Source organism: Oncorhynchus keta, unplaced genomic scaffold (assembly GCF_023373465.1).
Source record: "Oncorhynchus keta strain PuntledgeMale-10-30-2019 unplaced genomic scaffold, Oket_V2 Un_scaffold_14044_pilon_pilon, whole genome shotgun sequence".
NCBI lineage: Eukaryota > Metazoa > Chordata > Actinopteri > Salmoniformes > Salmonidae > Oncorhynchus > Oncorhynchus keta.
The window spans coordinates 5,022-75,984 of record NW_026290781.1 but is presented as its reverse complement, the minus strand read 5'-3'; the positions used below and the strand labels follow the sequence as shown (position 1 = coordinate 75,984).

The 70,963-nt window shown below is 45.4% G+C and overlaps 4 protein-coding genes and 2 long non-coding RNA genes across 8 annotated transcripts in view; 2 read left to right on the top strand and 4 right to left on the bottom strand.

Moving 5' to 3' along the window:
• The window catches only part of slc25a11 (solute carrier family 25 member 11), an 18,101-nt gene extending 2,831 nt beyond the window's left edge, over positions 1-15,270 (bottom strand). The window contains exons 1-6 of the mRNA XM_052513802.1: positions 15,083-15,270; positions 8,222-8,374; positions 5,305-5,511; positions 4,290-4,380; positions 2,627-2,717; positions 606-757 (exon numbers count right to left, since the gene is read on the bottom strand). Coding sequence (XP_052369762.1) covers positions 606-757; positions 2,627-2,717; positions 4,290-4,380; positions 5,305-5,511; positions 8,222-8,374; positions 15,083-15,150 — 762 coding nt within the window. The 5' untranslated portion in view covers positions 15,151-15,270. The remainder of the gene's footprint in view (positions 1-605; positions 758-2,626; positions 2,718-4,289; positions 4,381-5,304; positions 5,512-8,221; positions 8,375-15,082) is intronic.
• Positions 15,271-25,517: 10,247 nt separating this feature from the next.
• trappc1 (trafficking protein particle complex subunit 1) lies at positions 25,518-30,700 on the bottom strand. Its single transcript, XM_052513763.1, has 5 exons — positions 30,444-30,700; positions 29,955-30,053; positions 29,041-29,111; positions 26,802-26,940; positions 25,518-25,720 (listed from the first exon to the last, which is right to left on the bottom strand). Exons 2-5 carry the CDS (start codon positions 30,051-30,053, stop codon positions 25,592-25,594), a joined length of 438 nt encoding a protein of 145 aa, XP_052369723.1. The 5' UTR covers positions 30,444-30,700; the 3' UTR covers positions 25,518-25,591.
• LOC127927416 (uncharacterized) lies at positions 25,639-26,534 on the top strand. 3 transcript variants are annotated; one of them, XR_008127320.1, is made up of 5 exons: positions 25,639-25,737; positions 25,938-26,021; positions 26,058-26,173; positions 26,212-26,379; positions 26,478-26,534. It is a non-coding gene; the product is annotated as an uncharacterized LOC127927416 (long non-coding RNA). The 3 variants fall into 3 exon arrangements; XR_008127322.1 differs by lacking the exons at positions 25,639-25,737; positions 25,938-26,021 and adding an exon at positions 25,757-25,897 and having other exon boundaries at positions 26,022-26,173; XR_008127321.1 differs by lacking the exons at positions 25,639-25,737; positions 25,938-26,021 and adding an exon at positions 25,763-25,897.
• A 4,361-nt stretch (positions 30,701-35,061) lies between the features above and the next one.
• Positions 35,062-48,459, top strand: LOC118375549 (proteasome subunit beta type-6-like). Its single transcript, XM_052513764.1, has 6 exons — positions 35,062-35,210; positions 38,970-39,037; positions 40,641-40,772; positions 40,878-41,007; positions 43,989-44,133; positions 48,233-48,459. The coding sequence occupies exons 1-6, from the start codon at positions 35,121-35,123 to the stop codon at positions 48,358-48,360; spliced, it is 693 nt and encodes a 230-aa protein (XP_052369724.1). The 5' UTR covers positions 35,062-35,120; the 3' UTR covers positions 48,361-48,459.
• On the bottom strand, positions 36,057-37,571 carry LOC127927417 (uncharacterized). Its single transcript, XR_008127323.1, has 5 exons — positions 37,461-37,571; positions 37,259-37,326; positions 37,124-37,157; positions 36,615-36,749; positions 36,057-36,444 (listed from the first exon to the last, which is right to left on the bottom strand). It is a non-coding gene; the product is annotated as an uncharacterized LOC127927417 (long non-coding RNA).
• A 12,057-nt stretch (positions 48,460-60,516) lies between the features above and the next one.
• On the bottom strand, positions 60,517-65,049 carry LOC127927441 (kinesin-like protein KIF1C). Its single transcript, XM_052513906.1, has 2 exons — positions 64,805-65,049; positions 60,517-64,250 (listed from the first exon to the last, which is right to left on the bottom strand). Exons 1-2 carry the CDS (start codon positions 65,015-65,017, stop codon positions 63,420-63,422), a joined length of 1,044 nt encoding a protein of 347 aa, XP_052369866.1. The 5' UTR covers positions 65,018-65,049; the 3' UTR covers positions 60,517-63,419.
• Positions 65,050-70,963: the final 5,914 nt, after the last annotated feature.

Sequence of the window (70,963 nt, the reverse complement as noted above, 5' to 3'; positions counted from 1 at the left end):
TGTTAGCCCCAAGACATAGTCCGCTTCACTTTTATACAACATACTTACCAACATATTACCAACATATTCAAATAATGGACGTTTTCATTAGAAACGTTATTTTGAAGAATTTATTCATACTATTTCATCCAGTTGGTCTTTCGTTCTATTGGGTCGGTGGCCAGAGACTTGACCCAAGTCGTTCAGTCTTTTTGTTCTGGCCCCATGTTGACTCCAACGCTTCCCACTGTTGTGTCCAGTTGTCTGGATGTCCTTTGGGTGGTGGACCATTCTAGATACACACAGGAAACTGTTGAGCGTGAAAAACCCAGCAGCGCTGCAGTTCTTGACACAAACCTGGAACCTACTACCATACCCCGTTCAAAGGAAGGTAAATATTTAGTCTTGCCCATTCACCCTTCGAATGGCACACACACACACACACACACACAATCTAATGTCCATAAAAATCCTCCTTTAACCCAGTCTCCTCCCCTTCATTTACACTGACTGAAGTAGATTTAATAAGTGGCCTCAATAAGGGATCATAGATTTCACCTGGTCAGTCTGTCATGGAAAGAGCAGCTGTTCTTAATTAATGTTTACTCGGTGTAGTTATAACTTACCAGGCCATTCTTAAACTCTGGTTTTCCATCTATCATTCTCATGTTCTGAATCCTGGTCTTGACGATGTCGACGGGCATGGACGCTGCCGTGGTTACCAGGCCGCTGATCATACTGGCACAGAAATGGAGGAAGATACCGTCCACAAAATACCCTGGGGGCGGAAGAGACGTTATTCAAAATGAATGGATTGCTGTAGGAAACACACCCTAACCCATCTAGGAGAACCACACCCTAACCCATCTAGGAGAACCACACCCTAAGCCATCTAGGAGAACCACACCCTAACCATCTACCACACCCTAAGCCTAACCCATCTCGAGGAGAACCACACCCTAACCCATCTAACCACACCCTAACCCTAGGAGAACCATCTCTAGGAGAACCACACCCTAACCCATAAGCCATCTAGAGGCCATCTAGAACCACACCCATCTAAGAACCATCTAGAGAACCACACCCTAACCCATCTAGAGAACCACACCCTAAGCCATCTCTAGGAGAACCACACCCTAAGAACCATCTCTAGGAGAACCACACCCTAAGCCATCTAGGAGAACCACACCCTAAGCCATCTAGGAGAACCACACCCTAAGCCATCTAGGAGAACCACACCCTAAGCCATCTAGGAGAACCACACCCTAACCCATCTAGGAGAACCACACCCTAACCCAATCATCTAGGAGAACCACACCCTAACCCATCTAGGAGAACCACACCCTAACCCATCTAGGAGAACCACACCCTAACCCATCTAGGAGAACCACACCCTAACCCATCTAGGAGAACCACACCCTAACCCATCTAGGAGAACCACACCCTAACCCATCTAGGAGAACCACACCCTAACCCATCTAGGAGAACCACACCCTAACCCATCTAGGAGAACCACACCCTAACCCATCTAGGAGAACCACACCCTAACCCATCTAGGAGAACCACACCCTAACCCATCTAGGAGAACCACACCCTAACCCATCTAGGAGAACCACACCCTAACCCATCTAGGAGAACCACACCCTAACCCATCTCTCGGAGAACCACAACCTAACCCATCTCTAGGAGAACCACACCCTAACCCATCTCACACCCTAACCCATCTAGGAGAACCACACCCCCATAACCCATCTAGGAGAACCACACCCTAACCCATCTAACCCATTCTAGGAGAACCACACCCCACACCTAACCCATCTAAGAACCACACCCTAACCCATCTAGGAGAACCACACCCCCATCTAAGCCATCTCTAGGAGACCACACACCCATCTAACCCATCTAGGGAACCACACCCTAACACACCACACCTAACTCATCTAGGAGAACCACACCCTAACTCATCTAGGAGAACCACACCCCATAACCCATCTAGGAGAACCACACCCATCTGGGAACCCACCCTCTAGGAGAACCAACCAACCCATCTAGGAGAACCACACCCCTAACCCATCTAGGAGAACCACACCCATCTAACCCATCTAGGGGACACACACCCTAACTCATCTAGGAGAACCACACCCTAACTCATCTAGGAGAACCACACCCTAACCCATCTAGGAGAACCACACCCTAAGCCATCTAGGAGACCCACACCCTAACCCATCTAGGGGAACACACCCTAACCCATCTTTTAGAAGAGAAAGGAGTTCTCCTAACCAGCTTATAACTAAACCATTGGTTGTTGGGGACTCGGAAGAGGGTTAGAATTAACCCATCTAGGAGAACCACACCCTAAGTCTAGGGGCCATCTACCTGTCTCACACCCTAACCCATCTTTTAAGAGCCTGTTTGCTAAACCATTGGTTGTTGGGGACTCGGAAGAGGGTTAGAATTAGAGGTCAGGGGTTACCTGTCTCTATAAGAGCCTGTTTGCTCTGAGAGTGGGAGGGAAAGAGGTCAGGGGTTACCTGTCTCTATAAGAGCCTGTTTGCTCTGAGAGTGGGAGGGAAAGAGGTCAGGGGTTACCTGTCTCTATAAGAGCCTGTTTGCTCTGAGAGTGGGAGGGAAAGAGGTCAGGGGTTACCTGTCTCTATAAGAGCCTGTTTGCTCTGAGAGTAGGAGGCCAGCTGGGCAGCGTTGACCACTACAGCACGGGCCATGGTGGGAATACACCCCTGGAGGAACACACACACGGTTACTGTTTTTGTTAAGCTCAGCAGTCTCTCAGAGGTCTGTACTGGAAAATAATATCAGTGGTACAGTGGTAGTATAGTAGCAGTGGTATGGTGGTAGTATAGTAGCAGTGGTATAGTGGTAGTAGAGTAGCAGTGGTATGGTGGTAGTATAGTAGCAGTGGTAGTACAGTAACAGTGGTATAGTGGTAGTATAGTAGCAGTGGTATGGCGGTAGTATAGCAGCAGTGGTATAGTGGTAGTATAGTAGCAGTGGTATGGTGGTAGTATAGTAGCGGTGGTATGGTGGTAGTATAGTAGCAGTGGTAGTATAGTAGCAGTGGTATAGTGGTAGTATAGTAGCAGTGGTATGGTGGTAGTGGTATGGTGTGTATAGTAGTAGTGGTAGTGGTATAGTGGTATAGTGGTAGTATAGTAGCAGTGGTAGTATAGTAGCAGTGGTATGGTGGTAGTATAGTAACAGTGGTATGGTGGTAGTATAGTAGCAGTGGTATGGTGGTAGTATAGTAGCAGTGGTAGTATAGTAGCAGTGGTATGGTGGTAGTATAGTAGCAGTGGTATGGTGGTAGTATAGTAGCAGTGGTATAGTGGTAGTATAGTAGCAGTGGTATGGTGGTAGTATAGTAGCAGTGGTATGGTGGTAGTATAGTAGCAGTGGTATAGTGGTAGTATAGTAGCAGTGGTATAGTGGTAGTATAGTAGCAGTGGTATAGTGGTAGTATAGTAGCAGTGGTATGGTGGTAGTATAGTAGTAGCAGTGGTATGGTGGTAGTATAGTAGCAGTGGTATGGTGGTAGTATAGTAGCAGTGGTATGGTGGTAGTATAGTAACAGTGGTAGTATAGTAGCAATGGTAGTATAGTAACAGTGGTATAGTGGTAGTATAGTAACAGTGGTATGGTGGTAGTATAGTAGCAGTGGCGGAGAGTATAGTCATTTGTAGTATAGTAATAGTATATTTATTAGTAATATAGTATATGTATTAATAGTAGAGTGTATCCATTAGTAGTGTAGTATATGTATTAGTAGTATAGTAGTCGTGTAGAAATAGTATATTAGTAGTATAGAAATAGTATAGTAGTAGTGTAGAAATAGTATAGTAGTAGTATAGTCATGTAGAAATAGTATAGTAGTAGTGTAGAAATAGTATAGTAGTAGTATAGTCATGTAGAAATAGTATAGTAGTAGTATAGTAATAGTATAGTAGTAGTGTTGTAATAGTATAGTAGTATTGTTGTAATAGTATCTTACCCTCCATAGTGTGGGGACCCCCTCTTTAGTGATGCTGTAGTATAGTAGTAGGTGTATAGTAGTTCTATAGTAGTAGTAGTAATAGTATCTTACCCTCCATAGTGTGGAGACCCCCTCTTTAGTGATGCTGTAGTATAGTAGTAGGTGTATAGTAGTTCTATAGTAGTAGTAGTAATAGTATCTTACCCTCCATAGTGTGGAGACCCCCTCTTTAGTGATGCTGTAGTATAGTAGTAGGTGTATAGTAGTTCTATAGTAGTTCTATAGTAGTAGTAGTAGTAATATAGTAGTAATAGCATCTTACCCTCCATAGTGTGGTGACACCCTCTTCTTTAGTGATTCTGGCCAGAGCATTAAACACATTAGAATACCCTCTCTTCTGGTCTGCTGGGAGACTGGGGGAGAGAAAGAGCGAGGGGAGAGAAAGAGAGCGAGGGAGAGAAAGAGAGCGAGGGAGAGAAAGAGAGCGAGGGAGAGAAAGAGAGCGAGGGAGAGAAAGAGAGCGAGGGAGGGGGGGAGAGAAAGAGAGCAAGGGAGGGAAATTACACAATTAAACATAATTTAACTCCTGTTACCCCCCCTCCCTCGCTCGCTCTCTTTCTCTCCCACCGTCCGTCAGCCGTCTCCCTCCCTCTCACCGTCCGTCAGCCGTCTCCCTCCCACCCTCTCACCGTCCGTCAGCCGTCTCCCTCCCACCCTCCGGTCTCCCTCCCTCCCCCGGTCTCCCTCCCTCCCTCCCACCGTCCATCAGCGGCCACCCTCCCACCCTCCCTCCCTCTCACTGTCAACGGTCTCCTCCCTCCCTCTCACCGTCCGTCAGCGGTCTCCCTCCCTCCCTCTCACCGTCCATCAGCGGTCACCCTCCCACCCTCCCTCCCTCCGTCAGCGGTCTCCCTCCCTCCCTCTCACTGTCCGTCAGCGGTCTCCCTCCCTCCCTCTCACCGTCCATCAGCGGTCTCCCTCCCTCTCACTCCATCAGTCAGCCGTCAGGTCTCCCTCCCCTCCCTCCCTCCGTCCTGTCAGCGGTCTCCCTCCCACCCACCCCATCAGCGGTCCCCTCCTCCCTCTCCCTCTCACCGTCCGTCAGCGGTCTCCCCCCCCTCTCCCTCCCTCCCTCTCACCGTCCATCAGCGGTCACCCTCCCACCCTCCCTCCCTCTCACCGTCCATCAGCGGTCTCCCTCCCTCCCTCTCACCGTCCATCAGCGGTCTCCCTCCCTCCCTCTCACCGTCCATCAGCGGTCTCCCTCCCTCTCACCGTCCATCAGCGGTCTCCCTCCCTCTCACTGTCCGTCAGCGGTCTCCCTCCCTCCCTCTCACCGTCCATCAGCGGTCATCCTGATCAAGGCGACTTCAGCAGGTGTTCCTACGAAGGCTCCGGTTGCTCCAGCCGTCATACCAATCAGAGCCTTCATGAGGAAGTTGGGCGGAGTCCCGTCCTGTCCAGTCATCTTCTCAAACAACACCGTGTAGATACCTAACCTCGTTGTGGTGTAGGTAGCCTGGCGGAGTAGACCTGCTGACAGACTGGAAACAACAACATGATGTAGATACCTAACCTCGTTGTGGTGTAGGTAGCCTGGCGGAGTAGACCTGCTGACAGACTGGAAACAACAACATGATGTAGATACCTAACCCACACCATGTTGGTAGTCTGGTGGACTGAATTAGTATAGTAGTATTATCATCATAGTATTAGTAGTATTGTAACAGTATAGTAATATTGGATGATAACTTGTTTTGAACTTGGACAGAGGAATTTATAACAGACTTTTTCCAGACATAACTTAGGTAAAGGAGATCCCCTGATTGTATGGGACACTTCTAAATGTGCCTTTAGATGCAATTCTCTAAAACAACAGCCATTTAGGTTAAAAGGGTCCATGTAAACAAAGGAAATTGAAGGACTAAGAGTACATATACATTTCAAGTCGGAACTTTACACGCACTTAGGTTGGAGTCATTAAAAAACTTGTTTTTCAACCACTCCACACATTTCTTGTAAAAAACCTTGTTGGACTTGGGGGCAGAATTTTGACGTCTGGATGAAAATCGTGCCCAAAGTAAACCGCCTGCTACTCAGGCCCAGAAGCTAGGATATGCATATTATTAGTAGGTTTGGATAGAAAACTCAAAAGTTTCCAAAACTGTTCAAATAATGTCTGTGAATATAACAGAACTGATATGGCAGGCAAAGACCCGAGGAAAATCCATCCAGGAAATGCCATTATGTTTTTCCATTGAAAGCCTGTCCACCATATAAAAGGATATGACCCAGATTACATTCCATATGGCTTCCACTAGACGTCAACAGTCTTTAGACATTGTTTCAGGCTTTTATTCTGGAAAAATGTGGGAGATACAGAACTTTCAATCAGTGGCCAGTGGATGCTGTCCCCTACCCTAGTGAAGTTAACAAACTATAGTTTGGCAAGTCGGTTAGGACACCTACTTTGTGCATGACAAGTAATTTTTCCAACAACTGTTTACAGACAGATTATTTCCATGACCTCAGAGGATCTAGATACTTTTAGAATCTGAATCCCTCCATGACCTCATAGAGGATCTAGATACTTATAGAATCTGAATCCCTCCATGACCTCAGAGGATCTAGATACTTATAGAATCTGAATCCCTCCATGACCTCATAGAGGATCTAGATACTTTTAGAATCTGAATCCCTCCATGACCTCACAGAGGATCTAGATACTTATAGAATCTGATCTATGACCTCACTAGATACTTTAGAATCTGAATCCCTCCATGACCTCAGCTAGATACTTTTAGAATCTGAGCTTCAGGATCTAGATACTAAGTAAGTATTAGCAGCATAGCAACAGTATGGTAAGTAGTATTAGTAGTACAGTAATGGTATAGTAGTAGTATATAGTAGTAGTATATAATAGCATAGTAACAGTAATGGTATAGTAGTAGTATATAATAGCATAGCAGTATGGTAAGTAGTATTAGTAGTACAGTAATGGTACAGTAGTAGTAGTATATAATAGCATAGCAGTACTAACCCAGTGATAGATTTAGCAGCATAGTAACAGTATGGTAAGTAGTATATAATATCATAGTAACAGTATGGTAAGTAGTATTAGTAACAGTATTAGTAGTACAGTAATGGTATAGTAGTAGAATATAATAGCATAGTAGTACTAACCCAGTGTAGATTTAGCAGCATAGCAACAGTATGGTAAGTAGTATTAGTAGTACAGTAATGGTATAGTAGTATTATATAATAGCATAGTAACAGTATGGTAAGTAGTATGAGTAGTACAGTAATGGTATAGTAGTAGTATATAATAGCATAGTAGTACTAACCCAGTGTAGATTTAGCTGCATAGTAACAGTATGGTAAGTAGTATTAGTAGTATTAGTAGTACAGTAATGGTATAGTAGTAGAATATAATAGCATAGCAGTACTAACCCAGTGTAGATTTAGCAGCATAGTAACAGTATGGTAAGTAGTATATAATATCATAGTAACAGTATGGTAAGTAGTATATAATATCATAGTAACAGTATGGTAAGTAGTATTAGTAGTATTAGTAGTACAGTAATGGTATAGTAGTAGAATATAATAGCATAGTAGTACTAACCCAGTGTAGATTTAGCAGCATAGTAACAGTATGGTAAGTAGTATATAATATCATAGTAACAGTATGGTAAGTAGTATATAATATCATAGTAACAGTATGGTAAGTAGTATTAGTAGTATTAGTAGTACAGTAATGGTATAGTAGTAGAATATAATAGCATAGTAGTACTAACCCAGTGTAGATTTAGCAGCATAGCAACAGTATGGTAAGTAGTATTAGTAGTACAGTAATGGTATAGTAGTATTATATAATAGCATAGTAACAGTATGGTAAGTAGTATTAGTAGTATTAGTAGTACAGTAATGGTATAGTAGTAGAATATAATAGCATAGTAGTACTAACCCAGTGTAGATTTAGCAGCATAGTAACAGTATGGTATATAATATCATAGTAACAGTATTAGTAGTACAGTAATGGTATAGTAGTAGTATATAATAGCATAGTAGTACTAACCCAATGTGTAGATTTATGGTAAGTAGTATTAGTAGTACAGCATAGCAACAGTGTAGATTTAGCAGCATAGCAACAGTAGTATATAATATATCATAGTAACAGTATGGTAAGTAGTATTAGTAGTATTAGTAGTACAGTAATGGTATAGTAGTAGTATATAATAGCATAGTAGTACTAACCCAGTGTAGATGCCTCCTACTCCTTCATTCTTCAGTATAGATGCCAGAGCATGGAAGCTGGTCTTGTATTCCCGGGCCTTTCCTCCCTGACCACTCAGCTGCATCCTGTTCTTCACTAGATCTAGAGGCTGGACGAACACTGTCGCTCCCATCCTGGAGAAGGGGGGAGGGACACAGAGAGAGAATCCATCTGTTATTTCATAGTGTTGATGTCTTCACTATTATTCTACAATGTAGAAAATAACTAAAAATAAGAACCGTTGAATGAGTAGGCGTGTCCAGACTATTGACTGGTATGTATATAAATGAGTAGGAGTGTCCAGACTATTGACTGGTATGTATATAAATGAGTAGGCGTGTCCAAACTACTGACTGGTATGTATATAAATGAGTAGGCGTGTCCAGACTATTGACTAGTATGTATATAAATGAGTAGGCGTGTCCAGACTATTGACTAGTATGTATATAAATGAGTAGGCGTGTCCAGACTATTGACTGGTATGTATATAAATGAGTAGGCGTGTCCAGACGATTGACTGGCATGTATATAAATGAGTAGGCGTGTCCAGACTATTGACTGGCATGTATATAAATGAGTGGCGTGTCCAGACTATTGGCTGGCATGTATATAAATGAGTAGGCCCAGACTATTGACTGGCATGTATATAAATGAGTAGGCGTGTCCAGACTATTGACTGGCATGTATATAAATGAGTAGGCGTGTCCAGACTATTGACTGGCATGTATATAAATGAGTAGGCGTGTCCAGACTATTGACTGGTATGTATATAAATGAGTAGGCGTGTCCAGACTATTGACTGGTATGTATATAAATGAGTAGGCGTGTCCAGACTATTGACTGGTATGTATATAAATGAGTAGGCGTGTCCAGACTATTGACTGGTATGTATATAAATGAGTAGGCGTGTCCAGACGATTGACTGGTATGTATATAAATGAGTAGGCGTGTCCAGACGATTGACTGGTATGTATATAAATGAGTAGGCGTGTCCAGACTATTGACTGGTATGTATATAAATGAGTAGGCGTGTCCAGACTATTGACTGGTATGTATATAAATGAGTAGGCGTGTCCAAACTATTGACTGGTATGTATATAAATGAGTAGGCGTGTCCAAACTATTGACTGGTATGTATATAAATGAGTAGGCGTGTCCAAACTATTGACTGGTATGTATATAAATGAGTAGGCGTGTCCAGACTTGACTGGTATGTATATAAATGAGTAGGCGTGTCCAAATTATTGACTGGTATGTATATAAATGAGTAGGCGTGTCCAAATTATTGACTGGTATGTATATAAATGAGTAGGCGTGTCCAGACTATTGACTGCAGACAGACGTTGTTTTATCTAGATTTGGACAATAACCTAAAACAAAAGGCCAAATACATTTACATTTAAGTCATTTAGCAGACGCTCTTAAATATACACTGGAGTTGCCAATCAAGATGACATGGAATGGTCCTGAGAGGCCGAGTTACAGTTTGGACTTAAATCTGCTTTTAAATCTGTAAAGATTTGAAAATTGCTGTATAGCCATGATTCCCAACACCTTGACAGTGCTTGAAGATTATATATTTTTCAAGGGTCAAATACAGTCTTGCACAATCCATATGTGAAAAGCTCTTATAGACTCAAGAAGACTCACAGCTCTTATAGACTTACACAAGAAGACACACAGTTCTTATAGACTTATTACTCAAGAAGGCTCACAGCTCTCACAGACTCAAGAAGACTCACAGCTCTCATAGACTCAAAAAGACTCACAGCTCTCATAGACTCAAAAAGACTCACAGCTCTCATAGACTCAAAAAGACTCACAGCTCTCATAGACTCAAAAAGACTCACAGCTCTCAGACTCAAAAAGACTCACAGCTCTCAGACTCAAAAAGACTCACAGCTCTCAGACTCAAAAAGACTCACAGCTCTCAGACTCAAAAAGACTCACAGCTCTCAGACTCAAAAAGACTCACAGCTCTCAGACTCAAAAAGACTCACAGCTCTCGGACTCAAAAAGACTCACAGCTCTCGGACTCAAAAAGACTCACAGCTCTCAGACTCAAAAGACTCAAAGCTCTCAGACTCAAAAGGCTCTCGGACTCAAAAAGACTCACTCAAAAGGCTCTCAGACTCAAAAAGGCTCTCGGACAGCTCTCAGACTCAAAAAGACTCAAAAAGGCTCTCGGACTCAAAAAGGCTCTCGGACTCAAAGACTCACAGCTCTCGGACTCAAAGACTCACAGCTCTCGGACTCAAAAAGACTCACAGCTCTCGGACTCAAAAAGACTCACAGCTCTCGGACTCAAAAAGACTCACAGCTCTCGGACTCAAAAAGACTCACAGCTCTCGGACTCAAAAAGACTCACAGCTCTCAGACTCAAAAAGACTCACAGCTCTCAGACTCAAAAAGACTCACAGCTCTCAGACTCAAAAAGACTCACAGCTCTCAGACTCAAAAAGACTCACAGCTCTCAGACTCAAAAAGACTCACAGCTCTCAGACTCAAAAGACTCACAGCTCTCAGACTCAAAAGACTCACAGCTCTCAGACTCAAAAGACTCACAGCTCTCAGACTCAAAAGACTCACAGCTCTCAGACTCAAAGACTCACAGCTCTCAGACTCAAAAGACTCACAGCTCTCAGACTCAAAAAGACTCACAGCTCTCGGACTCAAAAAGACTCACAGCTCTCGGACTCAAAGACTCACAGCTCTCGGACTCAAAGACTCACAGCTCTCGGACTCAAAAGACTCACAGCTCTCAGACTCAAAGACTCACAGCTCTCAGACTCAAAAAGACTCACAGCTCTCAGACTCAAAAAGACTCACAGCTCTCAGACTCAAAAGACTCACAGCTCTCAGACTCTCGGACTCACAGCTCTCAGACTCAAAGACTCACTCAAAAAGCTCTCGGACTCAAAAAGACTCAAAAAGGCTCTCGGACTCAAAAAGACTCACTCAAAAAGCTCTCAGACTCAAAAGACTCACTCAAAAAAGGCTCTCAGACTCAAAAAGACTCGGACTCAAAAAGGCTCTCAGACTCAAAAAGACTCACAGCTCTCGGACTCAAAAAGACTCACAGCTCTCAGACTCAAAAAGACTCACAGCTCTCGGACTCAAAAAAGACTCACAGCTCTCAGACTCAAAGACTCACAGCTCTCAGACTCAAAGACTCACAGCTCTCAGACTCAAAGACTCACAGCTCTCAGACTCAAAGACTCACAGCTCTCAGACTCAAAAGACTCACAGCTCTCAGACTCAAAGACTCACAGCTCTCAGACTCAAAGACTCACAGCTCTCAGACTCAAAGACTCACAGCTCTCAGACTCAAAAACTCACAGCTCTCAGACTCAAAAGACTCACAGCTCTCAGACTCAAAAAGACTCACAGCTCTCAGACTCAAAAAGACTCACAGCTCTCAGACTCAAAAAGACTCACAGCTCTCAGACTCAAAAGACTCACAGCTCTCAGACTCAAAAAGACTCACAGCTCTCAAAAAGACTCACAGCTCTCAAAAAGACTCACAGCTCTCAAAAAGACTCACAGCTCTCAGACTCAAAAGACTCACAGCTCTCAGACTCAAAAAGACTCACAGCTCTCAGACTCAAAAAGACTCACAGCTCTCAGACTCAAAGACTCACAGCTCTCAGACTCAAAAAGACTCACAGCTCTCAGACTCAAAAGACTCACAGCTCTCAGACTCAAAGACTCACAGCTCTCAGACTCAAAAAGACTCACAGCTCTCAGACTCAAAAAGACTCACAGCTCTCAGACTCAAAAAGACTCACAGCTCTCGGACTCAAAGACTCACAAAAGGCTCTCGGACTCAGAGGCTGGACTCTAAAATGTATTGACTCAAAGAGCTGAATAAAAAAGGCTTACTGCAAAACTCATATTTTAACTCTCGGACTCAAAAAGGCTTTTTTCATTAAACAATCTTTCAAAAAAACTATCCCAGACTTTGACAGAGCTTTTGACTGCAGATTGTTGACTGGAAAACTCACAGCTTTAAAGACTCACAGCTTGGACTAAACACTCAAATGTGAAGAAAGATTGGGGTCTCAGACTCAAAACTCACAGCTCTCAGACTCAAAGACTCACAGCTCTCAGACTCAAAGACTCACAGCTCTGGAAAAGACTCACAGCTGCAGACTGAAAGACTCACAGCTGTTTGACTGATATTACAGACAAAGACAACTCTCAAACCAAAAGACTCACAGCTTAAGACTCAAAAGAGCACAGCTCTCAGACTCAAAGACTCAGAGAAGAGACTCAAAAAGACTCACAGCTCTCAGACTCAAAAAGACTCACAGCTCTCAGAGCAGAGAAGACTCACAGCTCTCAGACTCAAAAAGACTCAGAGAAAAAGACTCACAGCTCTCAGACTCAAAAAGACTCACAGCTCTGCAGACTCGAGGAGACTCACAGCCTCATTGACTAAAAGACTCACAGCACAGACTCAAATACACTCAACAGCACCAGACTCAAAAAACCCAGCTCTCAGACTCAAAAAGACTCACAGCTCTCAGGTAAAAAGACTCACAACTATAGACTGAAAAGAGACCATTCTCAGACTCAAAAGACTCACAGCTCTCAGACTCAAAAGACTCACAGCTCTCAGACTCAAATGACCCAGCTCTCACACTGATAGACGCACTTGGACTAAACTCACATCAAACACCCAGAGGTGATTCTAACATGTATTGACTCAGGTCCCTCTCTGAGAGCTGAATACTTATGCGACAGGATATTTTAACTTTTTTTTTATTTCCCTATTTTTATTAAACAATCTTTAAAAAAAATATCCCACTTTGACAGAGCATTTTGTGCAGATTGTTGATGGAAAATTACAATTTAATCCACTTGGTTAAACAATAAAATGTGAAGAAAGCATTGGGGTCTGAAAAATTTGGCAAGGCACTGTAGTCTTCAAGTTGGAATCCACTGCAGTGAAACTGCCACATCTGTTTGTGATATTACAACAAAGACAACTTCAAACCAACACTATTTAAGAGTAGAAGAGCAGAGAAAAGCAGAGAAGAGCAGAGAAGAAGAGCAGAGAAGAAGAGCAGAGAAGAAGAGCAGAGAAGAAGAGCAGAGAAGAAGAGCAGAGAAGAAGAGCAGAGAAGAAGAGCAGATATCAGCTCTGCATGCGTGCGAGGAGACATAAGGGCCTTCATTGTTATGCCCACAGCACAGACAGAAATACACCAACATCACCATACACAGCCAACCCACTGTCATCACACCACTACAGTACGGGTACTCCAACTATACTGAGAAGAGACCATTCTGAAAAGCACCCTCCTCTACTAGTCGTAAAGCCAATACGACCCTCTCTACACTGATAGCGCACTTGGTGTAAACTCTACATCAAACACCCTTTTGATAGATCAGAGGCTATACTTGACAGGCTAGGGTCCCAGGTCCCTCTCTCTGAGAGAACAGGCTAGGGTCCCAGGTCTCCCTCTCTCTGAGAGAACAGGATAGGGTCCCAGGTCTCTCTCTCTGAGAGAACAGGCTAGGGTCCCAGGTCTCCCTCTCTCTGAGAGAACAGGCTAGGGTCCCAGGTCTCTCTCTCTCTGAGAGAACAGGATAGGGTCCTAGGTCTCTCTCTCTCTGAGAGAACAGGCTAGGGTCCCAGGTCTCCCTCTCTCTGAGAGAACAGGCTAGGGTCCCAGGTCTCCCTCTCTCTCTCTCTGAGAGAACAGGCTAGGGTCCCAGGTCTCCTCTCTCTGAGAGAACAGGATAGGGTCCCAGGTCTCTCTCCCTCTCTCTGAGAGAACAGGATAGGGTCCCAGGTCTCCCTCCCTCTCTCTGAGAGAACAGGATAGGGTCCCAGGTCTCTCTCTCTCTCTGAGAGAACAGGCTAGGGTCCCAGGTCTCTCTCTCTCTGAGAGAACAGGCGAGGGTCCCAGGTCTCTCTCTCTCTGAGAGAACAGACGAGGGTCCCAGGTCTCTCTCTCTCTGAGAGAACAGGGTAGGTTAACAGGCCCATATCTGGGAGGTTAATTGTATTTATTAGGGTAAGGGACTGAGGGAATTTCTTTGTCTTTGAGGTCTTGACATTTAATAAGACTGGAACAGTAAGTGCATGACTGATACGCAACACATTCAAACAGTCATACTATTAATGTTGGGACTCTATGGCCGCTAATTTTCAACCGCAGTCCCTGAGTAGGTTATTGTTTTTAAATTACAATACTGAAAAACAATGGGCACTGAGCACCCGCAGAGCAACACAAGACAAGTAACACGTAGTACGCAGACAGAGCAACATGTAGTACGCAGACAGAGCAACATGTAGTACGCAGACAGAGCAACACAAGACAAGTAACACGTAGTACGCAGACAGAGCAACACAAGACAAGTAACACGTAGTACGCAGACAGAGCAATAGCACAAAAAGAATCAAAAGACAAACGCAACAGTGTTTCCACACCTCACAAGCTACAGACAGCATGGAAAGCGGCAACACACAGCTAGGGGTTGTTGGTGGTCATAGAGCTTGAACGTAACCGGAGGCATCGACATACAGTTGTCTGGGCCTAACTTAGCGGTCAGTGCGTCTGTGGACAGACCCAAATGTCAATGCGTGTGTGCGAAGGTGGACGCCATTATGCCGGGAGAGTAACATCTACCGGGCTGTCAACATGCACCGGAAACACACACGAGCTTATCACTTAATGATTACATTAATTCATTACTAAACACATGTTATTCTCGGTTTCTAACTCCCTCTCTAATTTAGTATGCTGTGCCCCTGACCGGTAACCGAGCACCGCTGTCAGCGGGGCTGCTGTGTGTGACCGCTAAGAGCGGCCTGTAGCCCGGGTACCTACCCTGCCAGTCCCCCAAAGAGGAACTTAATGGCCTTGGGAGAGGTCTTCGGTTTGGAAGCTTCCGCCATTTTCTCTTTGGCTCTTTTCAAACCGGACGACAGTCCCTCGGTAAAGGCCCTGATTCTGGTCGGTGCTTTACCTCTAGCGATGGAGCAAGGTGACACACGGGGGCGCGCACGCACAGACGAAAAGGGAAGTAGGTGGACCAATGGGGAGGGGCGAAGAGGATGACAGAGAACGAGCACGCTGGGGTTTCAATAAAGCTTCGTAGTTGAAAATAAACTTCCAATGTAATTAAGAGATCAAATAAATTAGATCTGTCGACAACAAAATATTTCTTCTTCATCCAGTTGTTTCAAGAATGAATGATCAAATATGACACTACAAGACAGGGTCACAGGGGACAGTTGAGTATCTTAGCACCATTAGAATATCTTTGATAAAGACCTCGCCTGTCAAACCAATCAGTGGACAGAAAAGGCGGTCTTTGGTGCTGTCACGGTACAAAACGTAAACAGGGACGAAACACTCCGACGGACTAGAGAAATGATCTATGTATGCTTGTGTTCCCTCGTGTGCTTTATGTATTGATTTGTTATTAATAAAAAATAAAAATCAAAAATGACTAGAGAAATGACTTGGGAGTCTACGTTGATTGGTTTATCTTGTTAGAGGGCGGGTTCTGAAGTTCTGCCGCGTTCAAGTGCTATTGGAAACTTCGCAACTTCCCGAGTTAAACAGAACATATGTTATTTGCGTAGAGCTATCTATTGATTGATTCTCATACTTCTCAAGAGGGAAATACAGGATAATCTTTCACCAATGATTTAGAAAGTCAGACGGGAAGATTGCGGAAGCTGGTGTTCTGTTTGAAACAGATGGCGCATCGAGTGGAGATGAGAAGGATTGGTTTTCGGTGGTGAATATAAGGACACAAAATAAATAATGTGGTAGTGGACTCTAGTAAATCCAATATAAATTCGGTTTACATTTTGGTTGGAGTGAGGGTTTTGAATCAATGTTGTTACCTGGGAGATCCGTTTGAATTGTGTATGAAAATCGTGTATGCATTGGATGCGGTGGTATCGGTGAGAGTAACGAGGAAGTGAGCTTGTTATGGTTTTCTGTGTATCCGTGAAACGGAAGGAGCGTACTCTGCGCCTCAAGAAGATATCGGGTTGGAATGTGTCGTGTGGATCTTCGAAGCAGCACACCTTTTAAGGGGCTTTTCTCTGGGGTGGCGCTAAAAGTCAATGTCAAGGAAATGGTTGGTGCACACCGATTGGTCGATGGATCCTTTAATTTGTTTTTTTTTTTGAAGAAGAAGAGTCTCTCCCTTCACACATGTGCTTGGGTTCTGTGATATAAATTGCCAGCAGATCCAACTCGCTTTCTTAAAGTTGCACTAGGATCAGACCACATTCTTGTGTAGTTTATAGGTGGCAAAAAGCTCCGTCAACCGATGTGCGTGCACGTGCAAGGGTCTGTTTTATTGAGGCAGCACTTTTGTCCACGTCGTTGTTGCGTTTCACCCAGAAGTCTCCTTGTGTGGTTTATATCCACTAGGGGGCTGGAGGAGCCAGAGTAGCTTACCAAGCAAGAGAATGCATGGACCAACTGGCAAGTGTCTTCACTGACATATTCAAACTCTCCCTGACCGAGTCTGTAATACCTACATTTTTCAAGCAGATCACCATAGCCCCTGTGCCCAAGGAAGTGAAGGTAACCTGGCTAAATGACTACCGCCCCGTAGCACTCACCTCTGTAGCCATGAAGTGCTTTGAAAGCCTGGTCATGGCTCACATCAATACCATCATCCAGAAACCCTAGACCCACTCCAATTCGAAATCCACCCCAACAGGGGCTCCAAGTGGCGCAGCAGTCTAAGCCACTGCATCTCGGTGCTAGAGGCACCACTACAGACCCTGTGTGATAATGCTGTTCATTGACTACAGCTCAGCATTCATCACCATAGTGCCCTCAAAGCTCATCACTAAGCTAAGGACCCTGGGACTAAACACCTCCCTCTGCAACTGGATCCTGGACTTCCTGACGGGCCGTCCCCAGGTGGTAAGGGTAGGTAACAACCAATCTGCCATGCTGATCCTCAATACTAGGGCCCCTCAGGGGTGCTTTGTTGACGACATAACTATGGTGGGTCTGATCACCGACAACAATGAGACAGCCTATAGGGAGGAGGTCAGAGAACTGGCAGTGTGGTGCCAAGACAACAACCTCCCCATCAAAGTGATAAAGACGAAGGAGCTGATCGTGGACTACAGGATAAGGAGGAACATGCCCCCATTAACGGGCTGTAGTGAAGCGAGTCGAGAGTTTCAAGGTCATTGGTGTCCACATCACCAACAAGCTATCGTGGTCCAAACACATCAAGAAAGTCGTGAAGAAGGAACGACAAAACCTTTTTCCTTTCAGGAGACTGAAAAGATTTGGCATGGGTCTCCAGATCCTCAAAACGTTCTACAGCTGCACCATCGAGAGCATCCAGACCGGTTGCATCACCGCCCGGTATGGCAACTGCTCGGCATCTGACCATAAGGCACTACAGAGGGTAGTGCGTACGGCCCAGTACATCACTGGGGCCACGCTTCCTGCCATCCAGGAACTACAGTGGCAAGAAAAAAATATGTGAACCATTTGGATTTACCTGGATTTCTGCATAAATTGGTCATCAAAATGGATCTGATCTTCATCAAGTCACAACAGACAAACACAGTGTGCTTCAACTAATAACACACCAATAATTGTATTTTTCTTGTCTATATTGAATACATAATTTAAACATTCACAGTTTTGGTTAGAAAAGGTATGTGAAACCCCCCCTAGGCTAATGACTTCTCCAAAAGCTAATTGGAGTCAAGAGTCAGTTAACCTGGAGTCCAATCAATGAGACGAGATTGGAGATGTTGGTTAGAGCTGCCCTGCCCAATTAAAAAACACTCACATTTGAATTTGCTATTCACAAGAAGCATTTCCTGATGTGAACCATGCCTCGGACATAAAGCTGGAAAGGGTTACAAAAGTATCTCTAAAAGCCTTGATGTTCATCAGTCAACGGTAAGACATATGGTCTATAAATAGAGAAAGTTCAGCACTGTTGCTACTCTCCCTAGGAGTAGCCGTCCTGCAAAGATGACTGCATGCGCACAGCGCAGAATGCTCAATGAGGTGAAGAAGAATCCTAGAGTGTCAGCTAAAGACTTACAGACATATTTAGTTGAGTTGTTTGCAAGGAACACACAACACTATTTGTAGAGAAACAAAAGGCACAGTAACACCAAAACCTCATCCCAACTGCAATGTCTGGTGGAGGGAGCATCATGGTTTGGGGCTGCTTTGCTGCCTCAAGGCCTGGACAGCTTGCTATCATCGATGGAAAAACAAATTCCAAAGTTTATTAAGATATTTTACAGGAGAATGTAAGGCCACCTGTCTGCCAATTGAAGCTCAACAGAAGATGGGTGACGCAACAAGACAACAGAATAAAATACGTCTTCTGCAGAGACCCAGTCAGAGTCCTGACCCGAACCCGATTGAGATGCTGTGGCGTGACCTCGAGAGAGCAGTACACACCAGACATCCCAAGAATATTGCTGAACTGAAACAGTTTTGTAAAGAGGAACGGTCCAAAATTCCTCCTGACCGTTGTGCAGGTCTGATCCGCAACTACAGAAAACGTTTGGTTGAGGTTATTGCTGCCGAAGGAGGGTCAACCAGTTATTAAATCCAAGAAGACATGAAAACGTATCGTTGTTTGTGATTTATTAGTATAACTGTGTTTGTCTCTTGATGTGATTTAGATGATCAGATCACATTTGATGACCAATTAATGCAGAAATTAAGGTAATTTCAAAGGGTTCACATACTTTTTCTTGCCACTGTACCGGTACCTCCTGTATATACAGGAGGTAGCGGTGCAGTCCTCTGACACCACCTAGTATACAGTAGTGTATAGGATAATATATATATATATATGTGTATACAATAAGTTTTGTATTGATTCCTATGTTGATGATGTAAATAATATGTGTTGGTCTGTGGTGTGTAATGAGGAGCAACCAGACACTGCACTTCACACATTTATGAACTTGCTTATTCCAGTTACTAATAAGCACCCATTAAGAAAATGACTGTAAAAACGGTTAAATCCCTGTGGATTGATGAGGAATTGAAAAAGCACTTTTTGACCAAGAAGCTGAGTGATGGAGTGCTGCATCAGATGACCTGGCCTCCACAATGTAGAAAATAGTCAAAAGAAAAAACCCTTGAATGAGTAGGGTGTTGTAAAACTCTGGACCGGTAGTGTATATATAAATACAATGCATTCAGAAAGTATTCAGACCCATTGACTTTTTACACATTTTATTTACGTTACAACCTTATTCTAAAATGGATTAAATTTGGTACCCCTCATCAATCTACACACAATACCCCATAATGACATCACAATACCCCATAATGACATCACTATACCCCATAATGACATCACAATACCCCATAGTGACATCACTATACTCCATAATGACAAAGCAAAAACTTTTTTTTTTTTATGTTTTGCTAATATATTAAAAATTGAAAACTGAAATATCACATTTACATAAGTATTCAGACCCTTTGGCTCAGTACTTTGTTGAAGCACCTTTGGCAGCGATTATAGCCTCAAATCTTCTTGGGTATGACGCTACAAGCTTGGCACACCTGTATTTTGTGAGTTTCTCCCATTCTTCTCTGCAGATCCTCTCAAGCTCTGTCAGGTTGGATGGGGAGTGTCGCTGCACAGCTATTTTCAAGTCTCTCCAGAGATGTTTGGTCAGGTTCAAGTCCGGGTTCTGGCTGGGTCACTCAAGGACATTTAGAGACTTGTCCCCAAGCCACTCCTGCATTGTCTTGGCAGTGTGCTGTGATAGAAACATTACATATTTACCTGGTTTGTTTGATCATTAATAGCTAGCAATTAATACTTAACAAATAGGACATTTCTGTTCTGTTTAATTCTGTGTTTCTGTAAAGACAAGGTTTCCACTCTAGCTTCCTGCAGTTAGTCTGGGCGTAAGGTCAGGGAAAAATGGGTTTTGCTAGAGATTAGTTTGAGCTGACAATGACTTGGTGATAATTACCTACAGCTGGCATTCCATAGACAAGATGTGGTGTGACCCAGATAGAGAGAGCCTGGTTTAGAACAATGCCTTGTTGTTTCAACTTCCTGGCATCTGGGAAACTGAGCCGGGTGTAGATAACCAAGGTGGCTTATGGGAAGGTTAGAAATGACTGACTAAGACTTTAGGGCCTATATAACATGTTTGTTCTCAGCCCAACAGTCAAAACTGTTGGGTTGACGATTTGATTATTTTCAATAATGAATTGATATTAAATAAAGATGATTCTTTGAAGAAATGACCAAGTCTCTCTCGGTACTGAATTTCCATGACAGTACGTAATACTATCATCCGCATGGACACATACACAAGTATATTACGTTGTCTTGTCTGTGTGCTTAGGGTCGTTGTCCTGTTGGAAGGTGAACCTTCGCCCCAGTCTGAAGTCCTGAGCGCTCTGGGCCAGGTTTTCATCAAGGATCTCTCTGTACTTTTCTCCGTTCATCTTTCCCTCGATCCTGACTAGTCTCCCAGTCCCTACCGCTGAAAGACATCCCCACAGCATGATGCTGCCACCACCATGCTTCACAGTAGGGATGGTGCCAGGTTTCCTCCAGACGTGATGCTTGGCATTCAGGCCAAAGAGTTCAATCCTGGTTTCATCAGACCAGAGAATCTTGTTTCTCATGGTCTGAGAGTCTTTAGGTGCCTTTTGGCAAACTCTAAGCGGGCTGTCATGTGCCTTTTACTGAGGAGTGGCTTCTGTCTGACCACTCTACTATACAGACCTGATTGGTGGATGCAGAGATGGTTGTCCTTCTGGAAGGTTCTCCCATCTCCAGATGAACTCTGGAGCTCTGTCAGAGTGACCATCGGGTTCCTGGTCACCTCCCTGACCAAGGCCCTTCTCCCCCGATTGCTCAGTTTGGCCGGGCAGCCAGCTCTAGGAAGAGTCTTGGTGTTTCCAAACTTAATCCATTTAAGAATGATTGAGGCCACTGTTCTTTCAATGCTGCAGACATTGTTTGGTACCCGTCTCCAGATCTGTGCCTCAACACAATCCTGTCTCGGACCTCTACGGACAATTTCTTCAACCTCATGGCTTGGTTTTTGTTCTGAAATGCACTGTCAACTGTGGGACCTTATATAGACAGGTGTTTGCATTTCCAAATCATATCCAATCAATTGAATTTACCACAGGTGGACTCCATGTTGTAGAAACATCACAAGGATGATCAATGGAAACAGGATGCACCTGAGCTCAATTTTGAGTCTCATATCAAAGAGTCTGAATATTTATGTAAATTAATCTGAAAACCTCTTTTTGCTTTGTCATTGTGTGTAGATTGATTATGAAAACTTGTAATTTAATCAATTTTATAATAAGTCTGTAACGTAACAAAATGTGGAATAAGAGGAGGAAGGGGAGGACCATCCTCAGTGAATTTCATAAACATGTGGTGAAAAGTTGACTCAGAGAAAGACAATAGTTGAACAGTTTTGAACAAAATAATAAAATAAAAAGATTAGCAAGTCATTTTTTTTCCACTTTCAGTTTCATTAACTTAGCTAGCACATGCAGCTAGCTAGCTTAGCCTACTCAGAGGGATGCTATGTTAGCTAGCTGGCTATAACAGAGGGATGCTATGATAGCTAGCTGGCTATAACAGAGGGATGCTATGTTAGCTAGCTGGCTATAACAGAGGGATGCTATGTTAGCTAGCTGGCTATAACAGAGGGATGCTATGTTAGCTAGTTGGCTATAACAGAGGGATGCTATGTTAGCTAGCTGGCTATAACAGAGGGATGCTATGTTAGCTAGTTGGCTATAACAAAGGGATGCTATGATAGCTAGCTGGCTATAACAGAGGGATGCTATGTTAGCTAGCTGGCTATAACAGAGGGATGCTATGATAGCTAGTTGGCTATAACAGAGGGATGCTATGTTAGCTAGCTGGCTATAACAGAGGGATGCTATGTTAGCTAGCTGGCTATAACAGAGGGATGCTATGATAGCTAGCTGGCTATAACAGATGGATGCTATGATAGCTAGTTGGCTATAACAGAGGGATGCTATGTTATCTAGCTGGCTATGACAGAGGGATGCTATGTTAGCTAGCTTAGCCTACTGAGAGGGATGCTATGTTAGCTAGCTGGCTATAACAGAGGGATGCTATGATAGCTAGCTGGCTATGACAGAGGGATGCTATCTTAGCTAGCTGGCTATAACAGAGGGATGCTATGATAGCTAGCTGGCTATAACAGAGGGATGCTATGTTAGCTAGTTGGCTATAACAGAGGGATGCTATGTTAGCTAGCTGGCTATGACAGAGGGATGCTATGTTAGCTAGCTTAGCCTACTGAGAGGGATGCTATGTTAGCTAGCTGGCTATCACAGAGGGATGCTATGTTAGCTAGCTTCGCCTACTCAGAAAGATGTTATGTTAGCTAGCTGGCTATAACAGAGGGATGCTATGTTAGCTAGCTGGCTATGACAGAGGGATGCTATGTTAGCTAGCTGGCTATAACAGAGGGATGCTATGTTAGCTAGATGGCTATAACAGAGGGATGCTATGATAGCTAGCTTAGCCTACTCAGAGGGATGCTATGTTAGCTAGCTGGCTATAACAGAGGGATGCTATGTTAGCTAGCTGGCTATCCAACACAACACTGGAACCCTTCCAAGTCAAGGTAAGCTTTTGGTTTTATTAATTTATTGCCAGCGGGTCATAACCTCACATGGTCTCTCCTATCATTGCTATGCAGACGACACACAATTAATCTTCTCCTTTCCCCCTTCTGATGACCAGGTGGCGAATCGCATCTCTGCATGTCTGGCAGACATATCAGTGTGGATGACGGATCACCACCTCAAGCTGAACCTCGGCAAGACGGAGCTGCTCTTCCTCCCGGGGAAGGACTGCCCGTTCCATGATCTCGCCATCACGGTTGACAACTCCATTGTGTCCTCCTCCCAGAGCGCTAAGAACCTTGGCGTGATCCTGGACAACACCCTGTCGTTCTCAACTAACATCAAGGCGGTGGCCCGTTCCTGTAGGTTCATGCTCTACAACATCCGCAGAGTTCCACCCTGCCTCACACAGGAAGCGGCGCAGGTCCTAATCCAGGCACTTGTCATCTCCCGTCTGGATTACTGCAACTCGCTGTTGGCTGGGCTCCCTGCCTGTGCCATTAAACCCCTACAACTCATCCAGAACGCCGCAGCCCGTCTGGTGTTCAACCTTCCCAAGTTCTCTCACGTCACCCCGCTCCTCCGCTCTCTCCACTGGCTTCCAGTTGAAGCTCGCATCCGCTACAAGACCATGGTGCTTGCCTATGGAGCTGTGAGGGGAACGGCACCTCAGTACCTCCAGGCTCTGATCAGGCCCTACACCCAAACAAGGGCACTGCGTTCATCCACCTCTGGCCTGCTCGCCTCCCTACCACTGAGGAAGTACAGTTCCCGCTCAGCCCAGTCAAAACTGTTCGCTGCTCTGGCCCCCAATGGTGGAACAAACTCCCTCACGACGCCAGGACAGCGGAGTCAATCACCACCTTCCGGAGACACCTGAAACTCCACCTCTTTAAGGAATACCTAGGATAGGATAAGTAATCCTTCTCACCCCCCTTTAAGATTTAGATGCACTATTGTAAAGTGACTGTTCTACTGGATGTCATAAGGTGAATGCACCAATTTGTAAGTCGCTCTGGATAAGAGCGTCTGCTAAATGACTTAAATGTAATGTAATGTAAATGTTTACTAACGCGTTAGTTCTATTAGCTATTTGGACTATGCCGTTACTTTAGCTAATAAGGTGACAACTAGACGACATAACACGTAAAGAAACAAAACTGCATAGTTTCCTAGGAACGCGAAGCGTTTTGCTACACTCGCATTAACATCTGCTAACCATGTGTATGTGACAAATAAAATTTGATTTGATTTGACTTGACAACTATATAGGCTGTGTGTAGCAATTATGACATGGTTTGGCATGGAAAGATTTTTTCTCCTGGCCACATACGGCTGATGTGTTGTGCATTGAAGTCCACAAGAGAAGGGAAAAGGTGAGAGGCGTATAGATGCGAGAAGCAATACAACGTGGCTGCTATGAAAGTGAACTGTTTCACACGTGATCAGGGGTGTATTCATTTAGACGATTCTGTTACGTTTCTTAAACGGGAACAAAACGGAAACAAAACGGGGATAAACTTGCCTGAATTTGTCCAATAGAAACTCTCGTTTGCAACTGTTGGACTAATGATTAACACCCTAGATCAACTAGATGCAGGCAAGAGTGTGAAAGGAGGTTTTGAATGGGTCACTGTCACCTCAAATATTTATCTTGTCCTGCGTTGTTGTAAATAAATAAATATGTTGTAAATAAGGCCATGCTTATGAATAAATAAATCGTCCTCCCTCGTCATAAACGGCACCTACCGTCACAGATATATTCCCATTATACACCCCCTGATCACCACGGTAACACGTCCTGTTACCCAGAACCCCCAAGGTCAGAGGTCAACAGTGACGGTGTTATCACCCTTAATCAGCCAATCAATGACCTGATTTTGACCCGAGTAATCAAAAGGTTGTAACTAATACAAAGTTTACAGTGTTTAGTGTGTGTGGGTGTGTTTAGTGTGTGTGTTTAGTGTGTGTGTGTGTGTGTGTTTAGTGTGTGTGTGTGTGTTTAGTGTGTGTGTTTAGTGTGTGTGTTTAGTGTGTGTGTTTAGTGTGTGTGTTTAGTGTGTGTGTTTAGTGTGTGTGTGTGTGTGTGTGTGTGTGTGTTTAGTGTGTGTGTGTTTAGTGTGTGTTTAGTGTGTGTGTGTGTGTGTGTGTTTAGTGTGTGTTTAGTGTGTGTGTGTGTGTGTGTGTGTTTTGTGTGTGTGTGTTTAGTGTGTGTTTAGTGTGTGTGTGTGTGTGTTTAGTGTGTGTGTGTTTAGTGTGTGTGTGTGTGTTTAGTGTGTGTGTGTGTGTCCATCGTAGCGGAGGATGAAAGTGCTCCTCTCAGAACAGAAACATGTCATCACGTTGTTCAGGTTTACTGAGATGGTTTCTGTTTAATACAACAACAACCATTCTGTTACTAACAAATAAATACATGATTACACCCCTCACAACCCCACCCCCAAATTATTACACCCCTCACAACCCCAGACAACCCCACCCCCAAATTATTACACCCCTCACAACCCCAGACAACCCCACCCCCAAATTATTACACCCCTCACAACCCCAGACAACCCCAAATGTGTAAGTGTTTGGTTTGCGTGCGATGCGTGCATGTTTGTCTCCTCTGTGTGTGTGTGTGTGTGTGTGTGTGTGTGTGTGTGTGTGTGTGTGTGTGTGTGTGTGTGTGTGTGTGTGTGTGTGTGTGTGTGTGTGTGTGTGTTATGCAGCGCGGGGGCTGAAGAAGGGCAGGGCTCGGATGTAGAGGTCCAGTCTAGTAGAGAAGAGGTCAGAGGACAGCTGCTCCCCCAGAACACACAAAGGATTCTTCACTATGTACTCTACATACAGCTGGAACAGAGACAGAGGTTATAATACTACATACAGCTGGAACAGAGACAGAGATTATAATACTACATACAGCTGGAATAGAGACAGACAGAGGTTATAATACTACATACAGATGGAATAGAGAGACAGACAGAGATTATAATACTACATACAGCTGGAATAGAGAGACAGACAGAGGTTATAATACTACATACAGCTGGAATAGAGACAGACAGAGGTTATAATACTACATACAGCTGGAATAGAGAGACAGACAGAGATTATAATACTACATACAGCTGGAATAGAGAGACAGACAGAGGTTATAATACTACATACAGCTGGAATAGAGACAGAGATTATAATACTACATACAGCTGGAATAGAGACAGAGATTATAATACTACATACAGCTGGAATAGAGAGACAGACAGAGGTTATAATACTACATACAGCTGGAATAGAGAGACAGAGGTTATAATACTACATACAGCTGGAATAGAGAGACAGAGATTATAATACTACATACAGCTGGAATAGAGAGACAGACAGAGGTTATAATACTACATACAGCTGGAATAGAGAGACAGACAGAGGTTATAATACTACATACAGCTGGAATAGAGAGACAGACAGAGGTTATAATACTACATACAGCTGGAATAGAGAGACAGACAGAGGTTATAACAGCTGGAATACAGCTGGAATAGAGACAGACAGTTATAACACTGGAATAGAGACAGAGGTTATAATACTTACAGCTGGAATAGAGACAGAGGTTATAATACTACATACAGCTGGAATAGAGAGACAGACAGAGGTTATAATACTACATACAGGGAAGAGAGAGAGAGAGAGAAGAGGGGGAGAAGAAAAGAGGGAGAGAATAGGGGAGAGAGAGACAGGGAGAGGGAGAGAAGAGGGGAGAGAAGCTGGAATAGAGAGAAGAGAGGGGAGAGAGGGGGAGAGAGGGGGAGAGAGGGAGAGAAGAGGGAGAGAGAGAAAAGAGAGGGGGAGAGAGAAAAGAGACGGGGAGAGAGAAAAGAGAGGGGGAGGGAGAGAAGAGAGGGATACTGGGTTACTTACGCCCCCCCATGCTTACCGTGCTGTATATCTGGTGCAGTATATCTTTAGCGTTGGGAACTCCCAGGTCTGTGTTCATGATGATCTTGATGCCAGTAGCTGTCTCATAGTAGTGCAGTTTATACTTGCTGGTCTGAAAGGTCAAGAAACCATCCTTCCTGTGGAGGGGTTAAGGGTAAACAACAGAAGCTGCATAGGCTACTAAACCTTCAAACGACTACTCAGAGCAAATCTGAAGACTTCCAATCGTTGAATATAAGATTCAGGAGGATGACCACGCAAGACTGATGTTAACACATACCATACCCACCCACCCATCCCACCCATCCATACCCATCCATCCATACCACCCATCCATCCATACATTTACATTACATTTAAGTCATTTAGCAGACGCTCTTATCCAGAGCGACTTACAAATTGGTGCATTCACCTTATGACAGACGCCGCTGTTATGACAGACGCCGCTGTTCTATCCTAGCAAGCAGTTGAAGGCATTATCATGCAGTAACCCCATATAGCAGGTATTTGAAGGCATTATCATGCAGTAACCCCATATAGCAGGTAGTTGAAGGCATTATCATGCAGTAACCCCATATAGCAGGTATTTGAAGGCATTATCATGCAGTAACCCCATATAGCAGGTAGTTGAAGGCATTATCATGCAGTAACCCCATATAGCAGGTAGTTGAAGGCATTATCATGCAGTAACCCCATATAGCAGGTAGTTGAAGGCATTATCATGCAGTATCCCCATATAGCAGGTATTTGAAGGCATTATCATGCAGTAACCCCATATAGCAGGTAGTTGAAGGCATTATCCTGCAGTAACCCCATATAGCAGGTAGTTGAAGGCATTATCATGCAGTAACCCCATATAGCAGGTATTTGAAGGCATTATCATGCAGTAACCCCATATAGCAGGTAGTTGAAGGCATTATCATGCAGTAACCCCATATAGCAGGTAGTTGAAGGCATTATCATGCAGTAACCCCATATAGCAGGTAGTTGAAGGCATTATCCTGCAGTAACCCCATATAGCAGGCAGTTGAATGCTTTATCATGCAGTAACCCCATATAGCAAGCAGTTGAAGGCATTTTCCTGCAATAACCCCATAAAGCAGGTAGTTTAAGGCATTATCATGCAGTAACCCCATATAGCAGGTATTTGAAGGCATTATCCTGCAGTAACCCCATATAGCATACTCATACCACCCATCCATCCATACCACCCATCCATCCATCCATACCACCCATCCATCCATCCATACCATACCCATACCACCCACCCTTCCATCCATACCACCCACCCATACCACCCATCCATCCATACCACCCACCCATCCATACCACCCACCCATACCACCCACCCATCCATACCACCCACCCATACATACCACCCACCCACCCATCCATCCATACCACCCACCCATTCATCCATACCACCCATCCATACCACCCACCCATCCATCCATACCACCCATCCATACCACCCACCCATCCATACATACCACCCACCCACCCATACATACCACCCACCCATACCACCCACACATACCACCCATCCACCCACTCACCCATCTATACCACCCACCCATACCACTCACCCATCCATCCTTACCGCCCATCCATCCCACCCACCCATCCATACCACTCACCCATCCATCCTTACCGCCCATCCATCCCACCCACCCATCCATACCACCCACCCATTGATACCACCCACCCATCCATACCACCCACCCATCCATACCACCCACCCACCCATCCATCCCACCCACCCACCCATCCATCCCACCCACCCATCCATACCACCCACCCATTGATACCACCCATTCATACCACCCACCCATTCATACCACCCATCCATACCACCCACCCATTCATACCACCCACCCATTCATACCACCCACCCACCCATTCATACCACCCACCCATTCATACCATCCATCCATAACACCCACCCATCCATACCACCCACTCATCCATACCACCCACCCACCCACCCATCCATACCACCCACCCATACCACCCATCCATCCATAACACCCACCCATCCATACCACCCATCCATACTACCCACCCACCCATACCACCTACACATACATACCACCCATCCATACCACCCATCCATCCATACCACCCACCCATCCATGCAATCCACCCACACCACCCATACATACCATCCATCCATACCATCCATCCATACCATCCACCCACACCACCCATACATACCACCCATCCACTCTGAAGGATACATATCCAGGGGAGACATCTTGCTGCAGAAGGATCTAATGGAGAACAGCATCCCATACATCAGCTTAAACTCCTGGAAGAGAGAGAGAGACATGAGGGAGAGAGAAACCAGTCTAGACAATTGTATCACTTATGTTATAATAAGGTCTATATGAAACAAACTTGTATGGGTGGTATGAAACACTATGTAGTCTATACGAAACACTATGAAGCCTGTATGGATGGTTCTGAAGATGGGTGGTATGTATGGGTAGTATGAAACACTATGTAGTCTATACAAAACACTATGAAGCCTGTATGGATGGTTCTGAAGATGGGTGGTATGTAATAAGAAACACTATGTAGTCTATACGAAACACTAAAGCCTGTATGGATGGTTATGAAGATGGGTGGTATGTATGGGTGGTAAACACTATGTAGTCTATACGAAACACTATGAAGCCTGTATGGATGGTTCTGAAGATGGGTGGTATGTATGGGTGGTATGAAACACTATGTAGTCTATACGAAACACTATGAAGCCTGTATGGATGGTTCTGAAGATGGGTGGTATGTATGGGTGGTATGAAACACTATGTAGTCTATACGAAACACTATGAAGCCTGTATGGATGGTTCTGAAGATGGGTGGTATGTATGGGTGGTATGAAACACTATGTAGTCTATACGAAACACTATGAAGCCTGTATGGATGGTTATGAAGATGGGTGGTATGTATGGGTGGTATGAAAAACTATGAAGCATGAATGAAGCCTGTATGGATGGTTCTGAAGATGGGTGGTATGTATGGGTGGGTGGGTGGTATGAAAAACTATGAAGCATGAATGAAGCCTGTATGGATGGTTATGAAGATGGGTGGTATGTATGGGTGGGTGGGTGGTATGAAAAACTATGAAGCGTTATGAAGCCTGTCTCACCTCTTCCTTGGAGATACCGGCCTGTTTCTTGCGGTTCCACTCCCCATAGTGCAAACAGCTTCCGTTACGATCAAAGATGTACAGGTTATGAACCGTCATCTATACAGGGGTCAGAGGTTAAAGGTCAGGGTTCACTTCGACCACGACTGGAGACATTGTGAATCCTTTATATTGTCTTTTTAGTCATGTGATGGCGAACCATGAAACTACCCCTATTATGAAGTGCAAGACAGAGCGAGGAATTACTACTTCAATCTTTGTCATTATTTTTGGACTCTCCCTTACTAAATATTCGCCTTGCAACTAACTACAATATAAACGAGTGTGTGTGATGTTGCTATTGAGCTAACGTTGGCTAGGTAGCTAAACATTCAAGATATCTAGTTACACTGCGCAATCTGTGACGTTTACTAGCATTCTCTAACTTCGAAAATAACTAACAAATAACTATTAATAAAGACAATTAGTCGAGAATCAAAAACTGTTCACCTTTCTCTTCCTGTTTCTTACAGAAAAACACCCCAAAAGAGACGCCTCTTCTACTGCCTGACGATAAAAAGTCTGCCAAAACTCGTTCGTTCCGGGAATGAAATTAATGATTGGAAGGAGAGCAAAATACTATAAGAATAGAATAGTATGTCTGTTTTGTGCTACTATTTTACACACCAAGATAGAATTTGTTCGATAATTTCAGAAAGGCACTCCATAAACTGCGTTGTTTTTGTCAGGCTACGTGAGGAGATGCGCTACTTGCGTACAAGTGCTCCAACTCGACTATTTCTTCCGTATCTTTGGTATCCACATAGACCCGTACGCCGGGTTGCCATGTTGGCGATTTTCCTGGATGACTTAAAAGACGATGTCGGGGGTGAAGATGTAATGGTAGCAGGTTTAGGGTTTTTGGGCTAGTTTTAAATTGCACCTCTACCTAACAAAAATATAAACGCAATCATTTCAACGATTTTACTGAGTTACAGTTTCTATGAGGAAATCAGTCAATTCATTAGGCCCTAATGTATGGAATTTCACATGACTGGGGGTTCAGCAAGGTGGGCATGGGTGGGCATGGGCCCACCCACAGGGAGCCAGGCCCACCCACAGGGAGCCAGGCCCACCCACAGGGAGCCAGGCCCACCCACAGGGAGCCAGGCCCAGCCACAGGGAGCCAGGCCCACCCACAGGGAGCCAGGCCCACCCACAGGGAGCCAGGCACCAGCCACAGGGAGCCAGGCACCACCCACAGGGAGCCAGGCACCACCCACAGGGAGCCAGGCACCACCCACAGGGAGCCAGGCCCACCCACAGGGAGCCAGGCCCACCCACAGGGAGCCAGGCCCAGCCACAGGGAGCCAGGCCCACCCACAGGGAGCCAGGCCCACCCACAGGGAGCCAGGCCCAGCCACAGGGAGCCAGGCCCACCCACAGGGAGCCAGGCCCACCCACAGGGAGCCAGGCCCACACACAGGGAGCCAGGCCCAGCCACAGGGAGCCAGGCCCAGCCAATCAGAATGAGTTTTCACCACAAAAAGGGGCTTTATTACAGACAGAAATACACCTCAGTTTCATCAGCTGTCTGGTCTCAGACGATCCCGCAGGTGAAGAATTTTATTTTTATTTTTTATTTAACCTTTATTTAACCAGGTAGGCTAGTTGAGAACAAGTTTTCATTTACAACTGCGACCTGGCCAAGATGAAGCAAAGCAGTGCGACACAAACAACAACACAGAGTTACACGTGGAATAAACAAACGTACAGTCAATAAAACAATAGAAAAGTCTATATACAGTGTGCGCAAGTGAGGTAGGATTAGGGGGGTAAGGCAATAAATAGGCCGTGGTGGAGAAGTAATTACAATTTAGCAATTAAACACTGGAGTGATAGATGAGCAGAAGATGAATGTGCAAGTAGAGATACTGGGGTGCAAAGGAGAAGAAAGAAAACTATGGGGATGAGGTAGTTGGGTGGGCTATTTACAGACAGGCTATGTATAGGTGCAATGATCTGTAAGCTGCTCTGACAGCTGATGCTTAAACTTAGTGAGGGAGATATGAGTCTCCAGCTTCAGTGATTTTTGCAATTTGTTCCAATTCGTTGGCAGCAGAGAACTGGAAGGAAGGTAGCCAAAGTTGGAATTGGCTTTGGGGATGACCAGTGAAATATACCTGCTGGAGCGTGTGCTACGGGTGGGAGTTTCTATGGTGACCAGTGAGCTGAGATAAGGTGGGGCTTCACCTAGCAAAGACTTATAGATGACCTGGAGCTAGTGGGTTTGGTGACGAATATGAAGCGAGGGCCAGTCAACGAGAGCATAGAGGTCCCAGTGGTGGGTAGTGTATGGGGCTTTGGTGACAAAATGGATGGCACTGTGATAGACTGCATCCAATTTGCTGTGTTGAAGGCTATTGTGTAAATGACATCGCCGAAGTCAAGGATCGGTAGGATAGTCAATTTGGCAGCATGAGTGGAGGGGGCTTTCTTGCGAAATAGGAAGCCGATTCTAGATTTAATTTTGGATGGGAGATGCTTAATGTGAGTCTGGAAGGAGAGTTTACAGTCTAACCAGACACCTAGGTATTTGTAGTTGTCCACATATTCTAGGTCAGAACCGTCCAGAGTAGTGATGCTAGTTGGGCCGGCAGGTGCGGGCAGCAATCGGTTGAAGAGCATGCACTTAGTTTTACTAGCATTTAAAAGCAGTTGGAGGCCACGGAAGGAGAGTTGTATGGCATTGAAACTCGTTTGGAGGTTAGATAGCACAGTGTCCAAAGAAGGGCCAGAAGTATACAGAATGGTGTCGTCTGCGTGGAGGTGGATCAGAGACTCACCAGCAGCAAGAGCGACATCGTTGATATATACAGAGAAAAGAGTCGGCCTGAGAATTGAACCCTGTGGCACCCCCATAGAGACTGCCAGAGGTCCGGACAACAGGCCCTCCGATTTGACACACTGAAATCTGTCTGAGAAGTAGTTGGTGAACCAGGCGAGGCAGTCATTTGAGAAACCAAGGCATTTGAGTCTGCCAATATGAATGCGTGATTGACATGCGTGATTGAGTCGAAAGCCTTGGCCAGGTCGATGAATACAGCTGCACAGTATTGTCTTTTATCGATGGCGGTTATGATGTCGTTTAGGACCTTGAGCGTGGCTGAGGTGCACCCGTGACCAGCTCTGAAACCAGATTGCATAGCGGAGAAGGTACGGTGGGATTCTAAATGGTCAGTGATCTGTTTATTAACTTGGCTTTCAAAGACCTTAGAAGGGCAGGATGGATATAGGTCTGTAACAGTTCGGGTCTAGAGTGTCATCCCCTTTGAAGACGGGGATGACCGCGGTAGCTTTCCAATCTTTAGGGATCTCGGACGATATGAAAGAGAGGTTGAACAGGCTAGTAATAGGAGCTGCAACAATTGCGGATAAATTTACAAAGAGAGGGTCCAGATTGTCAAGCCCAGCTGATTTGTAGGAGTCCAGATTTTGCAGCTCTTTCAGAACTTCAGCTATCTGGGTTTGGGTGAAGTTGACCGGGGTTGGGGTAGCTAGGTGGAAAGCATGGCCAGCCGTAGAAAAATGCTTATTGAAATTCTCGATTATTGTTGTGGATTTTAATCATTGTGGAATCTGAAAAGACATCTTGAAAGCATTATGGTATACTTACTATTCTAACATACATGCTATGTTAACTCACATGCTAAAAGAAAGGAATGAGGTGGGTAAGCAAAGTATTTATAAACAAAATATCTGATCTCTTAAACGTTTTGTTAATTTTTGTTCTATTATCTATACATTAGGCCTGGCATATTCCCACATTCAGGGAGCTTTCCATTTTGATTGGGTTATTTTACCTAAAAACCTTTAAGGCCTACATATAGAAGAATAAGAAACAGCTCTGCATCTCTCCCCAGCAGGACAAGAGTGGCCAAACGGGTGTTTAGCTTCCCCAGTGCCTCTGCATCTCTCCCCAGCAGGACAAGAGTGGCCAAACGGGTGTGCCACTCTTGTCCTGCTGGGGAGAGATGCAGACCATATCAACTGCTTATAGTAAACCATACCAACTGCTTATAGTAAACCATATCAACTGCTTATAGTAAACCATATCAACTGCTTATAGTAAACCATACCAACTGCTTATAGTAAACCATACCAACTTCTTATAGTAAACCATATCAACTGCTTATAGTAAACCATACCAACTGCTTATAGTAAACCATACCAACTGCTTATAGTAAACCATATCAACTGCTTATAGTAAACCATATCAACTGCTTATAGTAAACCATAGACACATTTGCATCTGTTGGCCATTAATTAGCCTATTACTTTCTATGACAATGTAGGCTCCTGTAGCCTACCGTTTTATAGGCTACGATAAATATGTTGAAATGACGATACCACTGGAGTCAGTGCAAATCAATTTGTGCCACTTGTGCAGCTTACCTGAAGCTGTCAAACTGATTTAATAAATAGCCTGTAACTTCAGTTGATGGTTTGTGTCATCATGCAGTTCTTAATGACCATGTTTAGTTCATGAAATGGGAAGTTATCAATTGTGATCACAGTCACAGTTTTATCGCAATTGTCGATCAGCTGTTAGAATGCATTAGATTGAAGGTAATAGTCAGTTAGATTAGGCAACAGGTCAAATAAACAAAAAAAAACACTGGCTGTTGTTGACAAGCATAGGCCTATTCTGTTCAAATCCATATTATTAATATTTCATTCGGTGTTTGAAATTATGACCCCATCCCCAGTAGCCTATTCTAGTAACGTTCGTTTTTTGAAGTTCAATAAGGGCAAATTATATTTTCTCTTGCGACATTCAAATACATTAGCTAGCAATAACTATTATTTTGATGGAAAACTGAATTTAGCTTCAAAGGTCGTTAGAAGTTAAATCGAGATTCCTTCTTAATTCGCTCGATAACGTTATAGAAAATGGGTTTATTGACGAAATGTGTCAACCCATCTCTTGCTGTTAAAAAAAAATCACAATGTAGGCTCCTATTCAGACCTTGTGTGCAGGCAGCACTGTGAGATATCAGCTGATGTAAGAAGGGCTTTATAAATACATTTGATGTGAGTGCGGGTTTTAAAGTAGTCAGGGGGAAAGCACATTTTTTTATCTTGACCTGGCAACCCTGGACGTTTCACTAAATAAGTGGTTTCAAAATGGCGGCAGCAACGGCGATGCGGTTCGGTCAGCTCTCCTCCGGTAGCGACATGGCACCGGACTGGACCACGAAGGAAGTCAGCACCGGGGTAAGTGGTCCGCATGGTGTGGCTGAAACCGGTCCAGATAGGTTGTACCAGTGCAAAGTTAGCAAGTTAGCCAGAACTTTGTTACCCACGTTGAATGAGACAGCACTTCTGGCGACAGTCATTGCTAGCTAAATTACTAATGATAGCCTCTCCATCAAACCCAAGTTCATTCATTATCATTTCTAGCCATCTCATACAACTAATTTAGTTAAGTTGAGACCGTTGGCTAATTATTTTTGATTAGTTACGTTTGAACAAAACTTAACCATATATTTTTATAAGTAAACCATGACAGACCACAGCCTGTCGTTTCTAATGGTAACAAGTCAGTCATAGTGGGCAGAGCCAAGCACCAGGTAGTGAGATCCTATTGGCCTGTTTTGACAGACATCTGCATATGTCCGTTCGGGAACGCCTACTCTGTGAAGTGCGCCTGTGCAAGAACTCGATTCGCCTTTGCGTACCTTCTAAACAACGCGATTTTAAAAATATTTTTGGGAAGCGTAAAGTCTACAAATCTTGGGGCGCTCTTTTCATAACACATTTTAGTTTTGGTAACAGAGGAGATCAAATGTTTCATAGACGTGAAGAATGTCGGCCAAAAGCCCTGTTAGTGTCGTTCAGATCACCTTTTCAAAGCCCTGTTAGTGTGTTCAGATCACCTTCTCAAAGCCCTGGTAGTGTGTTCAGATCACCTTCTCAAAGCCCTGGTAGTGTGTTCAGATCACCTTCTCAAAGCCCTGGTAGTGTGTTCAGATCACCTTTTCAAAGCCCTGTTAGTGTCGTTCAGATCACCTTTTCAAAGCCCTGGTAGTGTCGTTCAGATCACCTTCTCAAAGCCCTGGTAGTGTCGTTCAGATCACCTTCTCAAAGCCCTGGTAGTGTGTTCAGATCACCTTCTCAAAGCCCTGGTAGTGTCGTTCAGATCACCTTCTCAAAGCCCTGGTAGTGTCGTTCAGATCACCTTCTCAAAGCCCTGGTAGTGTGTTCAGATCACCTTTTCAAAGCCCTGTTAGTGTCGTTCAGATCACCTTCTCAAAGCCCTGGTAGTGTCGTTCAGATCACCTTCTCAAAGCCCTGGTAGTGTCGTTCAGATCACCTTCTCAAAGCCCTGGTAGTGTGTTCAGATCACCTTCTCAAAGCCCTGGTAGTGTCGTTCAGATCACCTTTTCAAAGCCCTGTTAGTGTCGTTCAGATCACCTTCTCAAAGCCCTGGTAGTGTCGTTCAGATCACCTTCTCAAAGCCCTGGTAGTGTCGTTCAGATCACCTTCTCAAAGCCCTGGTAGTGTCGTTCAGATCACCTTTTCAAAGCCCTGGTAGTGTCGTTCAGATCACCTTTTCAAAGCCCTGTTAGTGTCGTTCAGATCACCTTTTCAAAGCCCTGTTAGTGTCGTTCAGATCACCTTTTCAAAGCCCTGGTAGTGTGTTCAGATCACCTTCTCAAAGCCCTGGTAGTGTCGTTCAGATCACCTTCTCAAAGCCCTGTTAGTGTCGTTCAGATCACCTTTTCAAAGCCCTGGTAGTGTCGTTCAGATCACCTTCTCAAAGCCCTGGTAGTGTCGTTCAGATCACCTTCTCAAAGCCCTGGTAGTGTCGTTCAGATCACCTTCTCAAAGCCCTGGTAGTGTCGTTCAGATCACCTTTTCAAAGCCCTGGTAGTGTCGTTCAGATCACCTTTTCAAAGCCCTGGTAGTGTCGTTCAGATCACCTTCTCAAAGCCCTGGTAGTGTCGTTCAGATCACCTTCTCAAAGCCCTGGTAGTGTCGTTCAGATCACCTTCTCAAAGCCCTGGTAGTGTCGTTCAGATCACCTTTTCAAAGCCCTGGTAGTGTCGTTCAGATCACCTTTTCAAAGCCCTGGTAGTGTCGTTCAGATCACCTTCTCAAAGCCCTGGTAGTGTCGTTCAGATCACCTTCTCAAAGCCCTGTTAGTGTCGTTCAGATCACCTTTTCAAAGCCCCGGTAGTGTCGTTCAGATCACCTTTTCAAAGCCCTGTTAGTGTCGTTCAGATCACCTTTTCAAAGCCCTGGTAGTGTGTTCAGATCACCTTTTCAAAGCCCTGTTAGTGTCGTTCAGATCACCTTCTCAAAGCCCTGTTAGTGTCGTTCAGATCACCTTCTCAAAGCCCTGGTAGTGTGTTCAGATCACCTTCTCAAAGCCCTGGTAGTGTCGTTCAGATCACCTTTTCAAAGCCCTGGTAGTGTGTTCAGATCACCTTCTCAAAGCCCTGGTAGTGTCGTTCAGATCACCTTCTCAAAGCCCTGTTAGTGTCGTTCAGATCACCTTCTCAAAGCCCTGGTAGTGTGTTCAGATCACCTTCTCAAAGCCCTGGTAGTGTCGTTCAGATCACCTTCTCAAAGCCCTGGTAGTGTCGTTCTGATTTCTATCACCAGAAGCATGTGAACAAGATGAAAACACACAGTGCATTCAGAAAGTTCTCTCTATGTTCTATATGTTAACCCTATATATTATATATGCTATCTATATAACCCTATATATTATATATGTTTTCTATATAACCCTATATATTATATATGCAATCTATATAACCCTATATATTATATATGCTATCTATATAACCCTATATATTCTATATGTTAACCCTATATCCCATGTTATCTACATAACCCTATATATTATATATGTTCTCTATATAACCCTATATATTCTATATGTTATCCCTATATATTCTATATGTTAACCCTATATAACCCTATATATTCTATATGTTAACCCTATATAACCCTATATATTCTATATGTTAACCCTATATATTATATATGTTCTCTATATAACCCTATATAACCCTATATATTCTATATGTTCTCTATATAACCCTATATATTCTATATGTTATCTATATAACCCTATATATTCTATATGTTATCCCTATATAACCCTATATATTCTATATGTTATCTATATAGCCCTATATATTCTATATGTTATCTATATAAACCTATATATTATGTTATCTATATAATATATGGTCTCTATATAACCCTATATATTCTATATGTTATCTATATAACCCTATATATTCTATATGTTAACCCTATATAACCCTATATATTATCTATATAACCCTATATATTATATATGTTCTCTATATAACCCTACATATTATGTTAACCCTATATAAGCCTATATATTCTATATGCTAACCCTATATCCCTATATATTCTATATGTTAACCCTATATAACCCTATATATTCTATATGTTCTCTATATAACCCTATATATTATATATGTTCTCTATATAACCCTACATATTATGTTAACCCTATATAACCCTATATATTCTATATGCTAACCCTATATCCCTATATAACCCTATATATTCTATATGTTATCTATATAGCCCTATATAACCCTATATATTATATATGTTCTCTATATAACCCTACATATTATGTTAACCCTATATATTCTATATGCTAACCCTATATCCCTATATATTCTATATGTTAACCCTATATATTCTATATGTTATCTACATAACCATATATATTCTATATGTTCTCTATATAACCCTATATATTATATATGTTATCTATATGTTAACCCTATATAACCCTATGTTTACATGTCTCTTTCTGTCTCTCGCTCTCTTTCTGTCTCTCGCTCTCTTTCTGTCTCTCGCTCTCTTTCTGTCTCTCGCTCTCTTTCTGTCTCTCGCTCTCTTTCTGTCTCTCGCTCTCTTTCTGTCTCGCTCTCTGTCTCTCTCTCTTTCTGTCTCTCTCTCTTTCTCTCTCAGACCACCATTATGGCAGTGGAGTATGATGGAGGTGTGGTGATTGGTGCAGACTCCCGTACTACTACTGGGTGAGTTGTCTGTAACACGGAACCCAAACCGGAACCCAAAATGTATTTTGTCCCCCCCACACCAAACACGACACGCAGGTTAAAATATCAAAACAAACTCTGAACCAATGACATTAATTTGGGGACAGGTCGAAAAGCATTAAACATTTATAGTAATTTAGCTCGGTAGCTTGCACTTGCAAGCGAGAGAGAGCTAGCAAGCTAATTAGTCCTGGGATATAAATATTGAGTTGTTATTTTACCTAAAAAGCACAAAGGCTTTCTACTCCGCCAATTAATCCACACATAAAACGGTCAACCGAATCGTCTCTCCTCCTTCCAGGCTTTTTCTCTTGACTTTATATTGCAATTGGCAACTTTCATAAATTAGGTGCATTACTGCCACCGACCTCGTTCGTCTTCAGTCACCCACGTGGGTATAACCAATGAGGAGATGGCACGTGGGTATAACCAATGAGGAGATGGCACGTGGGTACCTGCTTCTATAAACCAATGAGGAGATGGGAGAGGCAGGACTGGCAGCGTGATCTGTGTCAATAATAGAACTGATTTCTATTTTAGCCCGTGATTCTGTCTGTCTGTCTGTCTGACTCACTCACTCACTCACTCACTCACTCACTCACTCACTCACTGAGATGTCTGTGTGTGTTAGGGATGTGACCATTATGGTATTTTGTCTAACAATTCATTTCCTACAAATGGCTACAGTTATTGTGATAGTAGTAATTTTTGTTGATGAGCTTGTAATGCATAAAGAAAAGACTGTCATACCTAGTGATGAAACCCCTGTCTCGAAAACAAATGGTTTGGACTTTTGGAAATGAAGTTCTGCTCGTAAAATGACCAACTTTATCCACTTCATGTAAAAAATAATAAACTTCTATTGGATAAACTACTACTATCCCCTCCCTAAAGGCAATGTGTTAAGACCATTGTCATGATTATTTTCACCTGATTGTATAGTTGTGTAACCAACCATTATGAACAATCATTCAGCCCTAGTGTGTGTATCTAACCGTCTCTCTGTCTCTCTCTGTCTCTCTCTGTCTCTCTCTGTCTCTCTCTGTCTCTCTCTGTCTCTCTCTCTCACCTCTCTCTGTCTCTGTCTCTCTCTCTCGGTCTCTCTCTCACCTCTCTCTCTCTCTCTCACCTCTCTCTGTCTCTCTCTCTCACCTCTCTCTGTCTCTGTCTCTCTCTCTCTCTCTCTGTCTCTCTCTGTCTCTCTCTCTCACCTCTCTCTGTCTCTCTCTCTCACCTCTCTCTGTCTCTGTCTCTCTCTGTCTCTCTCTGTCTCTCTCTGTCTCTCTCTGTCTCTCTCTGTCACCTCTCTCTGTCACCTCTCTCTGTCTCTCTCTCTCACCTCTCTGTCTCTCTCTCTCACCTCTCTCTGTCTCTCTCTCTCTCTCTCTCTCTCACCTCTCTCTGTCTCTCACCTCTCTCTGTCTCTGTCTCTCACCTCTCTCTGTCTCTGTCTCTCTCTCTCTCTCGGTCTCTCTCTCACCTCTCTCTCTCTCTGTCTCTCTCTCTCTCTCGGTCTCTCTCTCACCTCTCTCTCTCTCTCTGTCTCTCTCTCTCTCTGACCTCTCTCTCTCTCTTTTTCTAGGGCCTACATAGCCAACCGTGTGACAGACAAGTTGACTCCTATTCATGACAGAATCTTCTGCTGTCGGTCTGGTTCTGCTGCCGATACTCAGGCTATAGCTGATGTTGTTACCTACCAGCTGGGGTTCCACAGGTAGACTATATTTACAGTTCAACCACGTATCAGTACAAGTGGAATCAGTATGTTAGGTACACACTGTCCTCTACTGTATCCACACTTCCTCCCTCTCTTCCCCAGTATTGAGCTGGATGAAGCCCCATTGGTCCAGACAGCTGCCAATCTATTTAAGGCGTCCTGCTATAGGTACAGAGAGGAGCTGATGGCCGGGATCATCGTGGCGGGATGGGACAAGAGACGGGGAGGACAGGTTAGACTCTCCACTATCAGACACTACTCAGTACTTACTCTGTCCTTCTCTCTCTCCACTATCAGACACTACTCAGTACTTACTCTCTCCACTATCAGACACTACTCAGTACTTACTCTCTCCACTATCAGACACTACTCAGTACTTACTCTCTCCACTATCAGACACTACTCAGTACTTACTCTGTCCTTCTCTCTCCACTATCAGACACTACTCAGTACTTACTCTGTCCTTCTCTCTCTCCACTATCAGACACTACTCTACTTACTCTCTCCACTATCAGACACTACTCAGTACTTACTCTCTCCACTATCAGACACTACTCAGTACTTACTCTGTCCTTCTCTCTCCACTATCAGACACTACTCAGTACTTACTCTCTCCACTATCAGACACTACTCAGTACTTACTCTCTCCACTATCAGACACTACTCAGTACTTACTCTGTCCTTCTCTCTCTCCACTATCAGACACTACTCTACTTACTCTCTCCACTATCAGACACTACTCAATACTTACTCTGTCCTTCTCTCTCCACTATCAGACACTACTCAATACTTACTCTGTCCTTCTCTCTCTCCACTATCAGACACTACTCTACTTACTCTCTCCACTATCAGACACTACTCAGTACTTACTCTCTCCACTATCAGACACTACTCAGTACTTACTCTGTCCTTCTCTCTCCACTATCAGACACTACTCAGTACTTACTCAGTACTTACTCTCTCCACTATCAGACACTACTCAGTACTTACTCTGTCCTTCTCTCTCCACTATCAGACACTACTCAGTACTTACTCTGTCCTTCTCTCTCCACTATCAGACACTACTCAGTACTTACTCAGTACTTACTCTCTCCACTATCAGACACTACTCAGTACTTTCTCTCTCCACTATCAGACACTACTCAGTACTTACTCTGTCCTTCTCTCTCCACTATCAGACACTACTCAATACTTACTCTGTCCTTCTCTCTCCACTATCAGACACTACTCTACTTACTCTGTCCTTCTCTCTCCACTATCAGACACTACTCAGTACTTTCTCTCTCCACTATCAGACACTACTCAGTACTTTCTCTCTCCACTATCAGACACTACTCTACTTACTCTGTCCTTCTCTCTCCACTATCAGACACTACTCAGTACTTTCTCTCTCCACTATCAGACACTACTCAGTACTTACTCTGTCCACTATCAGACACTACTCAGTACTTACTCTGTCCTTCTCTCTCTCCACTATCAGACACTACTCAGTACTTACTCTGTCCTTCTCTCTCCACTATCAGACACTACTCAATACTTACTCTGTCCTTCTCTCTCTTCACTACCAGACACTACTCATTATTTACTCTCTCCACTATCAGACACTACTCAGTACTTACTCTCTCCACTATCAGACACTACTCAGTACTTACTCTGTCCTTCTCTCTCACTATCATACACTACTCTACTTACTCTGTCCTTCTCTCTCCACTATCAGACACTACTCTATACTTACTCTCTCCACTACCAGACACTACTCAATACTTACTCTCTCCACTATCAGACACTACTCTACTTACTCAGTACTTACTCTCTCCACTATCAGACACTACTCAGTACTTACTCTGTCTTTCTCTCTCCACTATCAGACACTACTCAGTACTTACTCAGTACTTACTCTCTCCACTACCAGACACTACTCAATACTTACTCTGTCCTTCTCTCCCTCTTGTCCAGTAGGAGATATAGGTATGCTGGTCAGACAGCCTGTATCAGTCAGTCAGTCAGTCAGTCAGTCAGTCAGACAGCCTGTATCAGTCAGTCAGTCAGTCAGTCAGTCAGTCAGTCAGTCAGTCAGTCAGTCAGTCAGTCACACACACACACACACACACACACACACACTCTTTTTTCGCTTCTCTCCCTGTTGATGGAATTTATTTGAAGAGGGAGGATGGGGAGTAACGGAATCCCCTAATCTTTGTCGGCTGGGTAGCAGGACATGGTGTGAATGTATGTTTGTGTGAATGTGTGTGAATGTGTGTGCGTGTATGTTAGTGTGAAAGTGTGTGTGTGTGTTTATGTGAATGTGTGTGTATATTTGTGTGAATGTGTGTCTGTGTATGTTAATGTGAATGTGTGTGTGTATATTAGTGTGAATGTGTGTGTCTATGTTAGTGTGAATGTGTGTGTCTATGTTAGTGTGAATGTGCGTGTGTATGTTAGTGTGAATGTGTATGTTAGTGTGAATGTGTGTGTGTGTGTATGTTAGTGTGAATGTGTGTGCGTATATTTGTGTGAATGTGTGTGTGTGAGTGTGAATGTGTGTGTGTATGTTAGTGTGAATGTGTGTGTATGTTAGTGTGAATGTTAGTGTGAATGTGTGTGTCTATGTGTGTGTGAATGTGTGTGTGTCTATGTTAGTGTGAATGTGTGTGTCTATGTTAGTGTGAATGTGTGTGTGTGTTAGTGTGAATGTGTGTGTCTATGTTAGTGTGAATGTGTGTGTATGTTAGTGTGAATGTGTGTCTATGTTAGTGTGAATGTGTGTGTGAATGTGTGTGTATGTTAGTGTGAATGTGTGTGTATGTTAGTGTGAATGTGTGTGTGTATGTTAGTGTGAATGTGTGTGTGTGTTAGTGTGAATGTGTGTGTATGTTAGTGTGAATGTGTGTCTATGTTAGTGTGAATGTGTGTGTATGTTAGTGTGAATGTGTGTGTATGTTAGTGTGTGTATGTTAGTGTGAATATGTTAGTGTGAATGTGTGTGTGTGTGTGTTAGTGTGTGTACATGAGAAGTCAGTATAAAATGAATTGTTTTGTTCAACAGACCAGGACGTTCCCGTGAATAGACCTTATGGACTATTTTAGCTGGGCCTCGGTCTGTTTCGTTTCAATCAGTATCTTGTCTGATTAACAGACTGAGTAGTTTAATTGAATCGGTTAATGAACATTGAGAACATAATTCTCGCGACACTTCCCCCCCCTCCCCCCCAGGTGTACACTGTCCCAGTAGGAGGTATGCTGGTCAGACAGCCTGTATCAGTTGGAGGGTCAGGATCCACCTATATCTATGGTTACATGGACTCCAACTACAAACCCAACATGACAAAGGACCAGTGTCTTCGCCTGGTATCTGGAGGTACAAACACAAAACAAATCTTGTTCAGTTTTGAGACTGGAGCGCATGCTACGTACGGGTGGGTGTTGCTATGGTGACAGGTGAGCTGAGATAAGGTGGGGCTTCACCTAGCAAAGACTTATAGATGACCTGGAGCCAGTGGGTTTGGCGACGAATATGAAGCGAGGGCCAGTCAACGAGAGCACACAGGTCGCAGTGGTGGGTAGTATATGGGGCTTTGGTGACAAAACGGATGGCACTGTGATAGACTGCATCCAATTTGCTGAGTAGAGTGTTGGAGGCTATTTTGTAAATTACATCACCGAAGTCAAGGATCGGTAGGATAGTCAGTTTTACGAGGGTATGTTTGGCAGCATGAGTTAAGGATGCTTTGTTGCGAAATAGGAAGCCGGTTTTAGATTGGAGATGCTTAATGTGAGTCTGGAAGGAGAGTTTACAGTCTAACCAGGTATTTGTAGTTGTCCACCTACTCTAGGCCAGATGTGTGACAAACAGGTGCTGTTAGATTACAGTATTATAAACAGGTGCTGTTAGATTACAGTATTATAAACAGGTGCTGTCAGATTACAGTATTATAAACAGGTGCTGTCAGATTACAGTATTATAAACAGGTGCTGTCAGATTACAGTATTATAAACAGGTGCTGTCAGATTACAGTATTATAAACAGGTGCTGTCAGATTACAGTATTATAAACAGGTGCTGTCAGATTACAGTATTATAAACAGGTGCTGTCAGATTACAGTATTATAACAGGTGCTGTCAGATTACAGTATTATAAACAGGTGCTGTCAGATTACAGTATTATAAACAGGTGCTGTCAGATTACAGTATTATAAACAGGTGCTGTCAGATTACAGTATTATAAACAGGTGCTGTCAGATTACAGTATTATAAACAGGTGCTGTTAGATTACAGTATTATAAACAGGTGCTGTCAGATTACAGTATTATAAAGAGGTGCTGTTAGATTACAGTATTATAAAGAGGTGCTGTCAGATTACAGTATTATAACAGGTGCTGTCAGATTACAGTATTATAACAGGTGCCTCTCATATTACAGTATTATAAACAGGTGCTGTCAGATTACAGTATTATAAACAGGTGCTGTCAGATTACAGTATTATAAACAGGTGCTGTCAGATTACAGTATTATAAACAGGTGCTGTCAGATTACAGTATTATAAACAGGTGCTGTTAGATTACAGTATTATAAAGAGGTGCTGTCAGATTACAGTATTATAAAGAGGTGCTGTCAGATTACAGTATTATAAACAGGTGCTGTTAGATTACAGTATTATAAACAGGTGCTGTCAGATTACAGTATTATAAACAGGTGCTGTCAGATTACAGTATTATAAACAGGTGCTGTCAGATTACAGTATTATAAACAGGTGCTGTTAGATTACAGTATTATAAAGAGGTGCTGTTAGATTACAGTAGTATAAACGGGTGCTGTTAGATTACAGTAGTATAAACAGGTGCTGTTAGATTACAGTATTATAAACAGGTACTGTTAGATTACAGTAGTATAAACAGGTGCTGTTAGATTACAGTAGTATAAACAGGTGCTGTCAGATTACAGTAGTATAAACAGTGTAAACAACACTAAATAAATTCTAAGTAATAACAGAGTGTTCTAACGGAAATACATATTTAAAGCTTTTATTACATAAAAAAAATATTAAACTGCTATTATTATATTAACTGTTTTATAATAGTAACTATATTAACTTATTAACTATAATATTAACTTGTTATCTTATATTAACTATCATTAAATGAACTGTTAACTATATTATTCCTCCGACAGCCCTGTTATCATGTTAACTATATTATTCACCCGACAGCCCTGTTATCATGTTAACTATATTATTCCCCCGACAGCCCTGTTATCATGTTAACTATATTATTCCTCCGACAGCCCTGTTATCATGTTAACTATATTATTCCCCCGACAGCCCTGTTATCATGTTAACTATATTATTCCTCCGACAGCCCTGTTATCATGTTAACTATATTATTCCCCCGACAGCCCTGTTATCATGTTAACTATATTATTCCCCCGACAGCCCTGTTATCATGTTAACTATATTATTCCCCCGACAGCCCTGTTATCATGTTAACTATATTATTCCCCCGACAGCCCTGTTATCATGTTAACTATATTATTCCCCCGACAGCCCTGTTATCATGTTAACTATATTATTCCCCGACAGCCCTGTTATCATGTTAACTATATTATTCCCCGACAGCCCTGTTATCATGTTAACTATATTATACCCCGACAGCCCTGTTATCATGTTAACTATATTATTCCCCCGACAGCCCTGTTATCATGTTAACTATATTATTCCCCGACAGCCCTGTTATCATGTTAACTATATTATTCCCCCGACAGCCCTGTTATCATGTTAACTATATTATTCCCCCGACAGCCCTGTTATCATGTTAACTATATTATTCCCCCGACAGCCCCGTTATCATGTTAACTATATTATTCCCCAGACATGCCCGGTATCATGTTAACTATATTATTCCCCCGACAGCCCCGTTATCATGTTAACTATATTATTCCCCCGACAGCCCTGTTATCATGTTAACTATATTATTCCCCCGACAGCCCTGTTATCATGTTAACTATATTATTCCCCGACAGCCCTGTTATCATGTTAACTATATTATTCCCCCGACAGCCCTGTCCCTGTTATCATGTTAACTATATTATTCCCCCGACAGCCCTGTAATCATGTTAACTATATTATTCCCCCGACAGCCCTGTTATCATGTTAACTATATTATTCCCCCGACAGCCCTGTTATCATGTTAACTATATTATTCCCCCGACAGCCCTGTTATCATGTTAACTATATTATTCCCCCGACAGCCCTGTTATCATGTTAACTATATTATTCCCCCGACAGCCCTGTTATCATGTTAACTATATTATTCCCCCGACAGCCCTGTTATCATGTTAACTATATTATTCCTCCGACAGCCCCGTTATCATGTTAACTATATTATTCCCCGACAGCCCCGTTATCATGTTAACTATATTATTCCTCCGACAGCCCGTTATCATGTTAACTATATTATTCCCCCGACAGCCCCGTTATCATGTTAACTATATTATTCCCCCGACAGCCCCGTTATCATGTTAACTATATTATTCCCCGACAGCCCTGTTATCATGTTAACTATATTATTCCTCCGACAGCCCTGTTATCATGTTAACTATATTATACCCCGACAGCCCTGTTATCATGTTAACTATATTATTCCTCCGACAGCCCTGTTATCATGTTAACTATATTATTCCCCCGACAGCCCTGTTATCATGTTAACTATATTATTCCCCCGACAGCCCTGTTATCATGTTAACTATATTATTCCCCCGACAGCCCTGTTATCATGTTAACTATATTATTCCCCGACAGCCCTGTTATCATGTTAACTATATTATTCCCCGACAGCCCTGTTATCATGTTAACTATATTATTCCCCGACAGCCCTGTTATCATGTTAACTATATTATTCCCCCGACAGCCCTGTTATCATGTTAACTATATTATTCCCCCCCGACAGCCCTGTTATCATGTTAACTATATTATTCCCCCGACAGCCCTGTTATCATGTTAACTATATTATTCCCCCGACAGCCCTGTTATCATGTTAACTATATTATTCCCCGACAGCCCTGTTATCATGTTAACTATATTATTCCCCCGACAGCCCTGTTATCATGTTAACTATATTATTCCCCCGACAGCCCTGTTATCATGTTAACTATATTATTCCCCCGACAGCCCTGTTATCATGTTAACTATATTATTCCCCGACAGCCCTGTTATCATGTTAACTATATTATTCCCCCGACAGCCCTGTTATCATGTTAACTATATTATTCCCCCGACAGCCCTGTTATCATGTTAACTATATTATTCCCCCGACAGCCCTGTTATCATGTTAACTATATTATTCCTCCGACAGCCCTGTTATCATGTTAACTATATTATTCCCCCGACAGCCCTGTTATCATGTTAACTATATTATTCCCCCGACAGCCCTGTTATCATGTTAACTATATTATTCCCCCGACAGCCCTGTCCCTGGCTATGGAGAGAGATGGGTCCAGTGGAGGCGTGGTCCGCCTGGCAGCCATCTCAGAGACGGGAGTGGACAGACAGGTCATCCTGGGAAACCAGCTACCTAAATGGTCTACTGCTTAAAGACAGAGACACACAGTTCTGTTAGGCATGAGTTTGTAAAGCCCTTCAGATTTCTAATAAAAAATAAGCACATTTAAATAAAGTTGTTTTGGAAGTAAATATTGTTTCTTTTGTGGTCACTGATGAACAGCCTGTTGAATTGTTAATCAGAAAGGGAGAGACTGGAGTGGAGATATACCCTACTGTCTGTCTAAAGGACTGGAGATATACCCTACTGTCTGTTTAAAGGACTGGAGATATACCCTACTGTCTGTCTAAAGGACTGGAGATATACCCTACTGTCTGTTTAAAGGACTGGAGATATACCCTACTGTCTGTCTAAAGGACTGGATATATACCCTACTGTCTGTCTAAAGGACTGGAGATATACCCTACTGTCTGTTTAAAGGACTGGAGATATACCCTACTGTCTGTTTAAAGGACTGGAGATATACCCTACTGTCTGTTTAAAGGACTGGAGATATACCCTACTGTCTGTTTAAAGGACTGGAGATATACCCTACTGTCTGTCTAAAGGACTGGAGATATACCCTACTGTCTGTTTAAAGGACTGGATATATACCCTACTGTCTGTCTAAAGGACTGGAGATATACCCTACTGTCTGTCTAAAGGACTGGAGATATACCCTACTGTCTGTTTAAAGGACTGGAGATATACCCTACTGTCTGTTTAAAGGACTGGAGATATACCCTACTGTCTGTTTAAAGGACTGGAGATATACCCTACTGTCTGTTTAAAGGACTGGAGATATACCCTACTGTCTGTTTAAAGGACTGGATATATACCCTACTGTCTGTCTAAAGGACTGGAGATATACCCTACTGTCTAAAGGACTGGAGATATACCCTACTGTCTGTTTAAAGGACTGGAGATATACCCTACTGTCTGTCTAAAGGACTGGAGATATACCCTACTGTCTGTCTAAAGGACTGGAGATATACCCTACTGTCTGTTTAAAGGACTGGATATATACCCTACTGTCTGTCTAAAGGACTGGAGATATACCCTACTGTCTAAAGGACTGGAGATATACCCTACTGTCTGTCTAAAGGACTGGATATATACCCTACTGTCTGTCTAAAGGACTGGAGATATACCCTACTGTCTGTTTAAAGGACTGGAGATATACCCTACTGTCTGTTTAAAGGACTGGAGATATACCCTACTGTCTAAAGGACTGGAGATATACCCTACTGTCTAAAGGACTGGAGATATAGCCTACTGTCTGTCTAAAGGACTGGAGATATAGCCTACTGTCTGTCTAAAGGACTGGAGATATACCCTACTGTCTGTTTAAAGGACTGGAGATATACCCCACTGTCTGTCTAAAGGACTGGAGATATACCCTACTGTCTGTCTAAAGGACTGGATATATACCCTACTGTCTGTCTAAAGGACTGGATATGTACCCTACTGTCTGTCTAAAGGACTGGAGATATACCCTACTGTCTGTCTAAAGGACTGGTCTGTCTAAAGGACTGGAGATATACCCTACTGTCTGTCTAAAGGACTGGAGATATACCCTACTGTCTGTCTAAAGGACTGGAGATATACCCTACTGTCTGTTTAAAGGACTGGAGATATACCCTACTGTCTGTCTAAAGGACTGGATATATACCCTACTGTCTGTTTAAAGGACTGGAGATATACCCTACTGTCTGTCTAAAGGACTGGATATATACCCTACTGTCTGTCTAAAGGACTGGAGATATACCCTACTGTCTGTTTAAAGGACTGGAGATATACCCTACTGTCTGTTTAAAGGACTGGAGATATACCCTACTGTCTGTTTAAAGGACTGGAGATATACCCCACTGTCTGTCTAAAGGACTGGAGATATACCCTACTGTCTGTCTAAAGGACTGGATATATACCCTACTGTCTGTCTAAAGGACTGGATATGTACCCTACTGTCTGTCTAAAGGACTGGAGATATACCCTACTGTCTGTCTAAAGGACTGGAGATATACCCTACTGTCTAAAGGACTGGAGATATACCCTACTGTCTAAAGGACTGGAGATATACCCTACTGTCTGTCTAAAGGACTGGAGATATACCCTACTGTCTGTTTAAAGGACTGGAGATATACCCTACTGTCTGTCTAAAGGACTGGAGATATACCCTACTGTCTGTTTAAAGGACTGGAGATATACCCTACTGTCTGTCTAAAGGACTGGATATATACCCTACTGTCTGTTTAAAGGACTGGATATATACCCTACTGTCTGTTTAAAGGACTGGAGATATACCCTACTGTCTGTCTAAAGGACTGGAGATATACCCTACTGTCTGTCTAAAGGACTGGAGATATACCCTACTGTCTGTCTAAAGGACTGGATATATACCCTACTGTCTGTCTAAAGGACTGGAGATATAACCTACTGTCTGTTTAAAGGACTGGATATATACCCTACTGTCTGTTTAAAGGACTGGAGATATACGTGTCAGGTAGGAGCAAGAGGTGAACTTGGAAAGTATACACACTACATGTACGAAATATGAACAATGATGAAATTGTTTTTGTTAAGATAGGGATATGATTTTAGGAGCCATACAAGTGGCAAGTCACGCCCCTGAGTGAGGTCAGAGAGCATGTCAGCCTGATGGAACCACCCCTTTTGAACAAACTGTATACAATGATGGATTAAGAATTAACACATCAGACCAGAGAGACGTAGAGCTGCAGCTGCACGTTTAAAGTTTGAAATCTGAATCTCAACATAAGGTAGAGACGATAAAGTCACCTCCCGGACAATCAGTGGTACGGCTGAATAACTGTCCTAATTAAAGTATTTAGAAAAGCTAATTGAGGTGGGACCATTCTCTGCTCAAACCGTAGTACACTACTATCATCACCACCATGGGAACCATCGACAGGGATGGCAGCTTCATGATCGAATGGAAGGAAAATCAACTCTTGAGTTCTGTTCCGGATACCGGACAACTACAAAGAACAACAACAGCATGAGACTTGTCGGAACCATTTTGGACAATCAGGGCCGCAGAAAGGCACAACCCCCTTTCAAAGGCGGTCCGGTTCCGAGACGACCTTTCACGTAAACACATTCATGAGTTCTTACTCCAAGCGGGCAGTGGTTTGTGTGCAAAGTATGAGTACTATAAGTGAGAGTAGTTTCTAAATGTAACAGAGTGTCCATGAGTTCTTACTCCAAGCGGGCAGTGGTTTGTGTGCAAAGTATGAGTACTATAAGTGAGAGTAGTTTCTAAATGTAACAGAGTGTCCATGAGTTCTTACTCCAAGCGGGCAGTGGTTTGTGTGCAAAGTATGAGTACTATAAGTGAGAGTAGTTTCTAAATGTAACAGAGTGTCCTTGTCCCTCTCGCCCTCTTTACATACACTTAGATTAGAGTCATTTTTCAACCATTTTTGGAACAAACTATAATTATGGCAAGTCAGTTAGGACATCTACTTTGTGCATGACACAAGTCATTTTTCCAACAATTGTTTACAGACAGATTATTTCACTTACATTTCACTGTATCAATTCCAGTGGGTCAGAAGTTTACATACTGTACACTAAGTTGACTGTGCCTTTAAACAGCTTGGAAAATTCCAGAAATTATGTAATGGCTTTAGAAGCTTCTGATAGGCTAATTGACATAATTTGAGTCAAATGGAGGTGTACCTGTGGATGCATTTCAATGCCTACCTTCAAACTCAGTGCCTCTTTGCTTGACATCATGGGAAAATCAAAAGAAATCAGCAAAGACCCCAGAAGAGAAATTGTAGACCTCCACAAGTCTGGTTCATCATTGGGAGTAATTTCCAAATGCCTGAAGGTACCATGTTCATCTGTACCAACAATAGTACGCAAGGTTAAACACCATGGGACCACACAGCCGTCATACCGCTCAGGAAGGAGACGCTTTCTATCTCCTAGAGATTAACATACTTTGGTGCAAAAAGTGCAAATCAATCCCAGAACAACAGCAAAGGACCTTGTGAAGATGCTGGAGGAAATGGGTACAAAAGTATCTATATCCACAGTAAAAACGAGTCCTATATCGACATAACCTGAAAGGCCGCTCAGCAAGGAAGAAGCCTCTGCTTCAAAACCGCCATAAAAAAGCCAGACTACGGTTTGCAACTGCAAATGGGGACAAAGATCATACTTTTTGGAGAAATGTCCTCTGGTCTGATGAAACAAAATTAGAACTGTTTGGCCATAATGACCATCGTTATGTTTGGAGGGGGAGGCTTGCAAGCCGAAGAACACCATCCCAACCGTGAAGCATGGGGATGGCAGCATCATGTTGTGGGGGTGCTTTGCTGCAGGAGGGACTGGTGCACTTCACAAAAATAGATGGTGTCATGAGAAGGGAAAATTAAGTGGATACATTGAAGCAACATCTCAGGAAATCGGTCAGGAAATTAAAGCTTGGCCACAAATGGGTCTTCCAAATGGCAAAAAGGGACAACAAAGTCAAGGTATTGGAGTGGCCATCACAAAGCCCTGACCTCAACCCTATAGAATATATGTGGGTAGAATTGAAAAAGCGTGTGCGAGCAAGGAGGCCTACAAACCTGACTCGGTTACACCTGCTATGTCAGGAGGAATGGTTCAAAATTCACCCAACTTATTGTGGGAAGCTTGTGGAAGACTACCTGAAACGTTTGACCCAAGTTAAAAAATTTAAAGGCAATGCTACCAAATAGTGTTTGTAAACTTCTGACCCACTGGGAATGGTGAAGAGTTTAATTCGGGAGATGGTAACTCTTTAAAGAGCCACTCTCGTCCGTCCCTGGAATCTCGCTGTCGTCCATCCCTGGAAATTAACCGGGGAGAAGGCCGCTGTCGTCCATCCCTGGAAGTTGCCCGGGGGAAGGTCGGTCTCATCCGTCCCTGGAAGTCCGTTGTCGTCCATCCCTAGATGTTGCCCGGGGGAGAAGGCCGCTGTCGTCCATCCCTGGAAGTTGCCCAGGGGAGAAGGCCGCTGTCGTCCATCCCTAGATGTTGCCCGGGAGAAGGCCGCTGTCATCCATTCCTGGAAGTTGCCCGGGAGAAGGCCGCTGTCGTCCATCCCGAGATGTTCCCGGGAGAAGGCCGCTGTCGTCCATCCCTGGAAGTTAACCGGGAGAAGGCCGCTGTCGTCCATCCCTGGAAGTTGCCCGGGGAAGGTCGGTCTCATCCGTCCCTGGAAGTCCGCTGTCGTCCATCCCTAGATGTTGCCCGGGAGAAGGCCGCTGTCGTCCATCCCTGGAAGTTGCCCGGGAGAAGGCCGCTGTCGTCCATCCCTAGATGTTGCCCGGGAGAAGGCCGCTGTCGTCCATCCCTAGATGTTGCCCGGGGAGAAGGCCGATGTCGTCCATCCCTGGAAGTTGCCCGGAGGAAGGTCGGTCTCATCCGTCCCTGGAAGTCCGTTGTCGTCCATCCCTAGATGTTGCCCGGGGAGAAGGCCGTTGTCGTCCATCCCTAGATGTTGCCCGGGGAGAAGGCCGCTGTCGTCCATCCCTGGAAGTTGCCCGGGGAGAAGGCCGCTGTCGTCCATCCCGAGATGTTGCCCGGGGAGAAGGCCGCTGTCGTCCATCCCTAGATGTTGCCCGGGGAGAAGGCCGCTGTCGTCCATCCCTGGAAGTTGCCCGGGGAGAAGGCCGCTGTCGTCCATCCCTGGAAGTTGCCCGGGGAGAAGGCCACTGTCGTCCATCCCTAGATGTTGCCCGGGAGAAGGCCGCTGTCGTCCATCCCTAGAAGTTGCCCGGGGAGAAGGCCGCTGTCGTCCATCCCTAGATGTTGCCCGGGGAGAAGGCCGCTGTCGTCCATCCCTGGAAGTTGCCCGGGGAGAAGGCCGCTGTCGTCCATCCCTGGAAGTTGCCCGGGGAGAAGGCCGCTGTCGTCCATCCCTGGAAGTTGCCCGGGGAGAAGGCCGCTGTCGTCCATCCCTGGAAGTTGCCCGGGGAGAAGGCCGCTGTCGTCCATCCCTGGAAGTTGCCCGGGGAGAAGGCCGCTGTCGTCCATCCCGAGATGTTGCCCGGGGAGAAGGCCGCTGTCGTCCATCCCTGGAAGTTGCCCAGGGGAAGGTTGGTCTCGTCACCAGAGGATGGGGATTCTGCTGGTGCTGTATTCTCTAACACCTCGGTAGACAAAGACACCCGCATAGTCTTTGTACATCTGGCTCATAGTGTTACGTTTGTAAACTGAGAGCAGATGACGATCCAGCCTCGTAAGTTTGCGCTTACCACAGATAATGCAGTCTCGAATCGGTCTGCCCATGGCAACAAGTCGACAGGAACTGGCTAACTGAACCAGCCATTTAGCTTAACCATAACACACTGTCCCTAATCAAAACACACTGTCCCTAACACACTGTCCCTAACCAAAACACACTTTCCCTAGCACACTGTCCCCAACCATAACACACTGTCCCTAACCATAACACACTGTCCCTAACCAAAACACACTGTCCCTAGCACACTGTCCCTAACCATAACACACTGTCCCTAACCATAACACACTGACCCTAGCACACTGTCCCCAACCATAACACACTGTCCCTAGCACACTGTCCCCAACCATAACACACTGTCCCTAACCATAACACACTGTCCCTAGCACACTGCCCCTAACCATAACACACTGTCCCTAACACACTGTCCCTAACCAAAACACACTGTCCCTAACCATAACACACTGTCCCTAACCATAACACACTGTCCCTAACCATAACACACTGTCCCTAACCATAACACACTGTTCCTAACACACTGTCCCTAACCATAACACACTGTTCCTAACACACTGTCCCTAACCATAACACACTGTTCCTAACACACTGTCCCCAACCATAACACACTGTTCCTAACCAAAACACACCTCCTCCCCCATCCTTCCCACTCCTCCTCCATCCTTCCCTCTTCTCCTCCTCCTCCCCCATCCTTCCCACTTCTCCTCCTCCCCCATCCTTCCCTCTCCTCCTCCTCCTCCCCCATCCTTCCCTCTCCTCCTCCTCCTCCTCCCCCATCCTTCCTCTCCTCCTCCTCCCCATCCTTCCCTCTTCTCCTCCTCCCCCATCCTTCCCTCTCCTCCTCCTCCTCCCCATCCTTCCCCTCTCCTCCTCCTCCTCCCCCATCCTTCCCTCTCCTCCTCCTCCTCCCCCATCCTTCCCTCTCCTCCTCCTCCTCCCCATCCTTCCCTCTTCTCCTCCTCCCCCATCCTTCCCTCTCCTCCTCCTCCTCCCCATCCTTCCCTCTCCTCCTCCTCCTCCCCATCCTTCCCACTTCTCCTCCTCCCCATCCTTCCCTCTCCTCCTCCTCCTCCCCCATCCTTCCCTCTCCTCCTCCTCCTCCTCCCCATCCTTCCTCTCCTCCTCCTCCCCATCCTTCCCTCTTCTCCTCCTCCCCATCCTTCCCTCTTCTCCTCCTCCCCCATCCTTCCCTCTCCTCCTCCTCCTCCCCCATCCTTCCCTCTCCTCCTCCTCCTCCCCATCCTTCCCTCTCCTCCCTCCTCCTCCCCCCCATCCTTCCCTCTCCCTCCTCCTCCTCCCCCATCCTTCCCTCTTCTCCTCCTCCCCCATCCTTCCCTCTTCTCCTCCTCCCCCATCCTTCCCTCTTCTCCTCCCCCCCATCCTTCCCTCTTCTCCTCCTCCCCATCCTTCCCTCTTCTCCTCCTCCCCATCCTTCCCTCTTCTCCTCCTCCCCATCCTTCCCTCTCCTCCTCCTCCTCCTCCATCCTTCCCTCTTCTCCTCCTCCCCCATCCTTCCCTCTTCTCCTCCTTCCCCATCCTTCCCTCTTCTCCTCCTCCCCCATCCTTCCCTCTTCTCCTCCTCCCCCATCCTTCCCTCTCCTCCTCCTCCTCCTCCCCATCCTTCCCTCTTCTCCTCCATCCTTCCCTCTTCTCCTCCTCCCCCATCCTTCCCTCGTCTCCTCCATCCTTCCCTCTTCTCCTCCATCCTTCCCTCTTCTCCTCCTCCTCCATCCTTCCCTCTTCTCCTCCTCCCCCATCCTTCCCTCATCTCCTCCATGCTTCCCTCTTCTCCTTCATCCTTGACTCTTCTCCTCCTCCCCCATCCTTCCCTCGTCTCCTCATCCCCCATCCTTCCCTCCTTCTCCACCTCTTCCCCCCAACTAATCATCAAGCTTTGATCATTTGAATCAGCTGTGTAGTGTTTGCGCAAAAACCAAAACGTGCACCTATTCGGGTCTCGAGGACCTATTTTGGGAAACGCTGCCTTAGATCATTGCTGACAATCGTCGCCAGCGGTTACCTCTACTTCAGGACAGTTGGCCAATAAGAATTCACGGTGGGAGGGGTCCTTAGGGGAAAGAGGAAGCAGAGCAGTTGTTTGCGGTGAAGTGATGTAGTCACACTCTGGATACTGATCTGAGGTCAGCTTTGTATTTCCCTCCTAGTGGTTACTGTGAGGGTTTGAGGACGTTAAGCTGAACCTGTATCTGTGCCAAAAGGCATTCTCTAACCAGAGTTTGTTTTATGTCACAGGAGGGGTATAAAACAGTTTCCTGTTCTCAGCTTTGTCAGTATTGTACCAGCATGCTGCTACACACAGACACAGACACAGACACAGCAGTAACGTTCATCAGAAGGTAAGAGGTGGGTCTTTGTAGTACAGCGGGGTCAGACCCTGAGTCCAGTGAGGATGGTCACGAGGAGATTCCACAGACTGCCGAGTGTCAGAGGGTTTTTGGTCCGTCTGTCTGTCTGTCTGTCTGTCTGTCTGTCTGTCTGTCTGTCTGTCTGTCTGTCTGTCAAACCCAGAGAAGAGCGGAGGTAATCAAGAGATGAAATACCAGCTGTCACTGTTGAGGACTGGGGATAAAACACAGAGACAAAGACGGCGTTGATCAGTTTGACTCTGTCAATCTTTATTGCCACATCGTTGCCTCAACAACCATCAAAGCAGGAAATAAAAACAACACAGAAATGAAAAGAACGACGAAAGAAAGACCGGCTAGAGGGGGCGTGGTCTCAGTCCACAGAACCACCAGAGGAGTTCTAGAACCTCACGGAACCCTGAGAGTTCTACTGATGGTTCTACTGTCTGGTTACCATGGCAGTGACTCCCCCCTCTTCCTCCAGACCCAAACTAACACACAAACAGGATATTCAAATTAAAAACACACTTTCAGCTTTAAATCAAGAACACCTCCCAAACACACACAAGCGGTTAGCATGAGCGCAACACACAGATGTTCCTTTCAGCAGCTTCGAGTACAACTGGGGTGGTGATGACGAGGGGGTAGTGGTGATGGGGGGGTAACTGGGGGTAGTGGTGATGGGGGGGTAACTGGGGGTAGTGGTGATGGGGGGGGTAACTGGGGGTAGTGGTGATGGGGGGGGTAACTGGGGGTAGTGGTGGCGTGGTTGGTAGTGATGAGGGTGGTGGTGATGGGGGGTAGTGCTGATGGGGTGGGGGGTGGGTAACTGGGGGTGGTGGTGACGTGGTTGGTAGTGATTGGGGGTGGTGGTGACGGGGGGGTAGTGCTGATGGGATGGGGGGGGTAACTGGGGGTAGTGGTGACGTGGTTGGTAGTGATGGGGGTGGTGGTGACGGGGGGGGTAACTGGGGGTAGTGGTGGGTGGTTGGTAGTGATGGGGGTGGTGGTGACGGGGGTAACTGGGGGTAGTGGTGACGTGGTTGGTAGTGATGAGGGTGGTGGTGATGGGGGGGTAACTGGGGGGTGGTGGTGATGGTTGGTAGTGATGGGGTTGGTGGTGACGGGGGTAGTGGTGACGTGGTTGTTAGTGATTGGGGGTGGTGGTGACGGGGGGGTAGTGCTGATGGGATGGGGGGTAACTGGGGGTAGTGGTGACGTGGTTGGTAGTGATGGGGGTGGTGGTGACGGGGGGGTAACTGGGGGTAGTGGTGACGTGGTTGGTAGTGATGGGGGTGGTGGTGACGGGGGTAACTGGGGGTAGTGGTGACGTGGTTGGTAGTGATGGGGGTGGTGGTGACGGGGGGTAACTGGGGGTAGTGGTGACGTGGTTGGTAGTGATGGGGGTGGTGGTGACGGGGGGGTAACTGGGGGTAGTGGTGACGTGGTTGGTAGTGACGGGGGTGGTGGTGACGGGGGGTGACGGTGTGTATCAGCAGAGCAGTAGATTATTTAGGAAGAGATCACAAGGCAGATTGCATGTAGACGAAGCCAATCTAATATTAAACTGGAGAAGGCTTATGGTTGGAGATACAAGGAAAATACGACTTCCGGAAAGCCTCGAGGCTATGCTCAGATTGTCCTGTGATTGGTCAGAGAGCAGAGAGGGCGGGGGGGGTTCCAAGACACTCCCATTCCAGTCTGCGTCTCAGTGCCGGCCAATCAGAACCACTTCCTATGTTCCACATCCTGTGTTTTTTGTCATCGTCATGGTGACTCCATAGCCATGCGCGAGGCCGAACGGAGCTTTCCCATTGGTTCATATCAAAGGTCAAATGGTTAAAGTGTGGAAAAGCTCCACTAGTCATCTCCCAGAAGCCCCTGCTCCCTGCAGAGGGTGTCAGGGGTCATTCCTCCTAACTTCGTCTCTTCCTACTTGGTTATAGTTCCTACTTTACACCATCCCATCCTCCATCTCTCCTCTGCTCAATCTCCTCCAGTCTACTCCTCCCATCCTCCATCTCTCCTCCAGTCTACTCCTTCCATCCTCCATCTCTCCTCTGCTCAATCTCCTCCAGTCTACTCCTTCCATCCTCCATCTCTCCTCTGCTCAATCTCCTCCAGTCTACTCCTCCCATCCTCCATCTCTCCTCTGCTCAATCTCCTCCAGTCTACTCCTTCCATCCTCCATCCTTCTCCAGATTGTGCCTTTGAAGGCTATCTGTAGTTCAATGGTCATTTCAGTTCATCCTCTGATTCTTATAGTCTTATAAAGTCCTAGTCGGCAGTAACCATAGTAACACAGAATATTATAAAAACTCAATATAATCCCAAAGGTGTGTGCCATATTCACAATTCCCAACGATGCCAGCTCCTGTTGATCCTGATATCCCAGAATATATTCCCAACCTGATTCCCAAAGGCAATATGGAGGTAGAATCTCCAAGACTGTTTCTATAGCAACGCTATGAATCCAACTCCGTCCTTTGTAGTGTATATACCTGACCTGGTCTCTCTGTACAGCTGAGCTGAGGCAGCGTGCTGTGGTTCCTCCCAGCCACTAGGGGGCTCCACCACAGGCTTCTTTCCTGCTGCTCTGCTCTCTTTGGGTTGAATGCAGCTATGATACATTATAAACAACAAGGCTAACAAATGCTGGCTAAGGCTAACCCACACTTACACAGGCTAATACAAAAGCCTTAGGCTAACACATGAGCCCGGCTAGCATAAGGCTAACCCATGCTAACCTGACTAGCACTGTCTAACAAATGCTAACCTGTTTAGCGCAGTATAACACGTTAAACCATTACGATGATAGCATGGCTAACTCAGGCTAACACATGCTAACAGGCTAGCATGCTAAACCATCACGACGTCTGGTAAGGCAGAAACGTCCGTCTGTTCAGAAACGACCCAGAAACGTCCGTCTGTTCAGAAACGACCCAGAAACGTCCGTCTGTTCAGAAACGACCCAGAAACGTCCGTCTGTTCTGTGATAGACGTTCTCTTCATACATCAAATCTAACTACCGTCTTCATTGAAATCTCTTCTGGTGCACAGCGCAGGTGGCAGAACAAATCAGTTGGCCTTTGACCGGCGGTACGTTTTTATAACGAATGTTCTATAAAGACCACAGAGGTTTTAAGTTTGGGGAAGATTACAATTGATTTGCATATGTGCAGTTTTTTCTTTTTTCTTTCCGTGGAACAGTTTAATTTTAATAAGAACATTTTCACTTCTCAAAATCATTGTCACATTAATCACATGGTTAATCATAGTCTATAGACTAATGTAGCAGTAGGTCTATAACTCAGAGATAGCCTATAGGCCAATGTAGCAGTAGGTCTATAACTCAGAGATAGTCTATAGACCAATGTAGCAGTAGGTCTATAACTCAGAGATAGTCTATAGACCAATGTAGCAGTAGGTCTATAACTCAGAGATAGTCTATAGACCAATGTAGCAGTAGGTCTATAACTCAGAGATAGTCTATAGACCAATGTAGCAGTACACTTAAAACGCCCATCATCTACCCAGTAAAATACATATTCCTAAAGCCAACAAATAAAAACAGTCAAAAAATATCCCGATAAAATATTTATTCTTTCATTTTCAATCGCATTCATCTCTCTACTCTGCTGTCTGCCTCTCTCTCCATTCTTCTTGACTTGATCATCAACTGAGTCCAGCCCAAAGGCAAGCGAACCTGCAACATTGTATCAACTATTCCGGCCCAGTGAGGTCGGGACAGAAAGCAGTTTCTGCTGTTTCCACTGGATATATGATGCGATCATCAGATCATGATATTTAGCTTTTTTCACCCCGAGGCTGGGTGATTCTCATAGGCCAGGAGTGGTTTTTTCACCCCGAGGCTGGGTGATTCTCATAGGCCAGGAGTGGTTTTTTCACCCCGAGGCTGGGTGATTCTCATAGGCCAGGAGTGGTTTTTTTCAAAAACCGTGAGGAACTATTATCATTCGCAATGGGTGTAAAAAAAAAAATGTCAGACTTCATTATCTTACTGTGTGAGGAAAAAATGACTGAGAGGCTCAGCTGATTAGTTGTGGCTAAGACAATCAGACATCCCAAATGAGCTTTTCTACATATGCACGCAGCAGGCCAGGTAGGCCTACTGCTAGGCATGCTCAGGTGCGCACACTCCCTCAACATTATCAGGGCAGAGAAACCAGACACATGCTCTCCCTCCACACTACCAGGGAAGAGAAACCAGACACACGCTCTCCCTCCACACTATCAGGGCAGAGAAACCAGACACATGCTCTCCCTCAACACTAGCAGGGAAGAGAAACCAGACACATGCTCTCCCCCAACACTATCAGGGAAGAGAAACCAGACACATGCTCTTCCTCAACGGTATCATGGCAGAGAGACCAGACACATGCTCTCCCTCAATGGTATCATGGCAGAGAGACCAGACACATGCTCTCCCTCAACGTTATCATGGCAGAGAGACCAGACACATGCTCATTGCTCACATTTAGCGCACCAAACAAAAGACAATGAAAAAATGGACAACAGGAGTAATTATATAATTTTGGCAAAACATCTATTTTCTTTAAGGGAAGTATCCTAACAGAGACCTGTGCACCTGCCAACTGTCCAATTCCCAAGAGGCTGAAACCAGAGATCTGCATATAATGACTAGATGCTCATGTCTCCGCCCTAACAACGGGAGTCATTGTCCTAATAGCAGGTAGGCAGGCGACAGGTCTGCATATTATGCCCATAGAGACGCATTGGGCTTATTCTGGAGAGACTTCCTCTCCGCTGTAACTATCTCAGAAAGCATTCGAGCCAATCAGCACCCCTCAATGTTACTATACGTCTCTGATGCTGTCTGGCCAGAAATAGTATCACAGAGGACACAGATCAGACAGAGGAGACAGACAGAGGAGACAGACAGAGGAGACAGAGGAGACAGACAGAGGGGACAGATCAGACAGAGGAGACAGACAGAGGAGACAGACAAAGGGGACAGAGGAGACAGAGGAGACAGAGAGGGGACAGAGGAGACAGATGGCACAGAGGAGACAGACAGAGGGGACAGACAGAGGAGACAGACAGAGGAGACAGACAAAGGGGACAGAGGAGACAGAGGAGACAGAGAGGGGACAGAGGAGACAGATGGCACAGAGGAGACAGACAGAGGGGACAGACAGAGGAGACAGACAGAGGGGACAGAGGAGACAGACAGAGGAGACAGACAGAGGGGACAGAGGAAACAGACAGAGGGGACAGAGGAGACAGACAGAGGAAACAGACAGAGGGGACAGAGGAGACAGACAGAGGAGACAGAGGAAACAGACAGAGGGGACAGAGGAGAGGGGACAGAGGGGACAGACAGAGGAAACAGACAGAGGGGACAGAGGAGACAGACAGAGGAGACAGACAGAGGGGACAGAGGAGACAGACAGAGGAGACAGACAGAGGAAACAGACAGAGGGGACAGACAGAGGAGACAGACAGAGGGGACAGACAGACGGGAAAGACAGACAGAGGGGACAGAGGAGACAGACAGAGGAAACAGACAGAGGAGACAGACAGAGGGGACAGACAGACAGAGGGGACAGAGGAGATAGACAGAGGAGACAGAGGAGACAGACAGAGGGGACAGACAGAGGGGACAGAGGAGACAGACAGAGGGACAGAGGAAACAGACAGAGGGGACAGAGGAGACAGACAGAGGGGACAGAGGAGACAGACAGAGGAAACAGACAGAGGAGACACAGACAGAGGGGACAGACAGACGGGAAAGACAGACAGAGGGGACAGAGGAGACAGACAGAGGAAACAGACAGAGGAGACAGACAGAGGGGACAGACAGACAGAGGGGACAGAGGAGATAGACAGAGGAGACAGAGGAGACAGACAGAGGGGTGCTGTTTCTGTCACTCGGATGCTTTATCTGAGATTGATGGGTCTTTGTGTTGACGCGCGTCCAGGTCAAATAAAGGATGTAATTTGGACGGGAAAGCAGGTCGTGTGGGCCAGGCCGCCGAAGGCACCTCCCATAATGCCCTGCTGGTGCATGAAAACGTATCAACAACTAAAACAGAACTGCTGACCTTCAGAAAGACCCTCAGAACTAATATTTAAAAAGACCTGTTGTATATGAGAACGCTAAACCCTACAGCAGGAACACACACACACACACACACACACACACACACACACACACTGGCGTTATGTAGTGTTGTGTGTGAGGGACACAGAGTGTGCAGACTCATTGTTGTGTGCTAAGCAAAGCGTCGACACACGCACTCTGTTCTGTATTCAATTACACAATGGCAGAGACAGAAGCATGCAGACACACACATGCCCCATATAGCTACATTATACACCATGTAGTGTAGTAGCATCAGTTATAACAGCAGTATGTAGTGTTATGACAGGTCATAAGCCCGTCAGCTGGATATGCAGTGTCCTTATAGGAAGGTTGTCTGTGTGTGGGGTCAGGGGTGAGAGGTCACACAGGGGTCTCCTTGCTCTTCAGATCGGGGGCACTAAACTGCCTCTTCATGCGAGGGGGGGTGCTGTACCCCTCCTGAAACCACCCTGCACCTCCTCCTCCTCCTCTTCCCTGGGGGGATATGTGGCCCCCTGGTGGAGGGTGGTTACTGCTCTGGTAGAGGTGTTGGTGAGGAGGGATGTAGTAGGGGTGATGGTACCCTCCTCTGTCTCCCCCCTGCTGAAACCTCCCTCCTCCTCCTCTCTGATCCCTCTCCCTTCCTCTTCCCTCCATCCCCCCTCCTCCACGATAACGCGGTCGCCCCTGGTGACCACCTCCGTTGTTGTTGGGGTTGCCGGGGTAGTTGTTTCCCTGGTGATTGTTGTTGTTGCCCTGTGGGGAGCTGTCCAGGGAGTTCCGCCTATATCGCCACGGAGGCGGCCCCTGCTGTTGCCCTTGAACTGGGAAGTGTGGGTTCCCATGGTTACTGTTGCTACGTTGCTGTTGTGGTTGTTGCCAGGTGCGCTGTGGGGAGGGGGTGTGGCCTCTAGGGACCATCTGGAAGGGGAGTGGGAGGAGAGCAGCAGGAGGAGGAGGAGGAGAGGGAGTTGCTTTTCCACCACCTCCCTCTGCCCGCTCCTCCCACTCTCCATCTAACCCCCCCTCCCCCAGCATCATCAGGGCAGTGGCAGGGCTCCATGAGAGACGGTGGTGGGGGTTGCTCTTGAAGGGGAACTTGAGTTTACAGTCCTGTGGGGGGATGAAGCGGCCGGTCCCGGGGAGGTGGACCACAGGGGGGGGGTGCACTGGGACCAGAGGGGTGTTGGGGGTTGGGGAGTTCTGGGTGTTCTGGAGGAGGAGAAGAAAGATAGAATGGTTTATATTCTGCGTCACAGGGACTATACTACAGGGCCCCCTGGTGGAGCTGCGTCACAGGGACTATACTACAGGGCCCCCTGGTGGAGCTGCGTCACAGGGAAAATACTACAGGGCCCCCTGGTGGAGCTGCGTCACAGGGACTATACTACAAGGCCCCCTGGTGGAGCTGCGTCCCAGGGACTATACTACAAGGCCCCCTGGTGGAGCTGCGTCCCAGGGACAATACTACAGGGCCCCCTGGTGGAGCTGCGTCACAGGGAAAATACTACAGGGCCCCCTGGTGGAGCTGCGTCACAGGGACTATACTACAGGGCCCCCTGGTGGAGCTGCGTCACAGGGACTATACTACAAGGCCCCCTGGTGGAGCTGCGTCCCAGGGACTTTACTACAGGGCCCCCTGGTGGAGCTGCGTCACAGGGAAAATACTACAGGGCCCCCTGGTGGAGCTGCGTCACAGGGACTATACTACAGGGCCCCCTGGTGGAGCTGCGTCCCAGGGACTATACTACAGAGTGTATTCGAACCTGTCTGAGTCTTTTAGTAATATTCTGTTGTTGAAGGTTCTGTAGTCGGGTCTGTTCCTGTTTCAGCCACCTCATCCTCCCTCGTCTAAAGGCTGGGTCGTCTGTCATCAGCTTAACTACTCTCTTCTCATTGGGTGGATTGGGCTGTCCGTCATCATCGACCCCGTCACCATCACATTGGGAACCGCCCCCTTCCTCCTCGTCATTTTCCATGTCCTCCTCCTGAGAAGAGAGAAGAGGGATGAGAGAGAGAGAGAGGAGGGATGAGAGAGAGAGAGGGGAGGGATGAGAGAGAGAGAGAGGAGGGATGAGAGAGAGAGAGAGAGAGAGAGAGAGGAGGGATGAGAGAGAGAGAGAGGAGGGATGAGAGAGAGAGAGGGATGAGGATGAGAGAGAGGGATGAGAGAGAGAGAGGACCGATGAGAGAGAGAGAGATAGGGGATGAGAGAGAGAGATAGGGATGAGAGAGAGATAGGGATGAGAGAGAGAGAGAGAGAGGAGGGATGAGAGAGAGAGAGAGGAGGGATGAGAGAGAGAGAGAGGAGGGATGAGAGAGAGAGAGAGGAGGGATGAGAGAGAGAGAGAGGATGAGAGAGAGAGAGAGAGGAGAGAGAGAGAGAGAGAGAGAGAGGAGGGATGAGAGAGAGGTATATATAGTGTGTGTGTGTGTGTGTGTGTGTTGGTGTGTGTGAGTGTGATGGTGTGTGTGTGAGTGTGATGGTGTGTGTGTGATGGTGTGTGTGTGATGTATGTGTGTGTGATGTATGTGTGTGTGTGTGATGTGTGTATAGTGTGTGTGTGTGTGTGTGTGTATATGTGTGTGTGTGTGTGTGTGTGTGTGTGTGTATAGTGTGTAGTGTGTATGTGTATAGTGTGTGTGTGTATAGTGTGTGTGTGTGTATAGTGTGTGTGTATAGTGTGTGTGTGTGTAGTGTGTGTGTATAGTGTGTATAGTGTGTGTAGTGTGTGTAGTGTGTGTGTGTGTGTGTGTGTGTGTGTGTGTGTGTGTGTGTGTGTGTGTGTGTGTGTGTGTGTGTGTGTGTGTGTAGTCTTGGAGTGATTATCTTAATTCACTGAGGTTCGCTAGCCAGCTATTTGTCGTCCTTAACGTAGGAGACTGCTAGCTAGCCAACAGCTAACAGCTAACAGCTAGCCAACGTCACCACACACACGTCTACTGAATCGAATTCAACAACCCGGTCAGGTAGTATCACATTTTCATTTCATTTCATTACAGTACAACGGTTTGATTTGTTTGATCGTAGCTAGCTACTTAGCTAGCTACATAGCCGTCTTTGTTTCAAAGATAATTGTGTAGTCTAGAGCGATTTCCTAGGTTAGCTAGCCAGCTATTGTCGTTCTTTTAACGCAACGTAACGTAAACAACACTGCTAGCTAGCCAGCTAGCCCCCGAATAGTAGCACTGTAGAAACTATTACACTCAACGGAACGACTTGATTAGTGTAGTGTCAACAACGCAGCTACTGCCAGCTAGCCTACTTCAGCAGTACTGTATCATTTTAATCATTTTAGTCAATAAGATTCTTGCTACGTAAGCTTAACTTTCTGAACATTCGAGACGTGTAGTCCACTTGTCATTCCAATCTCCTTGCATTAGCGTAGCCTCTTCTGTAGCCTGTCAACTATGTGTCTGTCTATCCCTGTTCTCTCCTCTCTGCACAGACCATACAAACGCTCCACACCGCGTGGCCGCGGCCACCCTAATCTGGTGGTCCCAGCGCGTACGACCCACGTGGAGTTCCAGGTCTCCGGTAGCCTCTGGAACTGCCGATCTGCGGCTAACAAGGCAGAGTTCATCTCAGCCTATGCCTCCCTCCAGTCCCTCGACTTCTTGGCACTGACGGAAACATGGATCACCACAGATAACACTGCTACTCCTACTGCTCTCTCCTCGTCCGCCCACGTGTTCTCGCACACCCCGAGAGCTTCTGGTCAGCGGGGTGGTGGCACCGGGATCCTCATCTCTCCCAAGTGGTCTTTCTCTCTTTCTCCCCTTACCCATCTGTCTATCGCCTCCTTTGAATTCCATGCTGTCACAGTTACCAGCCCTTTCAAGCTTAACATCCTTATCATTTATCGCCCTCCAGGTTCCCTTGGAGAGTTCATCAATGAGCTTGATGCCTTGATTAGCTCCTTTCCTGAGGACGGCTCACCTCTCACAGTCCTGGGCGACTTTAACCTCCCCACGTCTACCTTTGACTCATTCCTCTCTGCCTCCTTCTTTTCTCACCTTCCCCCCCTACTCACAAGGCAGGCAATACGCTTGACCTCATCTTTACTAGATGCTGTTCTTCCACTAACCTCATTGCAACTCCCCTCCAAGTCTCCGACCACTACCTTGTATCCTTTTCCCTCTCGCTCTCATCCAACACTTCCCACACTGCCCCTACTCGGATGGTATCGCGCCGTCCCAACCTTCGCTCTCTCTCCCCCGCTACTCTCTCCTCTTCCATCCTATCATCTCTTCCCTCTGCTCAAACTTTCTCCAGAATCTCCTGATTCTGCCTCCTCAACCCTCCTCTCCTCCCTTTCTGCATCCTTTGACTCTCTATGTCCCCTATCCTCCAGGCCGGCTCGGTCCTCCCCTCCCGCTCCGTGGCTCGACGACTCATTACGAGCTCACAGAACAGGGCTCCGGGCAGCCGAGCGGAAATGGAGGAAAACTCGCCTCCCTGCGGACCTGGCATCCTTTCACTCCCTCCTCTCTACATTTTCCTCCTCTGTCTCTGCTGCTAAAGCCACTTTCTACCATTCTAAATGCCAAGCATCTGCCTCTAACCCTAGGAAGCTCTTTGCCACCTTCTCCTCCCTCCTGAATCCCCCCTCCTCCCTCTCTGCAGATGACTTCGTCAACCATTTTGAAAAGAAGGTCGACGACATCCGATCCTCGTTTGCTAAGTCAAACGACACCGCTGGTTCTGCTCACACTGCCCTACCCTATGCTCTGACCTCTTTCTCCCCTCTCTCTCCAGATGAAATCTCGCGTCTTGTGACGGCCGGCCGACCAACAACCTGCCCGCTTGACCCTCAATCCCCTCCTCTCTTCTCCAGACCATTTCCGGAGACCTTCTCCCTTACCTCACCTCGCTCATCAACTCATCCCTGACCGCTGGCTACGTCCCTTCCGTCTTCAAGAGAGCGAGAGTTGCACCCCTTCTGAAAAAACCTACACTCGATCCCTCCGATGTCAACAACTACAGACCAGTATCCCTTCTCTCTTTTCTCTCCAAAACGCTTGAGCGTGCCGTCCTTGGCCAGCTCTACCGCTATCTCTCTCAGAATGACCTTCTTGATCCAAATCAGTCAGGTTTCAAGACTAGTCATTCAACTGAGACTGCTCTTCTCTGCATCACGGAGGCGCTCCGCACTGCTAAAGCTAACTCTCTCCCTCTGCTCTCATCCTTCTAGACCTATCGGCTGCCTTCGATACTGTGAACCATCAGATCCTCCTCTCCACCCTCTCCGAGTTGGGCATCTCCGGCGCGGCCCACGCTTGTTGCGTCCTACCTGACAGGTCGCTCCTACCAGGTGGCGTGGCGAGAATCTGTCTCCTCACCACGCGCTCTCACCACTGGTGTCCCCCAGGGCTCTGTTCTAGGCCCTCTCTTATTCTCGCTATACACCAAGTCACTTGGCTCTGTCATAACCTCACATGGTCTCTCCTATCATTGCTATGCAGACGGCACACAATCTTCTCCTTTCCCCCTTCTGATGACCAGGTGGCGAATCGCATCTCTGCATGTCTGGCAGACATATCAGTGTGGATGACGGATCACCACCTCAAGCTGAACCTCAGCAAGACGGAGCTCCTCTTCCTCCCGGGGAAGGACTGCCCGTTCCATGATCTCGCCATCACGGTTGACAACTCCATTGTGTCCTCCTCCCAGAGCGCCAAGAACCTTGGCGTGATCCTGGACAACACCCTGTCGTTCTCAACTAACATCAAGGCGGTGTCCCGTTCCTGTAGGTTCATGCTCTACAACATCCGCAGAGTACGACCCTGCCTCACACAGGAAGCGGCGCAGGTCCTAATCCAGGCACTTGTCATCTCCCGTCTTGATTACTGCAACTCGCTGTTGGCTGGGCTCCCTGCCTGTGCCATTAAACCCCTACAACTCATCCAGAACGCCGCAGCCCGTCTGGTCTTCAACCTTCCCAAGTTCTCTCACGTCACCCCGCTCCTCCGCTCTCTCCACTGGCTTCCAGTTGAAGCTCGCATCCGCTACAAGACCATGGTGCTTGCCTACGGAGCTGTGAGGGGAACGGCACCTCAGTACCTCCAGGCTCTGATCAGGCACTACACCCAAACAAGGGCACTGCGTTCATCCACCTCTGGCCTGCTCGCCTCCCTACCACTGAGGAAGTACAGTTCCCGCTCAGCCCAGTCAAAACTGTTCGCTGCTCTGGCCCCCCAATGGTGGAACAAACTCCCTCACGACGCCAGGACAGCGGAGTCAATCACCACCTTCCGGAGACACCTGAAACCCCACCTCTTCAAGGAATACCTAGGATAGGGTAAGTAATCCTTCTCAACCCCCCTAAAAAGATTTAGATGCACTATTGTAAAGTGGCTGTTCAACTGGATGTCATAAGGTGTATGCACCAATTTGTAAGTCGCTCTGGAGAAGAGCGTCTGCTAAATGACTTAAATGTAATGTAATGTAAATGTGTGTGTGTGTATATAGTGTTTGTATAGTGTGTGTATAGTGTGTGTGTGTATAGTGTGAGTGTGTGTGTATAGTGTGTGTGTGTATATAGTGTGTGTATAGTGTGTGTGTGTATATAGTGTGTGTGTGTGTGTGTGTGTGTAGTGTGTGTGTGTATAGTGCGTGTGTATAGTGTGTGTGTGTGTGTGTGTGTGTGTGTGTGTGTAGTGTGTGTAGTGTGTGTGTATAGTGTGTATAGTGTGTATAGTGTGTATAGTGTGTATAGTGTGTGTGTGTATAGTGTGTGTGTGTATAGTGTGTGTAGTATAGTGTGTATAGTGTGTGTATTGTGTGTGTGTATAGTGTGTGTGTATAGTGTGTATAGTGTGTATAGTGTGTATAGTGTGTGTGTGTATAGTGTGTGTATATAGTGTGTATAGTGTGTGTGTGTGTGTATATAGTGTGTATAGTGTATATAGTGTGTGTATAGTGTGTGTATAGTGTGTATAGTGTGTGTATAGTGTGTATAGTGTGTGTATAGTGTGTGTGTATAGTGTGTATAGTGTGTGTGTGTGTGTATAGTGTGTGTATAGTGTGTGTATAGTGTGTGTATAGTGTGTGTGTGTGTGTGTGTATATAGTGTGTATAGTGTGTATAGTGTGTGTATAGTGTGTGTAGTGTGTATATAGTGTGTATAGTGTGTGTGTGTGTATAGTGTGTATAGTGTGTATAGTGTGTGTGTGTATAGTGTGTGTGTGTATAGTGTGTGTGTGTGTATAGTGTGTGTATAGTGTGTGTATCGTGTGTATAGTGTGTGTATAGTGTGTGTATAGTGTGTGTATAGTGTGTATAGTGGGTGTATAGTGTGTGTATAGTGTGTATATAGTGTGTATAGTGTGTGTATAGTGTGTGTATAGTGTGTGTATAGTGTATATAGTGTGTATAGTGTGTGTATAGTGTGTGTGTAGTGTGTGTGTAGTGTGTGTAGTGTTATGTAGTGTTGTGGTGTCTTAGGTCTCTCTTTATGTAGTGTAGTGTTGTGTTGTCTCTCTTTATGTAGTGTTGTGGTGTCTCTCTTTATGTAGTGTTGTGTTGTCTCTTTATGTAGTGTTGTGTTGTCTCTCTTTATGTAGTGTTGTGTTGTCTCTCTTTATGTAGTGTTGTGGTGTCTCTCTTTATGTAGTGTTGTGTTGTCTCTCTTTATGTAGTGTTGTGGCGTCTCTCTTTATGTAGTGTTGTGGTGTCTCTTTTATTTAGTGTTGTGGTGTCTCTCTTTATGTAGTGTTGTCTCTCTTTATGCAGTGTTGTCTCTCTTTATGTAGTGTTGTGTTGTCTCTCTTTATGTAGTGTTGTCTCTCTTTTATGTAGTGTTGTGGTGTCTCTCTTTATGTAGTGTTGTGGCGTCTCTCTTTATGTAGTGTTGTGGCGTCTCTCTTTATTTAGTGTTGTGTTGTCTCTCTTTATGTAGTGTTGTGTGTCTCTCTTTATGTAG

What these genes read in the sequence shown, in the direction of transcription:
- trappc1 (XM_052513763.1), bottom strand. Translation starts at nt 30,053, where the DNA reads ATGACGGTTCATAACCTGTACATCTTTGATCGTAACGGAAGCTGTTTG. An exon ending in CCGGTATCTCCAAGGAAGAG is followed by an intron (nt 29,112 to 29,954) that starts GTGAGACAGGCT and finishes TCTCTCTTCCAG; the next exon opens with GAGTTTAAGCTGATGTATGG. An exon ending in AAGATGTCTCCCCTGGATAT is followed by an intron (nt 26,941 to 29,040) that starts GTATCCTTCAGA and finishes ACCCCTCCACAG; the next exon opens with GAAGGATGGTTTCTTGACCT.
- LOC118375549 (XM_052513764.1), top strand. Translation starts at nt 35,121, where the DNA reads ATGGCGGCAGCAACGGCGATGCGGTTCGGTCAGCTCTCCTCCGGTAGC. An exon ending in CGAAGGAAGTCAGCACCGGG is followed by an intron (nt 35,211 to 38,969) that starts GTAAGTGGTCCG and finishes TTTCTCTCTCAG; the next exon opens with ACCACCATTATGGCAGTGGA. An exon ending in TACCAGCTGGGGTTCCACAG is followed by an intron (nt 40,773 to 40,877) that starts GTAGACTATATT and finishes TCTCTTCCCCAG; the next exon opens with TATTGAGCTGGATGAAGCCC.
- LOC127927441 (XM_052513906.1), bottom strand. Translation starts at nt 65,017, where the DNA reads ATGGAAAATGACGAGGAGGAAGGGGGCGGTTCCCAATGTGATGGTGAC. An exon ending in TTACTAAAAGACTCAGACAG is followed by an intron (nt 64,251 to 64,804) that starts GTTCGAATACAC and finishes CTCCTCCTCCAG; the next exon opens with AACACCCAGAACTCCCCAAC.